General features: G+C 42.6%; 1 protein-coding gene across 1 annotated transcript; it reads left to right on the plus strand.

Annotated features, from left to right (window-relative positions):
• Positions 1-17,791: 17,791 nt before the first annotated feature.
• HTRA3 (HtrA serine peptidase 3) lies at positions 17,792-57,600 on the plus strand. Its single transcript, XM_034772148.1, has 9 exons — positions 17,792-18,877; positions 31,839-31,938; positions 34,336-34,558; positions 36,047-36,241; positions 39,120-39,152; positions 39,801-39,915; positions 48,929-48,977; positions 54,349-54,444; positions 55,988-57,600. The coding sequence occupies exons 1-9, from the start codon at positions 18,454-18,456 to the stop codon at positions 56,151-56,153; spliced, it is 1,401 nt and encodes a 466-aa protein (XP_034628039.1). The 5' UTR covers positions 17,792-18,453; the 3' UTR covers positions 56,154-57,600.
• Positions 57,601-72,089: the final 14,489 nt, after the last annotated feature.

Genomic DNA, 72,089 nt, shown 5'->3' on the forward strand with positions numbered 1-72,089 from the left:
TACTTCCGAAAAAAAAGCCAATATTATTATAAATTCATAATACATTGCTAATGAACCTGAGGGTCATTTTGTACATTTTTAGGTAATCTCTGCTTTCTTCTGAAAGTCTTAATGTTGTTGGGCTCCGGAATGTGAATCTAATATTAAAGCAGAGGGCATACTGTAATTTAGCAGCAAAAGAATATTATTTGAATGAACATGGAGGTTCATTTAAAAAAAAACGCTACACACAAAATATTGTAGTGATTTAAATGTCTACAGCATGACAGATAATTTTCATGGCAAAACCAAAATGAAAGCCCACAATTCCTATCACAGCAGAATTCATTGTCATGTTCCACTGTAACTTGGTAATCACTGTAATTATTATCAGGGAATAGATTTAGTTGCTCTCTTTATCTGCCAGACTTTGGGGATCTTTCTCTCCAAGGGCCTGATCTAATCCTTGGTAAAGTCAATGGAAAGATTCTCATTGACTTTTGTGAGGGTTGGATTGGGCTACAGATAGGGAAATCCTTCACATGCATACACAGAATCAAGCATCTTTTACACACTGTGTATCATCCTGAAGAGAGAACTAATAACTCATGCACTTTTGTAAATGACAAGGACTTCAAAAACCAGTTGTAACAGGTGTTGGGATACATTCATGGTCAGCAATAGCCAAAGTTCAGCATTGCCTTCTCTCCGCAGTGGCAGAAGTCTGGTTGCAGCATCTTAATTCAGCTACCCAAGGTTTTTATGTCCTAGACATAGAGAGTGAGAAGAGGGATGACAAGTGGTGGGATGGAATATGCACTATTTGTTTCTTGAACTAGAAGGGAAATAAGGGGAGAAAACTGGGGTCGGGGGGGAACCTCCCCCAATCAACCTTTACTTCTTGGCGTTCTCTGCGATAAGGGAAAATTCAGGTCTCCCTGTTGCAATCATTCCCTTTGCTCTTAAAATAAATAAATTGAAACAGTCACGTGTTTATTTCTATTATAATATGTCTTTCTTCCAACTCATAACCCTGTCTGTGTCCTTACTCCAGCACAATGTAGTGAAAGGGGAATAGATGACACAGCAGAAACCCCTTCCAACCCAAATGATTCTATGTAATCAACTTGTCAGCAAATCCCCCTATCTGGCAACCCTTGCTATGCAGGGTGTGTCTCCTCCTTAAATGAAGAGACATTTTTTACTCTATCAGAAAAGACTGTTTTAATGCAAATGAAATGACTAAAGTTTCCTAAAACTTCTAGTGGTTTCTTCTGGTGACTTAAATGAGAGGCGCTTAGTTCATTGATGACTGCGAATCAAAACTAGATGGAGTAGCTTGTTATGGCTCCCACAGAATATGGTTTGTTATGGTGATAGTGTGAAAGACATTTGTTTCAGTTTGTCTTTCAAGTCTTGCATTCAGCTGTTTTAGGTGTACCCAATCTTTTAGAAAATTATTCTTACTAATCTCTCTTGTTGAAGGTTTTGTAGAAAATTACTACATTTGAAAGTCATCCCTATCTTTTCTTCTAAAGATGGAGGCACGAGTTTGCTAGGGACCATTCGCAGGCCCATCTTATTAATCTGATCTAGCACATTTCATGTGTGAAAGAAAAGCCAAGTTAAAGGTATCGAAAGGAGATATGGTATCTTATTTTAAAAGCTTTTTTTTATCTTGTCTTTTTGGTATGAATTTTAGTGCTGGTGAACGGTGCTGCATCGACAGCTCTGGAGAGTCATCTTTTTGCGGCCTGTTCCTGGTCTTTTGGGAAGTAATGGGAATTTCACCATTGTTTACAATGGGAGCAGGATCAAGCCCTGTAAGGCTCAATCTGCCAAGATGCTGACCACCTCTGTAGATGTTCTGAGATCCTCAAATCCCTTTGATATCAATGGAAGATGTGGGTGCTGAGCCTCTTGCAGAATGGGACCCTTAATCCACAGAAAAGATACAGCATCAACAATGGCAGTGCACGTGTCTTCCCACTGCTCAACATGTCTCAACCATGACCTTGACAGGCCAGCTGTACGGGTAGTCTCCATGCCCATTTGATCTTTGGCCTGTCTTCTGAGATTGCCGACTAGTGCTTCATAAAAATCAAAATCCTGACTCTAAATATTCCTGAATTTGAAGTTGTTTGAAATGTGGATGCAAATATTGTAAATAACTCTTAACTTTTACCTGGCAGAACCAAAACTTCAGATCCAAACAGCTCCAAATATTGGGATGTTCAAAATTGCAAGGTGGATTCTGAGTCTTGGACTCATTTCTAGTATTAACTTCATTGGTGGTTTCTGTGCTGCGGACATCTGTCTACCAGAATCTGGACTAAGCTCACCAAACAGCCATCAGATGACAATAGGCTTTGATACCTTTGTGGGTTGGATTCTGAATGGTAAACTGCAAGCTCTGTTACCTATTATCAATTGCCTGTGTCATCCAGTCTCCCAAGATATTCTCTCTGTAAAAAAGATATATTAGAAAAGGGTTAAGCACCTGATCTGACTCCTAATGATATCTATGGAAAGACTCCCAATGACTTCAACAAGACTTAGGTTAAGCCCTGTTTGAACTGTCAACTGAAAGCTTGTTTTTGTCACCAACAGAAGTTGGCCCAATATATGATATTACCTCACCCACCTTGTCTCTCAACTGAAATGAGATACAATCAGTGCTAATTTGGTCCTTCCTCCTTGTCAAAGCATCCAGTTATGGATTTATGAACCCAATTAAGGTTAAATAATGTCTGGCAGGTATGTTAGTTCTTTTTTAAAAGAATTTTGTGAGACATTTACTTTAGGGTATTTATTTTAAAAGCTTATAGATGAGCTACTGTTATTAACATCTTCAATCACAGAAAGCCTTCTAGGATAATTAAAGCCAAGAACAAAAGGGAAGCCACAAAATATAAACAAGCCATGGGTCTGAGGAAATGGCATTAGAATGAAGTCATAGAAAGAATGAGAAAACATCAAGTATGTTGTGGTTCTGAACAGCTAAGCAGAAAATATATAGCATAATACAGTGGCTCTCAACCTTTCCAAACTACTGTACCCCTTTCAGGAGTCAGATTTGTCTTGCGTATCCCCAAGTTTCACCTCACTTAAAATCTACTTGCTTACAAAAATCAGACATAAAAATACAAAAGTGTCACAGCACACTATTACTGAAGCATTTATCATTTTTACCATATAATCATAAAATAAATCAATCGGAATATAAATATTGTACTAACATTTCAGTGTACAATATATAAAGCAGTATAAGCAAGTCTTGTCTGCATGAAATTTTAGTTTGTACTGACTTCATTAGTGCTTTTTATGTAGCCTGTTGTAAAACTGGGCAAATATCTCGATGATTTGATGTACCTCCTGGAAGATCTCTGTGTACACCCAGGGGTATTCATACCCCTGGTTGAGAACCACTGGCATAGTGTATACGAATTTTCAGTGTTAAGGGTCACTAACCTCCTGAATTCTGTTCTGCAGTTAATCAAGATCTATAGCAGCAAAACTAGTTAAATAGGCTTTGTTTTGACTGTGACCTTTGTAAACAGCTGAAGCTTTGTTCTCTGTGTGCATAAATTTTAGAGAAAATTTCTACAGGTTTTAATGTAATGCAGCATTGATATGGCTTCTGGTATTCAAATAAAATAGGCCATATCCACAGCTTCTGTAATTTGGTATAGATCCATTGAATTCAGTGGAGCTTTCCAATATACCCCAGCTGAGGATCTGGATCAGTTAGGTAAATAAAGTTAGGTAAAAGAGAGGGAGTTTGGTTGGGAACCATCCAAGAGGAGCTACGGTGAGTGCTGCATTAGGGGGGCTGTGTTGTGAGATGGTGGGGTGAATATCCAAGTGTCTGTCTGCTGTGACCATTTGTTTGACGGGAGCTAGTTGCAGGGACTGTTTGACCATGTGGTTGTTTGTCTGAAAAGTGTGAATTGGGAGTGCTCTGTTCCAAGTGGGCCTTGAGTGGTTGATTGGAGGGAAGGCTTTGAGCCAGCAGCCTTATAAAAAAGCAACCAGCTGTGAACCGAGTGAGTGGCGAGCAGAGGACAGGCAAACAGAGGAAGGTTGCCTGGGAGGGGGAGTTTCCACCAAGGGTTTTTTTGCCTTTCAGGCTTCTGTGAGCAGTAAATACAACATCTGAAGAGGCTCTTAGAAGGAAGACATTATGGATAATGAGCGATCAGCTGTTGACCTGCACAAGATGTGCCATGTTTGTCTTTCTCTCAGAGTATAGAAGCGACTTCGTCTGTATGAAGTGCAAGCTGGTCTCCATATTGGAAGAGAAGGTTAAAGGACTGCCCAAGTATCAACCCTGTGTTGCATCGAGAAAATTTAGACTGATGGGGAGTTTTGGGGTTGAACTGACTGGAGGGCAGAAATTATTGACTTTGGCAGGCAGAATTACTGCTGGGCAGGGGAAGGGCAGATGGTGGGGTGACAGCTCCTGCAGCAGAGGTGAAAGTCACCCACTTATTTGGGAGCACTGGCAATACAAATTCTCTCTCTCTCTCTCTCTCTCTCTCTCTCTCCAAAATCAAAAGACTATATGATCTCTGGCTCCAAATCATGAGGGTTTTGTTTTAATCTCATGGTTTTTGGAATGTTCTCATGAATTTGAGCTGTCAGGGTTGGCCACTGTTCCAGGGAGACTCTGTCCCTTTAATATGCAGCCTGTGACCCATACAGGCAGTGACGTGCTCCTCCAGAACCTTCTGCCACCACCTCTGACTGACTGCCACCTGCACCCCTGTACAGACAGCGCTTTGCTCCTCTAGAATCTTCCCCCAACACTTCTCACTGCCAACCTGTGCCCTCATACAGTGTGGTGTTTAGATGCTGCTTATATTATTAGAACTGGGAGCACTGGCTGTTGGGAGTCTGAAAGGACAGGAAACAGGAAGGAGCGGTGAGGAGTTGAGAAGGCTGAGTGAGAGGTACAGAGGGTGCAGTTGCAGCTTGGTAAAGAGGTTTCCACTGTAAAAATAAAGTCCTGTTGAAGCTTGTTCGTACCATGCCTGGTTGATACAACATACAGACAGTGCCCCACTCCTCCACAGCCTTCCCCCTCCACCTTCCTAACTGGTTGCTAAGCCTGCCTTTAGCGCGTCAGTGCCGCTGAGGCAGACTCGGTCAATGACGCATAGGTATCCGACTGCCTGCATGTTGGCTTTCTAGTGTAATGCACTGCACATGTGTTTGAGTGCGAGGCCCATGTGTTGCTATTCCAGTCCCTGCAGTGTGATCCTCACTTGTGCTCTCCTCCCTAACGGGGTAACTCATGGCTATGGTGGAGCCGTCAGTCCACCTGCCAGAGTACCATGACCAGCACTTATAAATGTGACAGGCCTCAACTGTGCTGCCAATGGAGGGTTCCCCCAGAATTCCTTGGAGCCAGTTAGGGGATCCTCCTTCTCTCAGGTCTGGCCCGCTGCTGAGCAAATGGGCCTAAGCAAAAACAGCTGTTACCCCACCTCTTGGGGGTGGGTGGAAGACATCTCCGTCCTTTCAGCACTTAGACTTTGCTGTCTGAGCTGAGGAAAGTGCTGATTCCCCAGGGCAGACTTTAGAGCCCCCACCAATACTGGGTCACTTGTTGCACTTTAGGGGAACCCAGGAGGAGGAGGTGGAAAAAATAAACAGCTGCAATCCCTTAAGCCTTTGGTCACTGCAGCGCGGGCCCATGATGACATGAGAATCTCAAACCCCCATACAGACAGCACTCTGCTCCTCCAGACCCTTCCCCCACCCCCTTCCTGACTGACTGTGAGCCTGTGCCCTCATACAGTGTCCAGCTTCTCCAGATCCTTCCCCCACCACCTCCCTGACTGACTGTGAGCCTGTGCCCTCCTACAGACAGTGTCCAGCTCCTCCAGATCCTTCCCCCACCACCTCCCTGACTGACTGCCAGCTTATGCCCTCATACAGTGCCCCGCTCTTCCACACCCTTCCCCCCAACATCTCCCTGACTGACTGTGAGCCTGTGCCCCCGTATAGACAGAACCCTGTGTTACGTGATGTGGCCGTTACTTTGGGGTACACTCATTTATTAGGGTTACTCTTGGGGGGAGGGGGGGGTTCTGTAATTCTATCAATGTACTGCTTGTGTCACTTGTGTGTTCATATGGAGCTCTACTTCTCCTTTCTGCAAGTCCCCTCCCAATGGAACAATCCTGCAGGACCTAGGTTCCCCAGGACTGGGTTCCTCCAGCCCCAGAATCTCTCTCTCTTGCAGCACTTCCAAGCTGCCACCCTCATATGTCACAGGTTCAGCACATCCCTATCCCCACTTTCACGTTACAGTAGTTCTGGTCATAACCCACGTGATGAGCAGCCCCCACAGTATTTTTGGGCACTACAGGGGTCTTTAGCTTAGGTAAGAGAACTGTTGCTGCACAGTTAATGAGGAAGCCAGAAACACAAAAGAGTAAAGTTTGGAGAAAGAGGGAGGGAAGCAACCAGCTTAACCATAAGTTATTTATTGAATAATAGTGATAACCACACAAGGAGAGCTTAAACAAACATAAGTTACATTATAAAAGATTACAAAAGTCATATATAGAAAACTATACCTGATCAAACAAGTCAGGTTAAAAAGTTATACCTGAGGTAGAAAAGAAAAGAGAGCGAGAGCGCTGGGGTCTCACCACTCCATGAAGCTTGAACTGGTCGGGGTTCCCAGGTGATGGTGGTAGCTCAGGGCCCTGAGTGCTGGAGACAGGCACAGTCTCCAGCATGATCAGTCAGGAGAAGATGAGGTCCCAGTGGAACAGATGCAGAGTTTGGATCCAGGCATCAGAACACTTACTTGAGCGTGGGTTGGGTTTTTTTGTAGGGAAACAACAATGGTTCATGGGAAAACACTAGATTTGTTTATGGGCAAACTGATGACTCAAGGGTTTTCTTTAGGCTAGACAATAGGAACTGATCATTCCTGGGTGGTGTTCCTTCAAGGGAGCTCACAATGCAATTAGGCAGCTTCAGTATTTTGGATATCAATCAAGATTCATTACTAGAATTGGTCTGATAACTGCTGAGCTGGGTGTGTGCAGACGTAGGTTCATTAACAGCTGGAGCAGAGGTCCCCCATAATGCAGTCCTTCCCTGCTTTTCTGGTTCCAGAGTTCAGTGCAGTTCTTGCCTTGGAATCTATGTTCTCCATTCTGTATGCTAATGAAGATGCCTCCCTGTCCCATCTTTGATGCAGATGAGGCTAGGAGAGTTGCCTTAATCTTGTCACCCTTGTCAGGAGGGTTTAGGTGTGTCTCCCACCGCTTTTTCATTGCTTTCTGTCAGTCTTTCTTCTGATTGGTTTTGGTTCAAGCAGAGGTTGGGCGGGGTGTCTTTCATGAGTCAGACAGGCTGAATACTGCTCCCTGGTTCCCCAAGAATACAGAGCTGACTGGTATCACCTGCTCCTCCCGACCCTTTCCCCACCACCTCCCTGACTGATTGTGAGCCTGTGCCCTCATACAGACAGCACCCTGCTCCTCCAGACCCTTCTCCAACACCTCTGAGACTGGCTGTGAGCCTGTGCCCCCATACAGACAGCGTCCAGCTCCTCTAGACCCTTCCCCCACCACCTCCCTGATCGACTGCCAGCCTGTGCCCCTATACAGACAGCATCCAGCTCCTTCAGAACCTTCCCCTACCATCTCTCGGACTGACTGCCACACTGTGCCCTCATACAAACAGCGTCCAGCTCCTCCAGACCCTTCCCCCACCACCTCCCTGACTGACTGCCAGCCTAAGCCCTCATACAGACAGCGTCCCATTCCTCCAGAATCTTCCCCACCACCTCCCTGACTGACTGCGAACCTGTGCCCTCATACAGACAGTGTCAAGCTCCTCCAGAACCTTCCCCACACCTCCCTGACCAATTTCCAGCCTATGCTTTCATACAGTGCCCCACACCTCCAGAACCTTCCCCCACCACCTCCCTGACTGACTGCCAGCCTAAGCCCTCATACAGACAGCGTCCCATTCCTCCAGAACCTTCCCCACCACCTCCCTGACTGACTGCCAGCCTGTGCCCCCATTGTAGCTAATAGAAGAGTAGGGACAGTGCAACAGAACTGAAGGAGGCATCACACCCAATAAAGATTCAGCACACCTTCCCAAATGATTGCATTGAGTGTGAAGAGTTATCTGTGTAGAGGATGGCAAACAGAAAGGCCATTGATAGCAAATGTGGTTTTACAAATAATTTCAGTACACCAACTGTTCAACTGACACAAGAAAATGTGATTAAACAACTGGAAAATTATGATCTTCATAAGTACTATTGTTTGCGTTTCATCATGCTACACACATCTGCCATAAAAAGGCTTATGAAATCATTTACAGTCTTTTATCTTCATAAACATTCTTCATGAACTGATATCATACAAAACATGCCAGGATAAACAAATAATACAACGGCAAACAACTGAGTACAATGAGCCACACCTGTTGTTTTAACCTTAAGGTTGAGATTTCTACCAATATGCCTCTGCTAATTATTTCCAGGGAGAGGTCTATAAAAAATTCCGATGCCTGGGGTGAGAAGGTCTCATGATAACTCTTGTTTGTGGTTCTGCTTTCCCAGTCAGAATTACTTTGAGTTACAGATATTTATTTGTATATACATAAATATAGTTCCATATATTTATTCCCCACATCCAGTTTCCTTGCAACTCTCAACTTGTTCTACTCTTCTCTGTCCATACTCTACTCAGGTGATTCTATGTTTTTTACCTTGAACTCCACCCTCTCATAGACTCTAAGGTCAGAAGGGACCATCACGATCATCTAGTCTGACCTCCTGCACATTGCAGGCCACAGAAACTCACCCACCTACACCTATAATAGACCCATAACCTCTTTGCCACACTTGGCTCCTTCATTACCCACTTGAACTGCTCTGCCCATCCCACCAATTCCCTAGTTTGCATCTGTGTCCTCTGTTCCACCATCATTTTAGCATCCTGAAGTTTTAGGGACCATGAAGACTTTCTATTCCATGAATTTCTCTTTATCTCAGTGCTACTATAAATAGCATTAACTTGTCTTTTCTGACCCCTGTGCCTACAGCCCTCGTGCAATGTTGCTAACTCTTGTGGTTTTATCACAAGTCTTGCAATATTTGGTGTTTTTTATTAAAATGCCAGCTCCTGTAATCACATGAGAATCTCAGCTTTTATTTTATAATGTAAGTCTCTAGCCTTCATGGTTGATAGTGGAAAACTTGAAAACACAAAACCAAAAGGTTCAAAGAAAAAGAACCAAATGCTAATTATTTTAAAAAATCTCATGCTTTTTAAATAACTCTCATGGTTTTTGAACAGTTTAGGTTGGCAAGACTGCCAATGGTGCCTCCCTCCACCAATTCTCCCACTGTTTATTAATTAGTTGTATTTTACGAGATAAACGGTAGAGTCATATAGTGGCTTTAAGCGTACCCTAAACAAAGCATAAAATTGATGTTAAATTCTCATTTTTCCCCCTTGATAAGTGAGATTGAAGACATAAGCATATACCATTGCACAATTTAAGCAGAATAAATGCTCCTTCATTCGAACTATTTATCATCATTGTACCAATTAATTCTTGGACCAACATAGTCAGACAAGCATGAGCAAAAGACCAGGAAACAAGAAGTCTATCTCTGGTTATCATCTTTGGTTCCTTTGTTCTTCATCCTTTCAGACATCCAGTTAGGCAGCCTCTCTCACAAATGTTGGGACTAACAGGTTCAGTTGGCTCTCCTGGCCCACTAACATCCATTTGTCCTTTAATAACAATGCCAGGCAGTTATAAATGATTGTGAAGATCTTCAATTCATCAGAAGTGCCAAAAATATTAGCTTACCTCCAGTCTTCCAGTTTAAGCCTGGTGTAGATAACCATCCATGGCCATGAGAGAATGCTGTAAAATCAATAGGCACAGGAGTCTGGGTTCTTTTTCAGTAGGAAAATCAGTCCCAGAAAATGGGAAGAAAATCAAGAGAAGGAAGGAAAAAGATGGAAGACAGATGTTAGTTAGTTCTGTGGAGCTTTGGGATAATGTCCAGTTGTTTACATAGTTAAAGGTACACTACAAACTGTTTTGTTATAGTGAGTTATAAACAGTACCCTTCATGGTCACATTAGAGACAGGCTTGGTCAACAAATGGACCTTGTAAAATTAAAAAAAAAAACCTCAACGTACAAGAGATTTCTCAGAAGTCTTTTCCTTCCTTGCTTAACGTAAATTTAACATAGCTGGTATGCCTCTCATCGCAGCACTGCCTGCCTCTTGGCCAGAGACCTTGTGAAATCTGTCAAGGAGATAATTGTTACCATATGGAGAGAACTCTCTTTTTCTTCCCTTTGGTAGAGAATTTTCCTTCTTTTTCTTCCCATCCCATATGCCAACATTTTCTCACTGATTATTGTCCCGCTTCATCCATCTCATCATCCCTGGACTTTATACCCTCTGGACTCCTCTCATTTCCACCACCATACTCTCTCTCTCTCTCTCTCTCTCTCTCTCTCTCTCATCTAGCTCCTTTTCCTCTGTCTCCAGCATGCTACTGTATCCCCTAACCTACAATAGTCTTCCTTGACTCCTCCTTCCTCTCCAACTTCCAACTCATCTCCTTCATCTTGGAGGTCTTTGAGTGCATCTCCTAACACCCTCTGGGGTCTTCTGCAATCTGGCTTCCACCCCCTTTACTCCACTGTGACAGTGCGTGTGCATCAATTTTACTAATGACCTGCTCTTGGCCTCTTCTCTATACTTAATTTCATCAATCTGTTCATTGCCTTTGACATAGTCTATCACTCCCTTATTATTAACAGTCTGTTTTTGGACTTCTGCATTTTTGAGCTAGGTTGATTCTTCTCTTTCCTCTCTAAACATCCCTTTTTTGCCTTGCTCTATTGCTTCTTTTTCTCCTTCCTTCTAATGTTTTCTGTCACTCCGGGACCTATCTTTTGTGCCTTTCTCTACTCCCTCTGTATTCTATCCTTCAGTGACCTTATCCAATTTCACTGCTTTGTCAATCCCCAAACAACTTCTCTCTGCTGACCTCCCACCTCCAGTGCCACGTCTGTGATTGTCACAGAGAGACCTCTTGTGCAATGTCTGGTGACCTTCTAACTGAACATCATCTTGGTGTCTGGATACGTGTATCTGCAGCAGGAAGTCAGTCAAGATGAGGGAACGGGGAAAGTAGGTTCTAGGCAGGAGCTCAGCAATGAAGCAAAAAGAGGCAGTGCAGCATTAGGGAGTACACTGTTTTCCTTGCTCCAGTAAAGTTTTTTGATGGGAGAAAGTAACTTTCTGTGATTCTTTTCGATTGTCACATGACACCTAGCTCCAAAGAGATACATCACACCCTCCTATCTGGAAGATGGGACAGGTAGTGGTGTGGCTCTCCCAACAGCCTTCACCCACACCTAAACCGATAGCACTGGGTGCCTTGCTGCCAATGATATTTCCCTTTGGGGTGGAGATGTGACTTTTCTCTACATAAGTCTGACTGATGCTGTGAGCAGAGCCTATGTTTTTCTAGGTCTAGGCCTGATTCTTCTGTCACACCAGTTTCAATGAGTTCAGAAAAGTCACTTCTAATTTGTACCAATGTATATTAGACGAGAATTAGCTCGATTTTAGAATATGCTTTCACTAGCTTTTAAAGGACGCATGAGTTTAATGCATTCTAGAGAATCTGTATTTCTTCCAAAACTGTCTTTTTGGTGTCATAGGTTTGGAGAGAATACAAGAAGGAAAAACTGATCCCTACCTGCCTTCCATCACTGTCATAGAAGAGATTTGCTATAAGAATATGCCTTTGTTGTGCAGCGATAAAGGCCTCAGGCACAGCTTCCCCCTTTGATGAAGGCAGCTGAGAAAATTCTCACTGTTTGGATTGACTTGTTTGTGAAAGTTCTCTTTTTCTGCCCCCCCTTCTCCATTTGAATGTCCAGTCTGAAAACAAACTGACAGCTGTATTCTTGGACCAGTTTGTGGGATTTGCAGTGTCAGAAGTGCAAACAGACTGTTGCTACTTAGTTCAGGAAATGAAATGCAGATAATCTGATAAATAAACAGTGTTTATTACTCTGTTTTATGTGTGCTTTGGATTTCTTTTCAAAATACTCCTACAAGGAACTGAGAATGAATATTAAACATGTGCTCTTAATTTAAAGTCCTGAATGGCAAGGTCAAATTGCTCATTAACTTAAATAATTTGATCTCCAGAAAAGCGAGAATCCCTGAACTTGAACCATATTAAGTAAACAGTATCAGTGCATTACTTTTATGTAGACATTCATCCCAAAGAAGCACAAAGCACTTTGCAATATGAATGCAGAAAGAGCTAGATGAGAATAAAAGGGATAAAATACTGCAGAGTTTAGGACAGAGAGTGGAGAAGAAGACTGTCTCTAACTTAAATGGAGAGAGAATTATTTAAGTAGGGTGATAAGTAATTACCCAAACTGGAATTTGGAGAGGACAGTGGGGTTTAGTTACCCAGTTTGCACAGAACAGTGGGGTTACATCCTTACCTTGAAACAATTTGTAAAGATATTTTTAATTATCACAGGGGTCAAGAGTCTGGTTTGACATTTAATCCAAATTACACCCCTCTAGCAGCACAGAGTTCTCTAGATCAGCACCAAGATGCAGCATCGGTTTCTTACTAACTCAGGGCCAGTTTGTGACCTATTTAAGTAAGGTGCCCCCTTACTAGTCTTTAGTGGCTACTTGGACCGCTGGTAGCAGCACAGAATGGAAAACAGCATTAATGGAGCCTGCATTAACATTTGTGCAGCTGGGCAAGGAATGGCCTGGCAGGGATAGGGATAGGGTGGAGCCTTGACTCCATCCCCACAGGGGGATGAGCACACACAGCAGGGTAATTAATCTATGCCAGATATAGGGCCTACATGGATTCCTTCCCCTCTGGACCAAGAGCAGAACCATGACCGGAGTGTGAGTCTGTGAGTTACAATCTGGCTCCTGGTGTCCTCCTAGGGCAGGGCCACTACAGGCTACCCCATTCTCAGAGCTTGCAGAAAAGCTGCCATCTACCCTTCAGGAGAGAAGACAGCCACCCACTGAATCATCAGCACTCTTTCCTCTACTGCCCTGGGTTTGTCTTGAGGAGCCTCCCATCCAACTACTGACCCAGCATGACTCTTGCTGAGTGATTCAGAATCCATGTAATTGTTTTTCCCATTGTGCAGAATTCTTTTCACCGAACAATCTGATTCATCGTCTGAAGGAATTTTAGCTGCGTATATTCAGTATTTGTATGTAGTGTAGTTGTAGCCATGTGGGTCCCAGGATATTAGAGTGACAAGGTGGGTGAGGTAATATCTTTTATTGGGCCAACTTCTGTTGGTGAGAGAGACAATCTTTCAAGCCACACAGAGCTCTTCTTCAGCTCTGGCCACTCTACCTTGAATGGCCCTTTACTATATGTGCTAACTACTTATTCTAAACCATCTATTCCAAATTGCATTGTGCCTTGATACCAGGAGTACCTTTCCCAGACCTGAAGAAGAGCTCTGTGTGGCTCGAAAGCTTGTCTCTCTCACCCAACAGAAGTTGGTCCGATAAAAGATATTGCCTCACCCACCCTGTCTCTCTTATAGTCAATATTTGTATTTGAAGTGAATGTAAGGGCTAGGGAAAGGTATTGGATTGACGGCACTGGACAGTGAAGTTCTTTAGTTATCCACAGATGAAGTATATCATGCACTGTGTCAGTTCCATTTCTTTTCACCCCACCATGTGTGTCAACCTTGTTTTGGAGAGAGAACCTATGTGAGTGAGAAGGTAGCTCAGTATCTGTAACCACTTAGGCTATATCTACACTACAGAGTTTACAGTGGCGCAGATGTACCAATGCTGCGCTGTCCTCACCGCTGATGTAGTGCAGTCCACACCGGCGCTTTTGTCGGTGTAACTTATATTGCTCATGGGGTGTTTTTTTCACACCCCTGAGTGACATAAGTTATACCTGCATAAGTGGCAGTGTAGACATAGCCTTAGTCTTTGGTCTTTCTGGTGAGAATGCTAAGGAAGGATAATAAGAGATTGATCTTTCATGGTGATGAATTCCTACTGGGAGTTGAGAGCGCTCAGTACCACTCAGGACACAATCAAGATTGAGTCCTAGTGGGACCAATATTTTTATCTGTACGTCTGTCCAAAAGAAATTGTAAATGGGACTACTAATTCATCTTACATTGGTCACTGAACAGCCATCAGATAAAAATACCTTTTAGACCCTCCCTGCCTGAATTAACAACATGCAAATCACTAACCTAGATGTGAAGGGCTATGTAAAACTCCACACACTTGCTAGATTTCAAGTTCCCCACGGACAGACCTAAGTCAACCTATATATTTGTAGGCCCCTAATATAATGGAGCCATTAGCGTAAGTGGGACTTCTATGTGCTACTACAATTTAAATAATTAATAACAATAATAATGATGATGTTGTGAAGGGTTCTGTCACCATCAGCAGTACCATAGTCTACCCAGTCACTCACAGCCCATTTATTTACAACTAGAAATCTTTTTCTTGACCTCTCACTTGCAGCTAAAGTTGTGCCAAAATAACGAAAATACTTCCATGAAATCTCTCTCTCTCTCACACACACACACACACACACACACACACACACACACACACACACACACACACACCCACACACACACACACGTTTCTTTCAGGAGTTTGTTTAAATCCCAACACTTCTCCTTTTTGTGATTTCTCCTCCCTACCCCCATCCCCAAAAATGGCTTTGCATGAAAAGACAGATGTTTTCAACATTTTGTTTCAGTTGAAAAAATCTTTGTCAGATCATTTCAGTTTTTGAAAATGTCTAGGCTTTTGCTCAAAAGCAAAATTTCACGTTTTTTTTTTTTCCATGAAACTGGACTAGTTCAGCAAAATGCAAAAGGAGTATGACAACAGAACATTTCAAAATCTTTGAATTTTAAGTTGGGCTACAAGGAACATTATCCGTCAAAGCTTGTTTCGTTTTTCAGTATCAAAAACTATAAAAATATTTTCTATAAAGTAACAGGAAAATGAATATTTTGATTTACAGTAACAACTAAGGCCCCAATCCTGCAAAGACTTACTCATATACTTACTTTCACCCAATGGGACTATTCACAGAATGTAAAGTTGAATGGCCCAGATCCTCACAAGTATTTAGGTGCCTGACTCCCTCAGAGATCAGTGAGAGATAGGTGCCTAAATATCTTTGAGGATCTGAGTTGACGTGTGCATGATTCAGCAGGATAAGGGCCGAAAACAGTGATGGGCAACTGGTAGCCTAGTGGCTGTATCTGGCCTGACAGATCACTTTATTTGGCTTGCCACTGCCCAGCTTGATGCAAATGATCCAGCAGTGCCAGGCCCAGGAAGGGGATGGAGGGCCATGGTGGGGCCCCCACATGCAAGGCCCTGCATGCCTGTGTCATGTGACGCTATGGCGAGAGTCAATGGGCCAGGGAGGCGAGCTGGGCCCAGCCCCATGGGATAGGAATTGCCACTGAGGAGTGGATGGGAGGGGCATGCTCACTTTCAGCCCCCCCCCAGTCCCTTCCATCCCCTCCAGGGGCAGGATGTGACACCCCCTGCCACACACACACATCACACAACCCAGCCCGCCAAAGGGTTTTAGTGGGTGTGACACCACGGCTGCTCTCTTGACTCTCCTGTGCTACAGCAGCTCATGCACTCCTGGACAAGAGCGCTACTGGCCCTATACCACGCACAGATGATCAGCGCTGCCAGGGAGCTAAAAACAACATTCTTATAGAGCAGAAGCATTGGTGGGAAAGTCTAACACACTAAGAAAATTCAGGAGTCCATAGCTGCATCTGCCTCCTTGTCCACTGGACCAGGCTCAACAGGCTACTCTCTGGCTGGTCCAGAGTGGCCTGAGCTACATGCTGCATTGGCTTTGGTTTCTTCTCCATGTTGTGACTGTAGGGCAGTGGTGCAGACAATAGCTCATATGGTGGAAGAGTGCCCAACTCGACATCTGGAGGACACTTTACAGTGCCTAGTCTCCCTTGATACAGAGGCCATGCTCTAGTTACGGAATCTGGACATTGAGTTCTGATGTCCGCATACGAAAAGAAGGAGTTTCTCCTGCACAGAGCTTGAGTGAGATTTCAACGTGTGTTCATGAAAGAGTTAGCCTGGAGGGAAAATATATTGGCTCCACAGGATGGAGAAGGAAATAAAGTTAACAAAGATCAAAGACTATAAAAGTGACACAGGATATGTCTACACTTCAAAAAAAAACCCAAACCCATCTATGGCAGAGTCTCAGAACCTAAGTCATCTCACTTGGTCTTGTGGGGCTCATACTACAGGGCAAAAATAGCCATGTAGATGTTCCTGCTCAGGCTGGAGCCTGGGCTCTGATACCCTCTCTCCACGCCTGGTTTCGGAGCCCAGGCTCCAGCCCAAGCAAGAACGTCTACACTGCTATTTTTAGCTCCATAGCACAAGCCCCACATGCCTATCAGCTGACAGGCTCTGAGACCATAGATGCTGCAACTAGTGGTGCTGCCACACCCCGTGGCTTGAATTGGTTTCCATTACAAACAGGGTTTACAGTTTGGTTCAATGACTCTCAGCATCCCCACTATATAAGTTGTTCTAGCCTCCGTCTGAGACTCACAGCCGCCGGTTTGTTTTTGCAGTGTAGTCGTATCCACAGAGAGAGAGGTGCAGTCTGAACACATGACTGGAAGCTAGAAATTCCTGAGTACTAATGTTGGCTGTGACAGTGTCCTCTCATGGCCTTGGTCAAATCATTCATCACCTAAAGTCAATGGGTGCAATCTGGACCTCAATCCATGCCGTAATTGCCCTCTGTAAAATGGGAATATAATATTACATCCCTACCACTCAGCACTATGAGGATTAATTTATATGTGCAAAGTACTATGTAAGTATTACCTCCTACTGAAGTATTTTATAAGAATGAGAATGTAAAAAATAAGAATTAAAGTGGTTTTCAGCTAGTGGTGATTTACAGGCAAAGGGCCAGATCCTCAGCTGGTGTACATAGGCATGATGATTTCAGTGGATCTATGCAGATTTACATCAGTTGGGAATCTCACCCAGAGCTGGGAGTCAGGAAGTCCTGAGCTGTAATCTAGCTGTGCCACTGAGCCTTTCTGGGGGGTCTGGCAAATCATCTCTCTGTGCCTCAATTTGCTCATCTGTAAAAAGAGGATCATAATACTCACTGCCCTGATAAGAGTGTTGTGGGAATTCAGAGGACAATGGGGTCTGATCTTGGTTGGTCGCTAGGCCTTACCACAATGAACACAATTAATAATGTTTGTAGGGTGGTTTGAACATATATAATTTTCTATATTTAAGTGCTATTTAATTAAGGCAAAGGTGAGAGGGAAAGAGGAAGAACGTGAGGGAAGATGATGCCGTAGGCCACTTCCCTCTCCGATTTCCATGCATGCCGCGACTGAATTGTTCACAGCTATTTTGGACCATCTGCTTGCGAGTTAATCCCTCATTTTCACACAGTGTAGCTCTGTCCTTCAGCCCACGGGCCCCAGAAATGCTGGGCTCGCTCCTGCTTTTCATCCTCGCTCTGTATACCAACAGTTACTGTGGTGACGCAAACATTAAAAACTGAGCCTCTGTCCCAAAGTAAACTGCAGTCATTTCCCTTCGCACTGAACCCAGCCAGCTTGCTGACCCCAGACATGATGTAGCCCTGTGAGTGTTTGAAGGGAAGGGAGGAGGGTTCTCCTTCTCCACTGAGTAGGTGGGGCCTGAGACTGCTGGCTGAAGCTGAGGTCTGTGCAGCTGGTCCTGCCTGTGTTGCTGCTGACAGGGACGCCTGAGAGGCAGCTGCAGCAGCAGCCACATCCCGCATATAACTGTCCTGCTTAACTTGCTTCTGTCTTCACTGCCTCTTGCAACTCTTCCTCCTGCAGCGCTCCCGATAACTCCTGCACAGCCACTGCAGACCTGGGGAGAGAGAGGCCGGGTGTGGAGGCTTTCTGAGGATTAAATCAGCTTTCGGAATCACAGCCCTGCAAGCTAGTCCCGAAGAGCAGCTGAGCTGTTGCAAGTTTACTCTACGCGAATGGACTTGACCCAGCCTTTACTTAGTGGCTTCATGTTTTAACCTCTTCCCAGCCTCTATTTTCTTTCTGCCTACTGCTCCCTCCTGTATTGTGGAGAGCCCCATAACATTAGCAGGGGTCACAGGCATTAGAGTCACAGGCTGGGGGCTGTTAAGGAAGATTAACCCTTTCCTTTTCTTGTGTGTGTGCAAAGCCTGACTTTCCCTTTTCTATTATTCCCTCATTGCATTTTAATTGCACATTTTGCCTGTTGTTACCCCCACCCCCACCCCTTGTTATTCCCCTGGATTTGCACATTTTCCTCTCCCTGATTAAAGAGGTGTCACGGGTGATGACGGTTTTTCTGTTGCGAGTTTTCTTCCTGCTGGTGCTAAGTTCTAGCCGGACCTTTGCAGAGCCCTTTGTGGCCAATGGCAAGTGTCCAGCTCGTTGCGATGTCTCCAAGTGCCCAAGCCCCAGCTGCCCAAGCGGCTACGTCCCCGATCGTTGCAACTGCTGCCTCATCTGTGCTGCGGGAGAAGGTGATTCCTGTGGCCGCAAGGAAGACCCACCATGCGGGGACAGCATGGATTGCAAGCACCCCATGGGCAAACGCTTCGGTAAAGGGGTATGCCAGTGCAAGCTCAGCTACCAGGTGTGCGGCAGCGATGGCAGGACCTATGACAATGTGTGTCAGCTGAAGGCGGTGAGCCGTAAGGCTTTGCAACAGGGGTTGCCAGCTGTCATCCAGATCCAGAAAGGCGCCTGTGAATCGGGTAAGACCATGCAGGGCACCGCCACCCGCATCGTTACTGCTGGTAACATTGAGCTGCTGCACTTTCAGCAGGGTCATCTTGGGTGATCGGGACTGCTTAATGTACTCCACCCAGGAGACAGGATGCAATGGGCGGGGGAAGGGAGACGTTTTGTGGGTGAAAATGAACCCCTGAGCTGTTCTGCACATCACACATCAGTTTCCAAGTTAATGAAACATTTAAATTTCAAGTGATCTTGGAGGATTGGATGGCTCAGGGGACTGGAATGAGATACAGAGCTGATGTCAGTTAGCTGCTTTACTCAGTTTGGCAACCGAAGAAGATCTAAGCTGTTTGTGGCCTATGTGAAATGAGCCAGGGTGTTCAGGCCTTGTCCATATCAGATCAATCAGACTCACTAATGGGCACTGTGATCTAGTGGTTAGAGCCCTGGATTCAGGAGTACTGTGTTCTAATCCTGGCTCTGCTATTGATCTGCTGTGTGACTTTGGGCAAGTCACTCTCCGTGCTTCCCTTTACACCAGTTTAAAATGGAATAACGAGACTTACATTCCTTTGTAAAGCACATTGAGATCTTTGGATGAAAAGCGATATAAAGGAGTGAGCATAGCATTTTATTAGCAGTAAGAAAGCAGCAATAGAAAGGCCAGGACTGCATGGTCAGCACTATCCTTTCACCCTTAAAAGTGGTCCTTCCAAGTCAAAATCAGGGCACTGAAATCTTACAGTCTGGGGCATTTCATAATGCCTACCTTTACACAATGAAATGTTTTGACCTGCCATACATCTATAAAAAAAAGCACCTGTGATATGTTACGTATAAAGTAGGGCAAGAAGAGACATAACAATAACCAGCCTATCAGGCGCAAGCTAAAATATCACTTATTTTTTGTTTTACTGTAACAATGTACCGTAGTCCATCATCCATACAGTAATCCCCACATATCACAGTGCTTTTGTGTATTTTGAAATGGCAAAGATACCAGGATGCTATTGTCTGTTCATCTTGTACACTAAATCATTTGAATGTTTTAGAGTGCAATTTGGTATTACGGTTTTTGCCTGACCTAGGATATTGTACTATTCCCTGCTTACGTCCAACTGGATTTACTAACTTCAAAAGATTTTGGTGATCAGTTGTTGATTTTTAGGTATTAAAATGAACCACTTTTCTGGAAGTGTCAATTTTACTTATTTTTGCAAAAGTTCACAAATTTTCTAGTAAATTATTTAACAGCTGATTTTCACATTGTTTCCATCAACATCCCCGAAAACAACAGTGGGTAGGTGTTCTGGCATTTTAAGTGACACATTAGTGCTTCAATACTGGCAGATGAAATATATTAGCAAGGGTTGTAAAAACCATTAGAACTATGGGCAAACAATTCATTGGAAGGGATGTAGGAAGGGAAAGGGGACTTGCCTATTGGCAGACTCTTACAGCACTTTTCATCTGTAGCTCTCAAAGTGCTTGAGAAAGGAACTAAATATTGTTATCCCCATTTTATAGATGGGGAAACTGAGACAGAGAGGTGGAGTGACTTGTCCTAGGTTATCTAGCAGGCCAGGGGCAGAGCCAAGAATAAAATACAAATGTCATAAATCCCAGTCCACTGTACTTTCTACTGAAAGTAAAACTTCCCTAAAATTTTAAAGTTGTAAAGTGCTTTTATCTAGACATCTCAACATATTAAACCACTAATTCTGACACTTTTGATACTTAGTTTGAACTCATTCATTCAGAACATTTAGAATGTTTAACCATAAAAATTAGGATTTGATATTGTATCTAAGGACTTAATGAAAGTTTTGTTTTTAGTGCATGTGGCATTTCTTCATGGCATCCTGCTGTGTTCACTGTAATAGAGTCAGGAAATTTGGAGCAGTGGAGTAGAGGTTTTTTTCAAGTAACTGTTTTTGTGTTCCCTTTATTTGTTTATGACCTGGGAAAACGTCAGCTCCAATGTAACATCTGGTTTAGAGTGAAGTTCTGATTTTTTTTTTTTAATTCTACAGCTGTGCTGACTGAAGCTCAAAGTGACCAAATGTTTTACCCAAAGGTCAGACAGAATCAGTGGATGAGCCAGGCATAGAACTCAATTATGGTTCTTTTAAAAACCGTAACATGCTATGGCTGTCATAAAAGATCATAAAAGAAAGTAACTGTTCCAAGTTAAAGTCGTGTTTCTACATTTTCTCTATTTGTGCAGGGAATCTGGCTGCAGATTGCTCAGAATTTGAAGACACTGACATACTTATAAAGTTGATCCAATTTCACTCCACCAGATGTATATAAGATAATATCCAGACTAACGATAGCTTTACCAAATGGCTTAGGCTATACCTTACAGAATATACCATGGCACTGAGGAGTAACCTTGGAACTTCTGCTGCTTTGCTTGTCAGAAGTTTGACATATGTAGGTGAGGTTAGGTAGTCAGTATATTTAGCTAAGCTAGGGAGATGCAACACTGGCTGTACTTTTTAATGACATACATCTGTGATAAGTGTGGTTGGATAAAAATAGGGCTGGTGGAAGACAGAAGGAGGAAGAATAGATGTCAAAAACAGAGACCCAGAATGACTGAGTGGGTGAAGAGCACTCATTTTTCTGGCCACCTGGGCTCCTTCGTAACGTTCTTTTGTTGAGAAAGTAGCATGAAGGACAGCACAGGCTCTTATACCTGGGCATGGCGAATCCAAAGAACTGAGTATTATAGATCATTTGAATATACAAACACACCTATAAGCACCAAACCATGCTGTCACTATTGTTACTGTCTAATGGCTTCAGACTACAAACATGAACAGCCTTACTCAGGCGAGTAGCCCCAGTGACCATGGGACTACTCGCAGAACTTGGGATCAGGCCATAGAATAAGTAATTTGTTACTGATTTAATACAATGCAAATTCATTTCTTTTCTTAGCGAATCAGCATTTTGCTATAGCTCTTAGTTTTTAAATGAATGTGTTCTATTGTGTTTTCTATCCCAAATGTAAAAAGACAAGCCATCCAAAAATGTTTTCCTCATTGTTTTAATAGCAGCTTAAACCCTCCTGGAAAACAAATGCTTTGCAATCAAAGATGCAAACCCTTACCCTCCATTAAAGTAAACATATTTAAGTTGTAATAATATTACTTATGCTCCCAATAAAGTCAATCAAACTATTCAAATGACTAAAGAATTGAAAGATCAGGCTCAAATTTTGCAGGTGTATCACATATGTTTTGTATTTCTCTTGCCAATTTCTTAACTATTAAAGACATTTGCATGCAACTGGTTCTTTAGAGCTCCTTAGAATTCATGTGCTGTTAATACAGTATTCCCTGCATGAAATCATCATTCTCTGCAACATCAGAGTTGGTTTCTGTGTGAACAACCTCATTTCTATGATCTGGGGAATAGTAGAAAGGAACAGGTGAAGTCTTGGAAAAACAAAATCTTCTTGTCATGTAAATACATTTAGCAACAAAAATCCAGGCAAGAAAATCAGAGAAAATAACTAATACACTGTGTAAGTGGAATTACTATTAATACACTATTTTGAAATATAATAGATTTATGTGCTCTGTATACTGAATATCCACACACACACATATTTATCATATATATTTAATTATAATATTTCAAACGTTGCTCATGGGGGTAAGTAGTTTTTTAGGGGCTTGATCTAAAGACTATTGAAGTTGATGGAAAGAGTCCCTTTGACTTCAGTCAGCTATGGATCAGGCTATATGGCATTAAGCTGCAAAGATTTATGCACAGAGGGACTTTATGCCATGAGTAGTCCTGCTGAAGTCAAAGCCTACACATGGCATAAAGTTACTCATGTGATTCAGTCTTTGCAAGATCAGAGCCTAAAAAGTTGAGTTGACTACAATGTTTAAATACTTGAAAAGAGAATCAGAAAATATGTGACTACAAATCTATCCAGCACAGCTCTGCCTGGGACATTGAGGTTTACCGACTGTTTGCACATGTGCGTAACCTTGAGGCTACAACTTGGTATATAATTACTTAACATTTTTGAGGATTAAGGCCAAGTGAGAGAAGTACTAGAGTCTTTTTTTTTTTGTATTGCTGTCATAAGAGCCTCCAAGCAGCCTATGACTGTATATTTTAATAAGGGCAGCCTATTGCAAGCTATCAACTGGAAACACAAACTCTAAGTCTAGGGCACATTCCTTTTTTTTTTTTTTTTTGACTGTTTTTGTTTAGTCTGAGACTGTTTTAAAACATTTGCTTTGAGCTCTTGCGGGGAGAAGGGAAAATATTATTTAGTGACCAAAAGGAAAATATTATTTAGTGACCAAAAGGACATTTCAAATTTGATACTTTATTGTTCTGGTACAGAACATCTAAGAGGAAAGAGACATTTTGATGATTTCTTATTGCTTTTATTGCTTGCGAAAGAAGATCAGGCAGAAAGGCAAAGTGAAGCTTTCTCTTTCTGAAACAAGCTAGGCAGCAAACTGTCCTCAACTGGAAGGTATCTTTCAATCCATCTCCATCCTGCCTTTGTTAACGCAGCTAAAGATTGAGAGAGCCCATTTCAGTGTTTGTTATAAGAACATAAGAATGGCCATATTGGGTCAGACTAATGGTTTACATAGTCCAGTATCCTGTCTTTTGACAGTGGCTGTTTCCAGATGTTTGAGGGAATGAACAGAATAGGGAAACTACTGAGTGATTGATCCCCTGTTTTCCAATCCCAGCTTTTGGCAGTCAGAGGTTTAGGGAAACCCAGAACATGGGGTTGTGTCCCATTGCTGGACCTATCCTCCATGAACGTATCTAATTCTTTTTTGAACCCACTTATACTTCTGGCCTTCAAAACATCCTCTGGAAAGGAGTTCCACTGGTTGGCTGTGTGTCGTGTGTAGAAGTACTTCCTTGTATTTGTTTTAAACCTGCTGCCTATGTATTTCATTGGGTGACTCCTGGGTCTTGTGTTATGTGAAGTGGTAAATTACACTTCCTTATTCACTTTCTCCACACCACTCATCATTGTAAAGACTTCTATCATAACGCCCCTTAGTCATCTCTTTTCTAAGTTGAACAGTCCCAGTGTTTATAATCTCTCCTCATATGGATGCTGTTCCATACCCCTAATCATTTTTGTTGCCCTCCCCTGTACTTTTTCCAATTCTTTTCAAGAATATCTTTTTTGAGATGGGTCGACCAGAACTGCTCGCAGTATTCAAGATGTGGGCATACCATGGATTTATTTAGTGGCATTATGATATTTGCTGTTCATCATGCTGTTTTCATTTGTGCATGTTAGACATCCATTATAATAATATGTTGCCTGAAACATGACATAGTCTTATACTAACCAAGACTTTATGGTCAATGCACAGCTATGCAACTTAATCTTAATTCATCAGAAAAGCTGCCTGGGATCCTATGGTTCCAGCAGATGTTTCTGTTTTTTAAGCAGACACATAATCTTTTTATTTCTTTTTAATTTCTTTCCATGAGCAAATCCAAGCACAACAGGGACAATGCCTTCCTCCAGTGATCACTTGTCAGGTTGCAGTCCTCTATAAGCCTTAATGATATAGCTAAAAACACAAATCTCTTCAATTTTAGACTTTAAATAAAAAAAATTAGAAGACCACAAATTCCTACTAAGCACAAAATGGCCTATTTTAATATAACGTATTACCTCCAGAAAGGTAATGAGCCTTATTTTGCGCTCACTCTTACTACTAGGCCAGATCCTCAGCTGGTATAAATTGGTGTATTTCCATTGACTTCAAAGGGGCTATGACCATTTACTCCAAGTGGAGGATCTGGCTCACTGCCTCCACACTGGTTTAACTATTGGCTTCAGCTGAGTTTTCCTGATTTACATGAGGGTTAGTGAGATCAGAATCAAGCCCATCATCTCTGCAGTTTAGCAAATCCACAAGTTATTAAAATTATTATAGACTTCAGAATCTAAGATAGTAATAAGATGATAACCATAACACCTACATTTTCAGTGACATAAGATTTAGCCCCACAACTCCCAGTGATGTCAAATGGGATTTTAATGATACCTGTATGTGGTTAAATCCCATAAAACTGAAAACTTAGGGTCAGATTTTTAAGAAAGGTCTAACAGTGAATTACTCCCACTGAGGCATCTAAACAGAGGGGCAGGATTTTGTGTTCTCAGTGGCAGCTGCTGAGTGCTGAACACTTGTGAAAATCTATTCACTTAATTTAGATGTCTAATTAGGAGCTAAACTGTTTGGAGAGTCTGGCCCCATGAGCACTTTTGGAAATCTTGTAGACAACCACAGATTCAGACAGTCCAGAAACAGTTCTGTCCAAAGTGCAATACTATGTAATACCCTTATTTTGATTAACAAATTTATTTGAGCATAAGCTTTCGTGGGCTACAGCCCACTTCATCGGAGGCCTAGAATGGAACATATAGTGAGGAGATATATATACAAACAGAGAACATGAAAAGGTGGGATTGCCCACTCTAAGAGGCTAATTAATTAAGATGAGCTATTATCAGCAGGAGAAAAAAATTTTTGTAGTAATTATCAAGATAGCCCATTTGAGACAGTTTGACAGGAAGGTGTGAGGATACTTAACATGGGGAAATACATCTCTACCCCAATATAACGCGACCCGATATAACACGAATTTGGATATAATGCGGTAAAGCAGTGCTCCGGGGGGGCGGGGCTGTGCACTCCAGTGGATCAAAGCAAGTTCGATATAACGCAGTAAGATTTTTTGGCTCCCAAGGACAGCGTTATATAGGGGTAGAGGTGTAGATTCAATGTGTGTAATGGCTCATGTCTCCTCAAGTTTATTTTGGTGAGTCTGAGGGATGATCTGGGATGAATGGAGAGTTATAACATAGACAAAATGGACGTTATCAAGGTGCCTTCAATACGTCAGTGGGTCAACTGATACCAAGGTATGCTAGACTATAGCTCTTACCTTTACGGTTCACCAAATGTCTAGAGCTGTGTGTAGGTTGACAGAGTTTGTAAAAACTTAGAAGCATGTGGTGTCCCCACAATCTTTTTTTTGGTCTTTATTATAAAGCTGTCAGATTGATATGGGACTTCTGACTGTTCAAAAAGTAACATTTATGTAGTTTCAAAAGTTCTCAGCACCCACAATTGGGACAAGATTTTCCAGAGAGTTCACTTCCTGTGTAGACTCCTAAATGAAGTGTCCAGTTTTTCAAATGTGTTCAGCTCCCATTGAGAACAATCCAGTTTACTGCTCCTGGGTATCAAACTGGTAGCTCTTCATAGAACCTCTCTCCTAAAATGAACTAAGTCTATTTATTCTGTATCCTGTACCCTCTTTACTCTGGGCTTCCTCTTCCTCCATTTTAGACTTAATGGGTATGTCTACACTGCAATTAAACACCCGCGGCTGGCCCATGTCAGCGGACTTAGGTTCACGGGGCTTGTGCTGCGGGACTGTAAAACTGTGGTGTAGACATTCGGGCGTGGACTGGAGCCTGGGCTCTGGGACTCTTCCCTCTTGTGGGGTCCCAGAGCTTGGGCTCCAGTCTGAGCCCAAATGTCTACACTGCAATTTTATAACCCCACAGCTTTTAAGCCCCAGGAGCCCAAGTCAGCTGACACAGGCCAGCCATGGATGTTTAACACCATCAGTTGTTGAAGGCTCTAATGTTAATAAATTACGTTTTGGAATCTGTCATTCCAGCTGGCCCAAATCAAACCCTCTCAGTACGTGACCTGCGTACATGTACTGTGTTCTAGGCATCCAGGGCTTGGAGGCAGTCGTCTGCTGCTAATTAGTATAAAACATTTCTACAAAGTTATAAATTTTGCTTCTCCAGCCAGTCACAAGGGAGTCACTAGAGTCAGACTCTGAATCACCCTCATGGCTGAGTATACTGTCTGCAGTGCTTCTGATATTTGCTGGCCCAGGGAAAGAGGAACAAAGTTGTCTCCAGGCTAGGTGGTGCTCATTGCTACAGGACTGCCCTGCCTCATTTTGTCAGCCCCCTTTTCTGTTTGTGTGACTCTCCCTCTATTACCCCCAGTGATGTCTTCTTCCCTTCCTCTCCTACCATATTTTCCTTCCTCCTCTTCAGTTTATCTTTCCCTCCTCCCCTAGATCAGTGGTGCACAAACTTTTCCAGTTGTGCCCCCACTTACCATGCACGGAATTTGTCATCACACTCCCCTCCACCCAGTACTTCTAATCTGAAACTGTGTGGGGTTTTTTTTTTTTGCAAGTTGGCAGAAGGAATGAAAAAATAATTTTTATTACTAAATTTATAAGACCAGCTAAAAGTTATTAGGAAGTAGTAAACACAGAGTATTACAAACTGCAAATGTAGATTTTTAAAAAAATATTTCAAATGAAAACAAATTAACCACTCGTATGGCAATGTGAAAAGTGATATTTGTTAATATCACTTCTCACAGCAGACTTACTAGCACCGCATCACCACCCTTACTTCTGTGCTGCTGCTGGCAGCAGCATGGCTTTCAGAGCTGGGTGGCTCTGCAGGCAGTGCCACCACCAGCAGCAGCGCAGAAGCAAGGGTGGTGATGGGGTGCTAGTAAGTCTGCTGTGAAAAGTGATATTAATTAAATTTCTTCCCGCCCCCCAAGAAAACCTCTTGTGCTCCCCATCCCGGTGGAGGGCACACTCCCCAGTTTGCGCACGACTGCCGTTGATCACACCTGGAAAGCGGCTGCCACTCATAATGCTTCCTTAGTGGTCCAGCAGGAGCAGCCGTGTGTAACTGATTCATTGTTTGCACGACTCACTCTGCTGCTGTGGCTGCTGATTCTGGTGGACTAGGGAAATGCTGCAGACAGGATCCTAGGCGCAGACACAAAGGGTAAAGTGGTGCAGTTCTATTGTTTTAAATGGAGCTATGCTGATTTTCAGGGCCACGTTTATCATTAGATTACTCTAGTTTTGTGGCAGTTTACACCAACTGAGGTTCTGGCCCTCAGCCTTTCAGAGAACCTATAGGAAGATGTGATAATAGTATGTCATGTCAGGGCATGTATTGAACTTGTATTTAAGTATTTAAACTCTTATAAGTAGATTTCATTGGAACAAGATTGTACTATAGAGTCAAGCAAATTGCCTGTGATTTGTCAAATGAATCCCATGCAGCAGTACGTAAAATAAACAGCACTATACACAGCTTATCGCTGACTGACCTATGTGATCCCTGTTTGCAGTATCCCCTTCGAACGAGGTACTGGAGCAAGTGTATATGTTAGTTAGAGAGATTGTTCAGAGTGCGTGAGAATGAACATAAAAATAAAAGGCTGCATCTAACTCTGCCAAGTCATTCCATCTATTTACACAATATCATATAAATTTAGCTTGCTGAATGTAAGTGTGGTTTCCACTAAAAAGCAAATCCTGCTCCAACAAAAGAAAAACCACAGCTGATTGTTACTACTATGGGAGTTGTATGGAGAAATGCCCAGTTGTCTTTCAGTTGGCTTAATCTGTGAGAGGTTTCTTTCCTTGGAACAATTCGCTGGTATTCGTGTTACAGTTGTATCCACTCCATACTAAACTCACATTGCACTAAAAATCCAAGTCATTTCACCCAAGCCATCAGGAGTGAGCTGACTTGGAGTATGTAGCTTAATGAGGGCTCCTTGTTCTTGTGTCACAAGACAAAAAGAGCAGATGCTCCCGATCTACCAGCTCTCTACCATTCCTTATTTGATCATGTTGCCTGTTCTTTCTAAGGTAAACAGTCCCAGCCCACTTAGTCTCTCTTCACATTAAAGCTTTTCCATGTCCCCCATCTTTTCCGTCACTCTTTTCTGAACTCCCTCTAATTCTGCCCTAGACTTTTTGAGGAGGGGTGACCAGCCCTGCACCCAGACACTCAGGCGCGAGTGCCACCAATTTATTTTCCGTCCCCTTCCCTATACATCCTAACATCCTGTTTGTTTTTTTGGCTGCAGGCTGCACAGTGAGTCCAGGCCTTCATTGAGCTGGCAATAGGAGCCCCCTTTCCTAAGTTGATACAGTTAATTTAAAACCCTGTAAGGTGTATGAATGGTTTTATTTTTTTCTTCAGTGGTGCATTATTTTGCATTTGTCAACAAGGAACTTCATTAGCCATCGTGTTGCCCATTCACCTACCTTGTTTAGATCCCCAAGATGCATCCTAGTCTTCTCTCTGGACTTCAGTAAACTAAATAACTTGGTGTCATCTGAAAATTTTGCTACTTCACTACTCACCCACCTTTACAGTTCATTAACACAAATATTGAACAGCACTAGACTTGATAACTGAGGCACCCCATTGTTCACATTTTGCCATGCTGAAAATTGTCCATTCAGTCCTCTCTTTGTTTCCTGTCTCTTAGACATTTTTTGATCTATGACAATACTTTGACTCTCACTCCATCACTACTTAGCTTCTTTAGTTCCTTCTAGTGAGAGACCTTGTCAAAGGCCTTTTGGAAGTCCAAATAAATTATGTCAGCTTGTTCTCTTTTATGCACTAGTTTATTGACACATTCAAAGACTTCTAATAGATTAATGAGACATGATGTCCTTTGGCAAAATCCTTACTGGTTAGACCATATCATATCATGATCTTCCAGTTGTCTTATTATTCTATTTCTAAAGATTATTTCAATGAATTTATCAGGCACAGATATAAGGCTAACTGGGCTGTAATTCTCTGGATCACCTCTAGAGCTCACCTTTAAACTTTGGTGCCCAAGATAATCTTTCAACTAAGAACCAGGTAGAATATCAAGATATAGGAAAATGTTTTAAATTATTACTGATTCCTTCTCCCATCCCTCTTCTCCCAGCCCCATGTCTCTTCTTCCTCTTCTGTGTCAGCCTCTCTCTCTATTTTTCCTTTGTTTCTGACTCCTTTTCCCCCCCTGCCAACCTCTTAGTCTGCCTACTCTTATTCTCAGTCTCCTTCTGGGTCTGTCTCTGTTTCCTTCTTTAAAAGTTAGGTAAGCCGCTGCAGAAAGAAAACAATGTAGATTATGCAGCAAAGTGCTTTATCTGTGCCTCTTGCTTGTTACATTGACTAGGCTAAAAAAAGTCTAATACTTTCAGTAGACTCTTCCATTCATATAGCATTTTTCCCTGAAGCACTACATAAACTGAACATATTATGAGGCCAATTCAACCTTGAGCCTGTGCTGAGCTTAGTGCAGGGACTGAGGAGGAGGCATAAAAGATCAGGCCTAAACAGAATGGGCCTTACTTCTGTTCTAACAGTGAGAGAATAGGCGTTTGTGTTCCATTCTCATTCAATCCACATCCTGCAAGTCTCTCTTAGGTACTAGCTGTGATGGAATAAGTTTTATGATATGTAGTGAGTCCATCAACTCCTTCCCATAATGCATGGAACTACAGCCATTGCATCAGATCTGAACTAACCTAGAGATGAAAAGTGCTATGTCTCATTACAAATCCTCTGAGCAATCCGGTACTCTAAGAGTTTATTTTAAATCATTAGACTGTGTACATATGACTACAATGGAGGTAGGTGAAGATATAAAAGAAGTCTGCAATTGATCTTCTGACAGTGTTACAAAACAAGATTAACTCTTTATTGGTTTAAGCACAAAGTTTCCATCTACCCTGAAATGACTATCCTGTGTTCCAGTGGGGAATGCCTTATTGTACTGATTTCTATTATCTGTTTAGTTTCCATCATGGTTTTGCTGGGTGGGAAACTAGTCACAATTTTGATTACAGGTGTGAAGTGTGATCTCCTCCTGCTGTTCTGTGAGGAAAATCAGCTCAAACTTTATTCCTATTCTCATGCATATTCCTGCTGATTTAGATCCTGAACCTCCAATGGGATTCATTCACGTGGAATGCCATTGAAATCATTGGTACTCCCCGCCAGCATAAGGGTCTGTATAAACACTTCCCTTTGCAGGACTGGAGTCTTAGTCATTATGGGAGTGTACAGTTAGAGTTGTTTACAAACAGCTTCTTTTATGCTAGGAAATTTCAGAAATGTACTATTTGCCTTTGCAAAACATTTGCAACAGAGTTTATCATAAAAGTGCTGAGAAACAATTGTCCATGTCTTTTAAGCTTCCTGTAATTTCTTTGGGGCAAGACTATCTACTATTATGTTTGTACAGTGCTGCAGTGGGCCCTGTTCTCCCTAGACACTACCGTAATAAACATGATAGATTCAAATCATAGAATATCAGGGTTAGAAGGGATCTCAGGAGGTCATCTAGTCCAACCCCCTGCTCAAAGTAGGGCCAATCCCCAGACAGATTTTTTACCCCAGTTCCCTAAATGGCCCCCTCGAGGATTGAGCTCACAATCCTGGGTTCAGCAGGCTAATGCTCACACCACTGAGCTATCCCTCCCCCTGAAAAATGTAACGGTACAGATGTTCCCAAACTTCTGTGTCAATAATAACACTGAAAGCCAGGTTGTGGTGTTTATCTCAGAGATATTCTTCCTTTACAGGATTTCATATTTTATTCGTGTTTCTTTTCATAATACTGAATTATAGTAACGGATCATAAGGATTCTGGTAGATCTGCTTTCAGTTGGTGTTTTCACAATGAATTCACACTTTTCATAAGCTTTTGGGGGCAAGGATGGTCATTTACGGTACTTTAGTATAGTGCCTACCACAGAGGGGTCCTGACTTGGATAAGATCTCTAGGTGCTACTGCAATAGAAATTTTAAACAACAATTATGACTAGTTCTGAAAAAAAACAGCCAGACAGGGCCATCATTAAACCTTGTGAATTGCAATTAATCTAGGAAGTTCTTAGCCAAATGACCTTGCCATTTTCTCAGGACAAAACAAAACACAAGCAATTTTTAAAAGTCTCATGGCTTATATGCCTTTCCCCTGTCTGGTTGGAAAATGTCCCCATGTGAACTATAGACAAATTTAACTCATCTGACTGGTACAAAGGGTATTTTCTTATTAACATACCCAATTTTTTCTGCTAGTATAGGTCACCAACAGCCCAACAGCCCAAGATACAAGTTTAACTTCATTGCAGATGTGGTGGAAAAGATTGCACCTGCAGTTGTACACATTGAACTTTTCCTGAGGTAACTTTTTTTGACTGTGTGTGTTCTAACTGCATTGTTTAGAAGCATGTGACACATGCTTGTGCTGCCTTTTGAAACCAAGCAACCCAGTAGCAGACTAGCGCTCTAACTGAAGCCTGTAACTGTTAACATTTTCTTAGAAACCAGCAATCTCCTGTGGTCAGACAAAGATAAACAAAACCAAAGTCTTGCAGGAGTGTTTTTTCAAATGATGTCTCAACCACCCCGGAGCAGTGATGCCCAGTGTTAATTCAGCTATGCTTGCGTGTAGGAAGGAATCCTGGTATTAAGCAGTAGTGCAAATGGATAATAAATGTAGTACTAATAGTACCTAGCTACTTATACTGCTTAACATCTTCACAGTACTGTACATACATTAACTATCCTCACTACCTTTGGATAGATCAGGTATGATATAGAATAAAGTGAAGCTATCTTATTTGTTTTTGAGATTCATTCAATCTTGATTTGGACAGAATGTAAAATATGAACCATTCCGGTGGAAAAAATGTACATAGAAAGCTAAGCTAGAAAAAGGCTGCTTACAGTGAGAGCCTAAAGAACCTCACTCTATTTACTTTATCCAAGAGATGGTTAAGAGGCAATATGATCAGGAGCTATAAGTACCTAAGTGGGGAAAAGATATCTGATAGTAGAGGGCTCTTGAATCTGTTTGACAAATGCATGATAAGAGCCAATGGATGGAAGCCGAAGCTTGATAAATTCAGATGAGACGCAAGGTGCAAACATTTTTAACAGGTAAGGTAATGAACCATTGGAACAACATACCTGGGGATCTGGGGGTTTCTCCATCACTTGATGTCTTAAATTAAGTTTGGATGTCTTTCCAAAAAATCTGATGCAGCTCAAAGAGAAGTTACAGGCTTGATGCAGGAATCACTTGGTGAACTTCTATGCGCTGTGTCATGTGGGAGGTCTGACTAAATTATTCTGCCTGTAAAATCTATGAATCTATTAATAGTTTGCAAAAACTTTAAAACCCAAGACCTGTTTGCTCTCTCTGTGTATATATTATAAATCCTTTCTCCTTTCCAGAAAAGAAAACATTTGCCCCAGAGTTCTTGCAAAAACTCAGGTCAGATTAACTCCTCATCCCCCAATGATGTGCAATGTATTGGGCACTGATTGTGTCCAGGGCTGGCTACACTTCAGTGTTGCTGTATGTACCATCGGCTTCAAATAATTTCACAGCCTGGACTGCATCTTACCAGGGAGATTGATTCCTGGACCAGTTCCCCTCCCATTTGCTATCACTGAAACCATCTCCCTTCCTATTTGCATAAAACACCTGTAGCAATGGCAGCAATTGCTGACAAGGAAGAGTCATGCTTAGAAAAAATCTTTAATGTATTTGTAACTCTTCAGTGAAGTAAGTATTTCTTCAGTTTTCTAAATCATGCCATTTGCTTTTGCTTTTCATTTTGTCTCCCTTTTCTATCTTTTCTTTCCCCTTCTAAACCCCTGCCTTCCCCGGAACATGCTTTTGTGCCCCCTGCTCCACTCTCCTATCCATGAGTTCCTGCTGCCAGTTCCTCCTCTTTCCTGCACAAGCTGCTTCGCTGCCTGGGGCCTTTCTCCCTTGTTCCCTGGTTCCCCACTCCTACCAGAGGCGTCAGTCCCATTCTTAGGTTCCCTCTGGTGTCTGGAAGCTCTTGTTTCCTGCCTTCATTCTCCTCTCACATAGCACCAGTGATGAGTGAAGTCAGACGGACAGATTCCTTTCCCTTTATTCCAGCTACCTTTACTGGCATCCAGGTGCCTTCTTTGCAATGTAAATTACAGATACCTGTAAAAGTAGCTGAAAACAAAGATGGGAAAGGACCATGACCTTCCAGCTCTTTGCAGACCTCTACCAAAGTGCTCCACGGTCCCACATTTCAGAATCCCTGGCATGACATTCATTAGAGCTGGTCTAACAATGGACCCACATTTTTGTGAAAATTTTGTCTTCTTTTGTCCAAGTTTTAAAATTCAATATTTTTTAAAAAAGCAACAGAGAGTCCTGTGGCACCTTTAAGACTAACAAAAGTATTGGACATAAGCTTTCGTGAGTAAATACCCACTTCGTCAGACGCATGTGGGTATTCACTCACGAAAGTTTATGCTCCAATACTTCTGTTAGTCTTAAAGGTGCCACAGGACTCTCTGTTGCTTTTTACAGATCCAGACTAACACTGCTATCCCTCTGATACTTGACAGTATTTTTTTTACTGGATCTAACATCAATGATAAAGTGCTTTGGGATTCTTCAGCATGAAAGATGATATATATGTATGAGCTGTTACAAACTGTAATAAGCCTCGATAAATAATAATATTATTATTCCCCACAAGCTGTTTAATTTATGAGATATTTTATTGTTTGCTTCCGGTACAGACATCCTCTCTTTGGCCGAAATGTCCCCTTGTCCAGTGGATCTGGGTTTATAATGTCAGACTCGGGTTTAATTGTAACCAATGCCCACGTGGTGTCAAGCAGCAATGCTATATCAGGGCGACAACAGTTAAAAGTGCAGCTACAGAATGGAGATACCTATGAAGCAACAATCAAAGACATTGACAAGAAGTCTGATATAGCAACAATAAAGATTCATCCTAAAGTAAGTAATCTAAGAGGTTAAATGAATCAGACTTGTAGCCTCAGCTCAGTTGTGTTTTAGGCACAGCCTTGTTTGCTGGAACATATTCTTAAGAATTCTTTAGAAACATATGTGGAATTGTTCATTATTAATGTCATGCAAATTTCACAGTGCAAATGAACCTAAGATATTTTTAACAGCAAGACATCGTCTTCACATTTCTTTGCTCCAGTCAGAAATTAGCAGCCAGAGAGACTGCAAAATAAGCAGTTTATTAGCAGATCTTGTTAATATGATACAATTCAGCTAAAAAAGGGGGGAAAGAAGGTTCCCATTTCAATGACTAAACATATAGTAAAATCAAGGACCCAGAACCAATGATTTCAATGCAGTGCTCTGATTTATATCACTGAAGATCTGGCTCAAAATATGGAATATTACTATTAGTGGAGTGTCACAGTGATCTTTAATAAAAGTCTGGTTCTTCCAGTATTTAGACCAGAAATAGTTCCATCGCTGGGCAGGAATTGAACAAATTGCCTCATGGAAACTTATTTTGATTGTTGCCTGGGAATACTATATCTCTCATTTAGTAGTATTTACTAGTCAATGTGAAGCCTAATATAAATTGCAGATGAAATGTAAGGAATACACTGCAGCTGTAGGCCTGGGAAATTTCACATCTTGTTAATAAATTATTTCACCGTTTCTGGTATGGAAGCCCTGATTAAAAGAAAGATGTGGATGCTGCATATTGGAAAACATAACTGGAGATGTGAGTGTGACTGTGTTTGAAGAAAAAAGTCCTTTCAATGTTGGGAGAGGACGGGATATTTGAAGTGAACATCCTCTCTCTCAAAAAGCGTCTGCTTTATTGGGACAGTTTAATACTTGTAGTTAAAGGCGCCATCCTGCCTGAGGTGCACAAGAGAGGAACATTGGCCAAAGGAGAAGAGTCAGCCTGCTGAGAGCAGAATATGTGATGTGGTTGTACACAAGAGTCTCCTAGCAGTTACTCATAGTTTACATACTGCCAGACTCTCCCACCTTTACTCACACTAGGTGATACCTTACTCCTCAAATAATCCCATTGATTTCGGTGGTGCTACGTGGGCAGTAAGATACTGCACAAATGTAAGAAAGGATGGCAGAATCTGGCTTGTGATGGCTTGCACATCATGACAATGATGATCCCATGGAAAATGGGTGAGTTTGTCCCAGAATCCTGTTGGGGCTTATTCTGTCATCTACTATAATTGCAAGGCAGCTCCATTAGCACTGAGCACTTTTCTTCTGAAGACAGTAGCAGGAAGCAGTGACCTGCAGTGTATTGAGCTGGCCTGAGTGGTGGTATCCTGACTTACGATGGCAGATTTGCTCTTCTGCTGGACATAGGTGGCAGCATATCCTCTGGCCTGTAGATAGAATTTGGTCCTTACATTTCATTTTGATTGACCAGCCACAAACTGACAGTAATTCTTTGTTTTCTTCCTGTTTTTATTTTAAAAGAAAAAACTGCCCGTATTATTACTGGGCCACTCAGCTGATCTGCGTCCTGGGGAGTTTGTCGTGGCTATTGGGAGCCCTTTTGCCTTGCAGAACACTGTGACAACAGGTATTGTCAGCACTGCTCAGCGAGATGGAAAGGAGCTAGGCCTGAGGGACTCGGATATGGATTACATTCAGACAGATGCCATTATCAATGTAAGTACTGGGTCGGTGAGGAGTTCAGAAACTCATCAGATTTATAGTCCTGGAACCTTGAAATTCCACCGGTGCTGCAGGGAATAATTGCCTTGTTAGAGGAATTCAACTAAATAAAATGGACATCCTATAAAATAAATGATGCCCTCTTCATGCGTGACAGATAGATTATTCTCTGGCTGGGGGTTAGATTCTGACCTTAGCCCTGAGGAAGAGAAGGTGCATAAGATGCCCCACCCCAGCAATAGTCCTGGGAGGCATTGTGAATGAGAGGCACCCCTTGGAGTTACAATCCCCCCCGTTTCTGCCTTATCCAAGGGAGCATATGTGCAATGACTAGGGTGACCAGATGTCCCGATTTTATAGGGACAGTCCCAATTTTATAGGGACAGTCCCGATTTCTGGGTCTTTTTCTTATTTAGGCTCCTGTTACCCCCCACCCCCTGTCCCGATTTTTCACATTTGCTGTCTGGTCACCCTAGCAATGACATATGGCTGGTATAGATCAGCTCCTGTCTGCACTGGCTTGGCTACTCTGGCATGCAAGTTGTGAGAGTGGAGCCAAAGCTCCATTCATTCTCTACCCAGGGAAAGAATAAATGGGTGAGTAGCGTCACGTACCTGGATGTGCTCAGTTTTAAGGTTCAGGGGTCTCACACAGGGACTTAAGGAGAAGTTCTTACTCACTTGTTCTGCCATATAGTCCAAATGAGAATCTAGCCCTAAATCACTGTAACAGCCTGAAACTCCAATCAGGATTGAGGCCCCATTGTGTTACGTGCTGTACAGACACATATGAAGGCGCAGTTGCTGCTCATATGAGGGGCTACAAGGGATGACCAAAAAAGACTAAATTATGCCCTCAGATACTTGCATGCAACTTCTAGTGAGTTTAAGGGGTGATGACAACTAAAGTCTGCCAAAACTTTAAAGCAAAAATATTCCCAGAAATATGTATTCACTAAATTCAGACAATGTACTCAGCAGAGTAAATTAATAGTATTTAGCCTTTTACACATGCAAAGCCCTTTGTAAATATTCATTATTTCTCACAATACCCTTTTGGGGTGGTTGTATCAAGGAATCTGGTTTATACACTGGGAAACAAATGTATAAGAGGTTGAGGGTGACATTGAGCAGCCTAAGTCCCATTAACTTCTAAATCACTGAGGCACTTTAAAGATTTTATTTGACGGGACAAACAGCAAGTTGGAGGCAGAGCCAGGATTAGAACAGGTGAACATTGCTCCAAACCTGTGCACGAGGCCACCTCTGCCCTCAAAATCTTCTGATCCAGTTCAGACACAGACAGCAGAGTTCAATATGTAATACAAGAGCAAAGGTGATATTATGGTAGGCAGGGCTTAAATTCTCATTGAGTATTTCCCGGAGCCCCCCCACGGCCTCCCCCCAGGCATTCTATGAAAACTCCAGGGGGGTTAAAAATATTTCCTGGAGCTCCGCTCTGGACTGCTCTGGCTGAATGTAAGCCCTGAGAGTAGGGAAGGAAGGAAAAGATCAGAAAAAGCGACATTTTGAGTTGTTCTTCCAACAGAGAACATGGAGCATGAAGATGGTCTCAGGCCTGGAGAAGCAATAAGCTTAGTTAACTCACTCATTCCTCCTGAGCATAGGAAGAGTCTGATAGTTGCTCTATTCAGAAGCCTTCCTCCAGCTCAGCCAGATGCTTCAGCAAGAATGCGTAGCTGCCTTGTGAAAGGGCAGGAGAGACAAAAGAGGGAATGGGCAATACTCTACTAAACTGAACTATATTGTATTTGTACACATGGCTTTTTTACCATCAAATTATTCTAGCACAGGACAGCAAGTGAAAGGTGACTCTGGTTGTCTATTATTGTGAAAGTTTTTGCATGATTCAGGGTATTGTATCTGAAAAAGCTGCTTTCATGGCTCAGTTTTCCACAGTCAGAAATAATTCAGATCTGTTACAAATGGTGACTTGACAAAGATATACCATGAAATTAATAAAAATCAAAGTAGATTTTACGTTTTATTTTCCTGAGAATAAACAGCACTTTGCCCAGTGCAATCAATAGGTCAACTCTTATATGGCGCGTACTGGTATTATTAATCCATTGCTTGTCTATTTTGACTCGTAGCTTGCTGCTCTTGGCTGTTTGATAAACTGACCCAAAAAGTTGGCCCAACTCAAAAACAAATGTGTGCAGCCAACAAGTAGATAGGCAAGTGACCTCTACACATCCCACTTCCTGCAGCTCTCTGCTTTTTGGGTTTTTCCTTGGAAGTCTTCAGATACTGGGAAAACTCAAAAATGCTTAGTTAAACAGTTGTCACATTTCCCCCCAGAGCTAGCTGCATATCCACGATTAGTAAAGCAATCCCTGTGTCTCCTTATCTACCTCACAAGGAGATGCAGTGAGGCTTAATTAATGCTGGCCAGGTTCTTTGCGCTCCTTGGGGAAAGTAGCTGACAGTATCACAACCCAATGTGCTGACTGACAGGTTTAGGTTTTATTAAAAAATATTGGTTTATTAACATCGTCCTGAGATGTAATTTGCTAAACATGGATTAAATATTTTCCAACCTTTTTGCAACAATACCTAGGAGAATAAAAATTTGGTTTTACATTTTAGAGACTTTCTTTAACATTTCCCCTAATACTAACCCCAGTTTAGAACCTGATCCTGCAAAGAAGCAACTATAATCATAAGGGTCACCACTTGGATTCCTGAGCAGGATCAGGCCCTTTGATTCTCAGTTCTTTGATAGGGATTGTGTCCTTCAGTGCAATGCCTCGCTCACTCTCAGGTGCTAATAAGTAACAGGGTCTGAAGTGCCATTTTCCTTTCCTGACGAAAAATAACAATTTAACATATTCTGCCATTATATTTACAGTATGGAAACTCAGGAGGACCTCTGGTTAATTTGGTAAGAACAGATTGATTTTTTTTCCTTTACAGAACAGGTTTACTTATCTCTTATGTTCTCAGTGAAGGTGGAATGTCCAATATATTATACACATACACAAATCTTACATCATTGAAGTGACAGGTCTTCAAGAAAAATCACTAATGGCTAAATTGTCAGATAATGGCATATAAGTTATGCCTGGGAAAAACATCTATGTGTGGCTGCAAACTCTCCCTCTGCTAATGCAAATCTGGTAATTGCACATCTAACTGTATATGCAGAAAGACATGTATCTGACATGTGTACAAATGCCCATTTTCTGCTTGGAAAATGGGCAAGTGCACATTTTTTGCACATAGAACTTAGCATTAAGGTCTGAAAATATGTCACTAGAAGACAAGTAAAGAAAAACAATTTGATTCAAAGTGAAGAATAATTTTATCATTATTTATTGTATCGCCACTACCACATTTTGGGTACCTTTCTCAAAACCCATGAAAACAATTATAATAGGAAAGACTAGCTTCCCCAGTAAGTCATTGCTCTACTTCTCCAGAGAGTGAGTAATTGACGTCAACTTACTTATTTGAAAAATAAGGCCTTAGGCAGTGGGATTAACCTTGTAGTCTTTTAGAGACAATTTCATTGGCTGTCTTCTTTCCACAGGATGGTGAAGTGATTGGAATAAACACTTTAAAGGTTACTGCTGGAATTTCCTTTGCTATTCCTTCCGATCGCATCTCTCAGTTCCTCACAGAGTCACATGACAAACAAAATAAAGGTAAATTCTTCAAGCAACACTGGCTAGAAAAAATATTGTTCTAAATGATACTGCAAACTCGTATTTTAGTAGTTTGGTCTGTGTTAACCAAAAGAGAAATACAGTGGCTGATTGCAATATACAGCATATCTATTGTATTTATATGGTTCCATTACTATAATACCTCACAATATCTAATGCATTTGTCCTCACTGCCCCCTAGGAGGTAGATATTATCCCCTTTTTATATATAGCGAACTGGGCAAAAAGAAACTGAGCAACTTGCAAAAGATCATTCAGGCCACATGTGTTAGAGCAGAAAACTGAACCTGCATCTCCTGGGTCCCACGCAAGCACGTAATCATTGCATCATTCTTCCTTTCTGTTAGGCTACTGTACTGTACTCTGTATTATAGAATAGCACCGTGCCAGCAGTAATGTTGAAAGACAATAAAATTAGTTCATAGAGAACCTTTCATCTTGAAGTATAATTGATAAATTATATCCCTATGGAAACACATAATAATGTTATAATAACTGAAAGAATGAAACATTATTTTACATTGTCCAGTTCTGAGAAACTAACAAGCCTCACAACAGGAGGAAAAGAAATGTTTACTAAGAAACCCTGCTGTATTCCCATGAAAAGTGCCATAAGATCTTTAATAGCCACAAAGGGTTAACAGGACAGAAGTGAGGCTCAGCTCACTATATAAATAACTTACAAAACACATGTAATTAATAGGGAGGTGCTCTGGAATGCATTTATTTTAAGAGACCTTTTTGTTTTTATAAATATATTATTTGAAAATACTGTCTGGATTTTAGTTGTAAATTATCTGGTTCAAGAACTGCGTAATTCGTACACATTCAGCTGGCAGTGTGACAGAATGGACAGCTACAGCTCTGGGACACTCTCAGGTATGAACTTGGCAGATGGGGCTGTCAGTAAAAGGCCACCAGGATGCAGGTCTTGGTTTCTGTTGGTGTTTAAACTGATAAGGACAAATGCCACCCACCTGCCCCAATGGAGGAGGGAACTTGATAGGGACGGCAGTGAAGGGAAAGAGTCCCAGCAGCGAGGGAGGGAGGCACTCGCTTAGGGACACTAGGTAGCTCCTCCTCCTGGGCGTCTTTGGCACCCATTGGCCAGCTGGTGGGGAAGGCTGCTGATTGGCTACCATTCACCAGCATTTAACAGGGTATGTGGAGCCTCTTTATGCTCCTGGAACCAATTAAATGCCTGGTACAGGAGAGTATAGGTGATGCGCGGGTAGCACCCCTCCCTAGTGCTAAAGTTTAATGAAAGTTGGGGCCTCCTGCTTAATTCCGTGCACGTGCCTGTCCTCATTTTGCTGCTGAGTCCTCATCAAATCACAGGAAGGCTGCACACAGCTGAGGGAAGGAGTGTTGTTTTTACAGCCTGAGAAAGGTTGTGCCGTCATTATATATGGGATTTGGGATTTGAAGACAGCTTCTTGGAAGAAAAAGTGGTATTCCATTATTCATAAACCTAGAGACCCAAAGAATAGACAGTATCTCACATATAAGACTCAGAGAGAAAGTCACCAGAAAGGGTGAGAGTTGTAAATGAACAAGCTTAACTTGAGGTACACTTAGGAACAGTTTGTAATTTGACCTTAATCCAGGAGGATTTCCCTCCTCTTCTTTGTCACTGCAGATTACCCTAAGGAAACAGGGAGTAGGCAGGGTGGGAGATAAGATCCAAACACCCAGGACACAGTGGGTAGCTTTGGGAGGGATAATGCCACTACACTCTATTCATAAATGACTTCTATTTGCATGGGCTCTGCTACTGCTGTGATGATGATGATGATGATGATGATTGGTATTGGGGTAGCAGCTAGGCACCCCAGTCAGGGGCCACAAACCCATTGTGCTAGGTGCTGTACAAACACAGAACAAAGAGATTATCCCTGCCCCCAAAGAGCTTACAGTGTAAGTACCCCAATTACTGTCAAATGTACTTCCCCACACTGAATGTATCTGCTGGTCCTCAGGCTCCTATCTCTAACTGTGTTTGACACCTCATGATGAATGAGTTGTTGCCATTTCAGACTCAACATGGCCAAAACTGACCTACTAATATTTTAGCCCAAACCTTCCTCCTTACCTCAGTCCTCCAGTGCAATTCATAACTTTACCATCCTCCCTATCCCCCAAACCCATAACTTAGGGGTTATCTTTCATTCCTCCCTGTTCTTTTCTCAGCACATCCAGCTGGTAGCCAAGTGGGGTCACTTCTCTAGAACCCGCCCCTTTCTTTGTGTACTGACTGCCAAATTGTTTGTTCACATCCATATCTTCTCCCACCATGACTGCTGCAAGCCTCTCTTCTTGGGTCTCTTCCCTAGTAACCTGCCCCACCTTCTCGCGCCTGTCCATCCAAAATGCTGCTGTCAAAATCAGTTTTCCTATGCCATCCCGTCAGTCATGTTGACTCATTGCAGTAGCTTCCCATTGCCCGAGCCTCACATTCACAGTCTTTGCGTTCAAGGCCAGACCTAGCCTACATCTCTGACTTGGTCTTCTTTTGTGCCCTATCTCTCACTCCTCTACACTCACCAATGATTCTGGTCTCGCTATCCCCTTTATCTGCTTCTCTCACAGAAATGCCTGTGTTTCTTTCCATGCTGGAATGCCCATCCTGAACCTGTACAACTGGTCATCTCCCTCCTCTTCCAACATATTCAACCCCCTACTACACAGAGCAGACAAGAAGTGAAAGGGAAGAGCCAGACCATTGTGATGTGTATGTACCATACTGAGTGCCAGATCTTTTTTCAGAGTAGCAGCCGTGTTAGTCTGTATCCGCAAAAAGAACAGGAGTACTTGTGGCACCTTAGAGACTAACAAATTGAAAGCTTATGCTCTAATAAATTTGTTAGTCTCTAAGGTGCCACAAGTACTCCTGTTCTTTTCACCAGATCTTGTTATTTTCAACTTTGTTTCTTCTCTATATGGCACACTTGGTTACTAACCCTCACTTGCAATGTCATACTGAATCAAGACACTCATCTGGTCAGGCACCACTTGGATACTTGTAAGGAAGCACGTGGCCCATTTGCCCTGAACCACTGGCTATTCTTTAAAGTCATTTACTAGCCCTTGCTGTGGTGGAAATGTGGAAGGAATGAGTTTATTTCAGCAGTTATTTGCATAGTGTTCAGGATTAAGTTTGCATTTTTGGGCACTTAGTAATATTTTTCAAATTTCCATACTTATGTTGTTCCTTGTTATGACTGTAAGTAGAATTTCTAGTTTTTCATCATCCTTTTCCTTGGGGCCAGTTACATTTCATCATATGAAAATATAAAAAGGGAATTGGTAGTTTAACTTTGATCCACCCTCAGAATCATGCTATGATTAAATCATAGGGAATAAGGATAAGGGTGTTTCCATTCTGCTCTGAATATCATCTAATTGAAAAGATTGGATTGTGGACGCATAAACTAGTACAGTAACCTTCTTAGGAAATGCCTCTTTACACCTTGATTCTGCTGTAGAGCAGACAGCCATGACATTGTATAATTAGTATGACTATGGCTTTTAAAATCTCAGTTGAGCAGATAACTTCATCAGTGTTGTATAATGTGCATAGTCATAAAATCGTACTGTGTGTTTACTATGTAATCCTACTTTCACAGATGAAGAATCCAAAATATATACTGTATTAGGAATCATGAGCAATATTTAAATGTATAGTCGTTTACCACTCTATCAAATGGGATGGTCATAATAATAATACCTTATTTATTATTAACTTAATAATAATACTTTTATTATATAGCGCTTTAGCCATTCAAAACTCTGTAAAAGCATTAATTAACCCTGAGTACCTCAGGGAGGTAGGTAAAATCATCCCCATTACATAGATGGGAAAACTGACTGTGCAAAGGCTGGAATTTTCAAACTGGGTACCTAAAATTAGACACTTAAATAAGTGGTCCGATTTTCAAAGGTGCTGAGAACCCCCAGCTCCCTATGACTTCAACACCTCTGAAAATCAGGCCACTTATTTAGGTGCCTAACTTCAGAGATCCAGATATGAAAAAATCGGCCTTAGCAATCTGTTGAAGGCCAACGTGGGAATCACTGGCAGGGCTGGGATCAGAACTCAGGACTTCCTAGAAGAGTATTAGCAGGGAGTATGGGATGAAAGACAGTAAACTAACTATTAGCCTAAATATCAGCAAAATATTCTTGCCTTTGAGGACAGCTAAACCAAATCATCTAACAGGATGGGCTCCATCCAGGGCTAAGCAAGCTGTTGGGTTTAGCAAATAGTAATAATTATTGAAGATAATAATGAGATAAATAGCTGCATACAGGTAAAGATATTGCTAACTGTCATTTAGGCTGTTCTTCATCTTAGAGTTGCATTCAGATCATTGGTTCACTCTATAACTCAGTTATACAGCTTGAAAAAAATACGCAAGGGGAGGCTGGAGCTTTTTCATCGTATCTGTTTGGTAGTGGAATATTTTTCTTAAATAATTTCAGGCCTGCTGATGCAGTCTAAATGCAATGGGTGTGAACTGAATAGTAAGAAGTTTCCCTGCATACCAAGTAGAGTGCAAGATTAGTTTCATCCTTAGAAAGGGGGAGGGATAGCTCAGTGGTTTGAGCATTGGCCTGCTAAACCTAGGGTTGTGAGTTCAATCCTTGAGGGGACCACTTAGAGATCTGGGGCAAAATCAGTACTTGGTCCTGCTAGTGAAGGCAGAGGGCTGGACTCAATGACCTTTCAAGGTCCTTTTCAGCTTTAGAAGATAGGATATCTCCATAAATTTTTTTAAAGAAAAGGTCTTGGTGAAATCCTCATCCCATTGAAGTCAACAACAAAAGTCCTATTAACTTCAGTGGCACCAGGATTGCACTCTTACTGACAGTGGACAGTGGCAATACTCACATGATAAAGTTATTCATGTACATGAGTGTTTGCAGGTTCAGGCCCATAATTTGCTCTAACAATAATACTGTACTTTTGCTGTAGCTTTGTCTGTGGTTATGAATATTTGTGCCGTTAGTCCCTTACTGACCTGTCTCGTTTTGTATATTATCATAATAATCAATCAAAAAGTTTAACTTTGAGAAGAAGAGGCTGATAGTATCTAGTGTCTTTCTTATGTATGAAAATATCTCATAGAACAGAAAGCTCTTTAAGTAGTTAGCTACTTCCAGGTGTTGGGGCCAGATTCACTAGCAAGCTCTGGCTGCTTTGCACTACTCCAGTTTAACTGACCTGTTAAGCCAGGTTTGCAGCTGTTTTGCATCACCGGAGTGGCACAAATTATCTAGATCGCACTGGTGAGTCCGGCACATTCTGTTTCAGAGAACTTTAAAAGATCTCCTTCTCCATGGGTCATACTGGCTTCAGACTGAAGTTGTTCCACATATGTATAGCTTGATTATTCCAGCATATGAACATTTTAAAATAATAATAATAAAGCCTTAGTTACTGTGATTTCACCCTGGTGAGAGGCTCATTATTTTCAGGATCTCTTTCCAGTCTGTGCTTGCTGTCTTAATTATTTTTTCTTCCGCCTCCTGATCCCTACAGCAATTTAAAGTGCTTATGAAAACTGCCAGCTTGACAGCTCTGGAGACCGTAGCTCCAGCTTCCCCGCACTGCTCTGCCAATGTAACTCAACTCTGCCCTCAAAAGGGCCATCCCTTTGTGGTGACAATGCACTGTAATTGAGTCTCAATGCCCATTCATTCCTTGGCTTCTCTGCTAAGATTGCCAGCAAGGCTGCCAATTTATACTGTCTCCCGCTGGCTTTGTTGTAGAAAACTTAACTTTTGCATATGACATTCAACTTGGAGAAATGTAATGTGATGTCCTTTTTGCAAAAAGAGTCTTAGGTTCTCATGTGTTCTGATGAGAATGCTCCAAGAAAAAAAGATGCAGGAGTTCTTGCAGAAGGCTTCTGCCCAGGCCACAGCAACAGATAAAGTAATCTCACAAATTAGAGCCTCATGTGCATTTTACTATAATTATAAAACCCTTATTTTAAATGAGGTTTGTCAAACTCATTCTGGAGAGAGAGACAAATTCCATTTTTACTTATGGTCCATAAACCTTCAGACCACAACAGATCTCTCATTGGTCTGTCTGGGCAATTTGTACAAATATCTAGGGTGGAATAAGGCCTTTATGTAGTAACTAAGCCATTATCATTATTTCTTATCTGTTCAGTGCCTCATTATCACATTTAGCATTACCCACAGGGACAATAGTGCCCTTTAGGATCAGCACTCTGTCTTCCCTTGGTTTCTCATCTATCCCCATTCTTGTATCTGTTCCTGTACCGCTTCCATGTCTGTGCCTCTCATCCTTTCATTCATCTGCATTTTCTTCTTTGCAGCAATTCTCAATTCAACCCCCCTCTCCATTTTGTGCACCGTTGTACTGCTTTCCCTTTCGCTATCCCAAGTCTTAACATGACCAGCAATGAAATAGTTATTGGTGACATTTAAAGGGCCATCCGACTTGTACACACTCTCAGAAACATCTTTTCAGACTGATTGCAGACTCAGGAAGAAGACACACTGCATCATTTCACACTCAGGTGCCACTCAAGTTTGAGAGGTTCCCTTTGCAAACATGAGAGCTAGGAACTGTGTGGTGGTTGTTTTTTTTTTTAAATGGAAGTTTCAGTTCTGAAGGAGCTATATATATGTTATACAGATCACATAAATGGATCTGGCCCAGGGCCATGGTGGTTTTCAGCCCTGTTTTGAACAATAGAAATCTATCTGGAGTTTACTGTAGCCAGTTTTGCTCAATTCATCTTAAAAATTTCAGGAGAGACTAAGCATTCCAGGGAAGGCAACAAAGATGGCTGGAGGTATGCTGTAAGATTGCCAAGGGCCCAGTAAATCCCACATTTCTGGGATGTGTTCCGTTGACTTTAATGAGAATATAGGGTGTGCAAGGAATGCAGGAGTAGGTCTCTGGCCTGGGATTATTTATCCTGGAAAGCACAAGTATTAGAGGCAACTGTTTAGTCTCTCCTCTTCATCCTCTCTCATAATGTGAAAGCAGCGGGATGCTCAAAGAAGTTGCAAGACAATTATTCTGGAACAAATGAGAGGAAATTCTCTTTTATACAGGATATAATCAACTGCTGAAGCACTCACTGCAGGACGTCATCAAATCAAATTAGTACATAAAGAAGCTTTTTGGCATCATCGTCACTCAGAACGGTTGTAGCTACAGAACCAATGGAGTTGTCCCTGCCTATAGCAGGGCTGAATTTGCCCCATTTAAACTCACTTGCACCACAAGTTCAAATGCATAAGGATCACTTCACTATTTTTTCATTCTTTGGAAAGTTGATACATTGAGGACTTGTCTACACTTGCAGTGCTGCAGTGGCGCCATTGTAGTGCTTCAATATAGATACTAGTTTTGCTGACGGGAGAGGTAATCCACCTCTCTGAGAGCAGCGGCAGCTCCAGGCACCAGTGCTCCAAGCGCGTGCCTGGGGCGGCAAGCCGCGGGGGACGCCCTGCCGGTCCCTGCGAGGGCGGCAGTCAGCCAGCCTTCGGCGGCATGCCTGCAGGAGGTCCGCCGGTCCCACGGATTCAGCGGCAATTTGGCAGTGGGTACGCCGAAGCCGCGGGACCGGGGACCTCCCACAGGCATGCCGCTGAATCCGGGGGACTGGGGACCTCCTGCAGGCATGCCGCTGAAGGCAGTCTGCCTGCCAGAGCTTGGGGCGGCAAAAAAGCTAGAGCTGCCCCTGTCTGAGAGGCAATAGTTACGGTGTCTGAAGAAAGAATTATTCCATCAGCTTAGTGCTCCCTACATAGGGTCTTAGGTCAGCTAACTGCATCACTCAGGGGCGTGGATTTTTCACACTCTGAGTGACATTTTCTAATGTAGACTGGCTCTAAGTGTCATGTAGTTTACTTGTGTGGGGCTTTCAGAGGTGTCCTTAGAAGGTTCTGTCTCTATAAACATGGAAGACCCCATGGCACTTTTGTCTCATTGTTTAGGCACAGTCCTGGGAGGCAGGAGACTGGCTCTGTTAGAGCTTGAGTCATGTAACCTCTCAGTAAAATGGGGCTGATCATACTTATCCGCCTCATGGGTGTGTGGTAAATCTAAACTAATTGCTGTTTAGTGGCTGTCTATATAGTATTGTAAAGCACTTTGGAGTGCTATGGGATCTGTTCACTACGTGTGCTGTGCGACTAGTTGCCTAAGGTATTGTTTCTGCTCCCTGCTTGGAAACTTTTAAAACAAGAGAATAGGCCCTGATCCTGCGAGCAGTTCTGTATGGGGATTTCACAGTATGACCTGATGGTTAGCAAATGTGGGCTTTGACAAACCAACAAGGGAAGCAATTTCCAGGGTTGAGGACCTATTACTGAGAATTCTTTGCCTTTAGCATACTTCTGATAAACCAGGAGCTCTTAGCTTAAGCACCGCATGTGAGCTCAACACCTGCGGTATCAGGCAAGGAAAGAAGTGTTTTATTTATTTAACACTGTATTTATTTAGGTTTTTTGGTGAAATTTCCATTCCCCTCCCCCTGAATTTTTTTTTTTCAAAATCTCATTTTGACAAAATTGATTTAACCATCTTTGGATCAAACATATGTAGTTACAAAAATTTGCATTCTCGTAGGTGTAATAAGTTCTAAAAATTTTTGTGCTACTAAATCTTTTAGAATGACAGGTTTCTTTTAGAAATCTTGGATGTTTCCTGAACTTTCCTTAAGGAAAACTTTTATAGTACTGAAACCGATCTTTTGTGAGTTCTTTTATAGTGCCCATTATCTCAGTAATGGGACTAGAGAGGAGAAATCCTAATTCACGAGAGAAGGCACAAGACCTTAGAAGTCATTCTAATCACTATGCATGCTTTGTATTCTCTGTGCTATTAATCTTGGTAAAGGCTGATACTTCTTGCTTGTATTGGCTCTTACCATTTCAATGGAAAAGGTGTTCTTGTGATTGCCTAAAATCTTTATATATAGCTGCTGTGTTTTTTTTCCAGATGGGAAAAAACGCTTCATTGGCATAAGGATGCTGACAATAACACCCATGTAAGTATCTTTTAAATATTTTCATATAAACTGCATTGGTATACATAAAATGTATTATAAAGGTTCAGCAGTGGTTCAGAGCAACAAAGTTCTGATCTGTATGTAAACTTCCACTAGGTTTGTGAACATTTTTAGTTTTCAGCAGTGAAATTTACATTCTGAGATCAGGAAATTAATCATCTCACAGTTCTCCCACTCCTGCCATTGGTGACAATATACATGAATAAAGAACAGGAGTACTTGTGGCACCTTAGAGACTAACAAATTTATTAGAGCATAAGCTTTCGTGGACTACAGCCCACTTCTAAATATTGAGGAGATATTCCACTCTGTATGCATCCGAAGAAGTGGGCTGTAGTCCACGAAAGCTTATGCTCTAATAAATTTGTTAGTCTCTAAGGTGCCACAAGTACTCCTGTTCTTTTTGCGGATACAGACTAACACGGCTGCTACTCTGAAAAATATACATGAATGCGTGCTCTGCAAACTTTCTCACTCTGCTTTTCCCAGACAGCTGATGTTCTATCAGAATCCAATTCCTTTTCCACAACCAAAATGAAAGTCACACTAAGCATTATTTTGATACCAGGGCAATACTTTTCCTTTAGTCCAGATACAGTGTAGGACTAAAAAAGGCAACTCCGTTCACTTGTCCCACTTTGTTAACAAAACCAACAAAACATTCCCTTGCCAGCTGAATGTATGCAAAAGAACTGGCAGAATAAGATCAATTTCTTCCAATTATCTCTTCATCGTATTTAACATAAAATCTGTAATTGTCTAGTGTCTGAAATATCAGTGGAGAGCAAATGAACATAAGAACGGCTATACTGGGTCAGGTCAATGGTCTGCCTAGCCTAATATCCTGTCTTCCGATAGTGACCAACGCCAGATGCTTCAGAGGGAATGAACAGAACAGGGAAATTTTTATTGAGTGATCCATCCCCTGTCATCCACTCCCAGCTTCTGGCAATCAGAGGTTTAGGGACACCCAGAGAATGGGGTTGTGTCCCTTATGATCTTCGCTAATAGTCATTGCTGGACCTATCCTTCATGAACTTATCTAATTCTTTTTTGAACCCACTTATACTTTTGGCCTTCGCAACATCCCCCGGCAATGAGTTCCACAGGTTGATTGTGTTGTGTGAAGAAGTACTTCCTTATGTTTGTTTTAAACCTGCCACCTATTCATTTCATCAGGTGACCCCTGGTTCTTGTGTTATGTGAAGGGGTAAATAACACTTCCTTATTCACTTTCTCCACACCATTCATGATTTTATAGACTTGTATAATATCCTGCCTTAATTGTCTCTTTTCTAAAATGAACAGTCCCACTCTTTTTAATATCTCCTCCTATGGAAGTTGGTCCATGCCCTAATTATTTTGTTGACTTCTCCATACTTTGCCAATTCAAATATACCTTTTTTGAGATGGGATGACCAGAACTGCATGTAATATTCAATGTGTGAGTGTACCATGGATTTATATAGTGGCATTATATTTTCTGTCTTATTATCTATTTCTTTCCTAATGGTGCCTAACATTTAGCTTTTTTGACTGCCGCTGTACATTTAGCAGATGTTTTCAAGGAACTATCCATGATGACCATCGCCATATTTGGGGTCGGGAAGGAATTTTCCCCAGGACAGATTGGCAGAGACCCTGGGGGTTTTTCCACCTTCCTCTATAGCATGGGGCATGGATCATTTGCAGGTTTAAACTAGTGTAAATGGTGAATTCTCTGTAACTTGAAGTCTTTAAATCATGATTTGAGGACTTCAGTAACTCAGCCAGAGGTTAGGGCTCTATTATGGGCATGAGTGGTGAGGTTCTGTGGCCTGCAGTGTTCAGGAAGTCAGATTAGATGATCATATAGTCATAGAACTGGAAGGGACCTCGCGAGGTCATCTAGTCCAGTCCCCTGCTCTCAAGGCAGGACTAAGTATTATCTAGACCATCCTTGACAGGTGTTTGTCCAACCTGCTCTTAAAAATCCCCAATGATGGAGATTCCGCAACCTCCCTAGGCACTTTGTTCCAGTGCTTAACCACCCTGACAGTTAGGAAGTTTTTCCTAATGTCCAACCTAAACTGCCCTTGCTGCAATGATCACAATGGTCCCTTCTGACCTTAAAGGCTATGTGTCTATGACTGCAAGGTCTTGCTTGAGTGGTAACACCTAATTTAGACCCCATCATTTGTATTATATTGGGATTATATTTTCCAGTGTGCATTACTTTGCATTTACCAGTATTGAATTTCATCTGCCATTTTGCTGTCCAGTCACCTAGTTTTGTGAGATCTCTTTATAACCCTTTGTACTCTTCTGTTTACACTTAGACAATTCCTCTTTTATACCAGTAGCTCTGTCTCCAGTGTGGCAGAAGGCTGTGTGACTAAACACCTGTTTGCAGCATACGCAGCTGATGTTTTTGACTAAACAGTATTTATTTTATTGAGTTATATTTTTGCTGTCTCAAAGATAAGGGTCAAATCCTCAGCAGGAATAAATCAGTGTGTCTTCATTAACGTCAGTAGACGCTGACAGACACCAACTGAGGATTTAACTTTAAATATCATGACATATGCAGTCAGTGTGAGGCTTTGCTGCATTTGCAATATCTAAAGAAATACGGCAAGAAGTTTCCCTGGCCATTTTTGGTAAATAACAGCTCTATTGCCACCTTTTGGGTCTACAGCAGCAGCCAGCCTAAACATTGACTTTGTGCAAGCGCTCATGGGCGCACGTACACCCCCCCCTGGACTGGCCCCCTCCCCTCTGCAACAGGCCCCCCAGCTTTGCCCTTTCCTGCCTACCCCATTTGCCCCTTGCAGCCTTTTGTGCCCCTCCCCAACTTCAGTTTGTTTGCCTGCCCCACCCTTTCCCCCCTGCAGCTTGGTTTGTTTGTCCCACTCCAGCCCTACTGTTAGCCCCTTGGTTCCTCTGCCCCACTCCCGGCCTAGTTGCTTCCCTTCCTTTGTGCCCCCTCTTGCCCTGATTGGCGCCTCCCTTTGTGTGCACATGCCCCCTCCCATGCGCTTGTGCCCCCCCCCCCGTTTTGATTGATCACTGCACCCCCCTGATGTTATTGTAACCTTCCCTCCCCTATAGGGTTACCATTCGTCCGGATTCTCCCGGACATGGCCGGCTTTTTGAGTTTAAAAATAGCGTCCGGGCGGAATATGTAAATGTCCGGATTTCCCCCCTCCAATGCAGAGCACGCGCGGCTGACAGGGCAGCCAGCTGGATCGAGCCACTCGCACGGGGCTCCGGCAGCCAGAGCCCCTCCTCCGCTTCCCCCTCCTCTCCCCTGCAGCTTCAGATCACTCCCCTCCTCTCTCTCTCCCCCTCCCCCTCCCTGCATTCGCAGATCGCCAGCCATTCGCATCGGGCCTCCAGCCTCCTCTCTCTCCCCCCCGGTCCCCCACCCCTGCTGCCCAGCGCGCTGCTCCGCAGCACTCTGTGAGGGCGGGAACCGGGCTGTGCGCTCCATGGGGGAGCGCAGCAGCGTGTCGGGGTCTGCATGGAGCCCGACACGCTGTTCTGAGCGGCACGGTAAGGGGGCCAGGGGGTCGGAGAAGAGGCAGGGGGGCAGTCAAGAGACAGGGAGCAGGGGGAGGATTGGATGGGTCAGGAGTTCTGGGGGGGGGCTGTCAGGGGACGGGGGGGTGGATAAGGTTTTGGGCAGTCAGGGGACAGGTAGGATGGGGGGGGTCTCAGGAGGGGTCAGTTTGGGGACAAGGAACAGTGGGGTTGGAAGTTCTGGGGGGAGCTGTCAGGGGATAGGGGTGGGGAGGGATCGGAGCAGTTAGGGGTCAGGGAGCAGGGGGGTTTAGATGGGTTGGGAGTTCTGGGGAGGGGGTCTGTCAAGGGGTGGGGAGTGGTTGGATGGGATGTGGGAGTCCCGGGAGTCTGTCGGGGTGGGGATGTGGATAAGGTTTTGGGCAGTCAGGGGACAGATAGGGGGTAGGGTCCTAGGGGGGCAGTTAGGATAGGGGGGTCTCAAGAGGGGGCAGTCAGGGGACAAGGAGCGGGGGAGGGATTCTGAGGGGGGCAGTCAGGGGGCAGGAAGTGGGAGGGCAGGGCTCCCACCATCCTCTTTTTTGATTGTTGAAATATGGTAATCCTACTCCCCTAGTGCAGTTAAAGGAGCTGGATTTCCATCTTACATCGGTGACTGACACCCCCCCCCACCAAGTCCCTGTTAGCCCCTCATCTGGCCCCCTTCATTTCGGTGCCCTCCTCCCCTGCCTGCAGCCTAGCGGGGAGGAGTGGTTGACCTGCTGCCCCTCCCCCCTCTTTTCTGGTGTTTTTTCCCCTCATTCCCTGCTCATTATGGAGGGGAATGTTGCCAGCAAGACCTCTCAAGTAGACCCCGCCACCCCGCCCCTGCCTGCCCCCCTAACAATCCCCCTAGCCTCTACCTCAACCACCGCTGCCGAAAAAAAAATTACAGTGTGTGTGTGTGTGTGTGTGTGTGTGTTTGTTTTAACTCTATTAACTTCATGCGGGGGGAAATTGTGAAGCAGGGCTGGTTTCCTTTCCATCTGACTGCATAGCTCACAAACTCTCTGGTTTGATACTGAAGCACAGCTATCCATGGCAACTGAGTTGAAAGTCTTTACACCCAGAAATAGGCTTGAAGCAACTCTGTACCCTAAACCTGGGATTCAGTCATCCTCAAACATTGGGGGGGCAAAGTGTTTTACAATCTGTATTTTGCAGCTGGCTCCTTACTCTTTTAACAAGCCAAATGCAGAACACTGGAAAGCAGAGCAAAATTTCCCAAACAAGATTTTTCTTGAAAAACTCAGGAGTCTGGTCTTGCTGTGGACCAGATACAGGTCTCCTGTTTGACTACTGGAGTTTTCAAAAGTGTTGTATTTTTAATTGCGGACACAATGAGAATGAAATGTCAAAATAAACAAACTAGACTATCAGCAAATGTTTGCCTTATCACCAGTGTGAATGTTACTCAGCTTATAAACTCTCTGGGCCATCTTTTCATTCTGTGTTAGTACAGCACCTAGCACAATGGGGTCCATGACTGGAGCTCTTAGGTGCTTCCACAATACAAAGCACAGCAATAACAGAACAAGTTATTTCTGCATGAGGTACAAGACAATAATTATGGCATGTGCAGTTGAGGATGCATAATAACAAATCTGATTCCTTTTAAAAATCTGCTGATATAGAGAGCTTTTTTCATTCAGACAATTTTAATGATAATTTGTGGATACATACTTAGGTTAAGTAATGTATTTTATTATACTTATTTTATTCAAGAGAAAACTCAAGAATAATGTAGTACTTTTGAAAATTATTTCTCTTTGAAACAATTACTGATTTCAATATTTTAATCTTCTCTTAGTCTTGTGGAAGAACTAAAACTCAATAATCCTGACTTTCCTGATGTCAGCAGTGGAATTTATGTACACGAAGTTGTCCCAAATTCACCTTCTCAGAGGTAGGTGGAATCCAAAGCAAACATCATTTTTCTTCATGTTGAAGATACTTATCCAACAGAAACTAGCAGGCAGTGTTGTCGTTTATATTCAAGGTCTTGCATGTTCTTGCTTTGTATTATTTTTGCTTTTCAAAGGGAATTTGGGCCATTTAGTAAAATATCTGTTAAAATATTTTGATGAATTTCTATTAACATTTAAAATAGTCAAATATTTATAATATCATTGCTAAGGGCAACATCTTAAAGTATTAGCTGGTTTGAATTTTTAAATAAATAAACACGCTTGAAGAACTATGTAACCATATTTGTATTTCAAAGGCAAAATTAAGTGTGAATAAACAGAACCTTTAATATAAATGAGGATGCTGCTTGCCAATCTTTGTTGAATAAATGTCTTCATATGTTCCCTATTACTATGACATAGTAGCTGTTGGCTTGAATTTTCTACAGACTAGGCTCAGTTTTCAAACTTCATTTCATATTAATATTGTTAAGCCCCAACACTTCACCTCGGAGGAATGAACGATTGTTTTTTCAGGTTTTCTACATATCCGATTTTAAGACTTTTTCTAGGAATTAATAAGAAAATTGGAGGATGAATTAAAAGTCATTCAGATAAATATTTGAAGGCAAAGAGAAAAAAAAATGACCAGCATTTTGGTCAGTACATTCTGTCCACTTTAGAATTTTTAGAAGTAGACTTTGTTTCTTTTCAAGGCACTCAATGTATATGACAGGGGACAGTCTAATCTTGGCAGAAGGATGAACTAGAAAGACTCACTGGTGAAAGGTATCTTTCATGTCTATGTTGTTATAGGTACTGAAGTTTTGAGAAAACAATACCTAGTAAAAATTAGATTTGTGCTCTATCTGTTGTCACTGTTTTAGAAGACATCTCTTCAATTCAATGCTCCATGGGTACAATTTTTCATATAACATTTTTTTTCAAAAATTGCAGATTCTGCAATGCCAAAACATTTTGCAGATTTGTGTTGATTTTGCTAAATTGCTCATTTTGGGAAAAAAAATTAAAATAAATCAAAACATCTCATTTCAATTTTTCAGTTTTGAAATGACTTTTTTGTTTCAAAATTTTCTTTAATGTTATTTTTAAAAATGCAAATACATTTAGAAATTGTCAAAATCAAAAAGAAACATTTTGATTTTGTCAAATTGAAATATTTAATCTGAGCAAAAGCAATTTTGTTCAACTGTGTAATTCACTGAAAAATTCAGAATATTAATTTTTTATCCATTCTGAAATGATTTTTCAACTTTTTGAAATTGCCAACAAATCAAAAAATCCATTATTCGCCTAGCTCTAATGCTTCATGTTTGATTTTAGAAAACTGCTGAGATTACATTTTACTGCAGTTAGTAACACCCTGAATGAAATTCACCCCTATGGAAAGGCTGAGAGCAAGACTTGTGTACGACATCCATCAAATAAGTGGTGCATAGACCTTCTGCTGGTCCTCTATACAGGATGAATTTCATGCCCTTGAATACACAGCTTAATCCTTGCTTTATCTTGCTTATGCAGAGGTGGCATCAAAGACGGAGACATCATTGTCAAAGTAAATGGACGCCCTTTGATGACCTCCAGTGACCTGCAAGAGGCTGTGATGAATGAGTCACCTCTACTACTTGAAGTTCGAAGGGGAAATGATGACTTGCTATTTAACATAGAGCCTGAAGTTGTCATGTAAATCGAACTGAGGAAGCTCACACCATAACTAAACTCACTTATTCTGAAACATCAGATACCTCCTTTACAGCTGCAGTGATTATACTTCCTGTTGACTAATGACAAGGTGGACTAACTTGATTGCCTGAGCCATGTCTGTACATAGTAGTTAAATTTAATTAGGTTACAAAATGAAAACAAACGTGATTTTACCTTCAAAGTAATTTCGTTAAAAAATATTTTGAGGATAACAATAAACAACCCCACAATGTGTGTAAATTGGGCACATTAATTATATGTCTGCCATTGCAGGGGCCTCGGGCACTGGTGCACTTCGGCCCTTCTGTTCTCTGCCTGTGGCCGGGGCGGCTCCAAGCACCAGCGCAGCAAGCGTGTGCCTGGGGCCGCAAGCCGCGGGGGGCGGTGTGCCGGTTGCCATGAGGGCGGCAATCAGGCAGCCTTCGGCGGCATGCCTGCAGGAGGTCCACTGGTCCTGCGGCTTCGGTGGCAATTCGGCAGTGGGTACGCCTAAGGTGCAGGACCGGCATATCACCCGCAGAAACGCCGCCGAATCCGGGTGATCCGTGGACCGCCTGCAGGTGTGCCGCTGAAGGCTGCCTGACTGCCATGCTTGGGGCGGCAAAAAACATAGAACTGCCCCTGCCTATGGCACATAATAGTCTAATCTCCTGTGACCGTAATGCTTCGGTCTAATTTTGGTTGTTGGCTTTAGTGTGTGGGTACTGGGTGGTATTGATGGCCTGTGATGTACAGGAGTTCAGACTGGAACTGGTGGTCCCGCTGGCCTTAAACTCTATGACTCTTTCTGGGGTGTCACTATAGAAACTGGCTCCAACCCCAGTCCCATTAAATTTAATAGAAGTTTTGCCATTGATGGCAGGGTTAGTCCTGTAATTTGAAAGTCCATAACTCCATCAACAGTGAGGAAACATGGTTAAAAAGGGGAAATTGCCATTGGATGATTATAAGCAGGATTTTGACACAACAGAACTAAGCTACTTTGACCAAAAGCTGAGCTTTTTTGTTTGTTTGTTTTTGCATTTTTTGCCTCTTTAAATGTGAAATTAGCATTGGCAAAGCCGTTATTAGTTCTTGGAGCTTGTACATTATATGTGAATGCAGGTGGGGAAAATCTGTAAATATAAAAATAGTATGAAAGTGGTAACAGGCTATAGAGTGTTACACCTAGGTCATGCAATTCTGGAATATAGTAAATGATTCTTATAGAATTAATGCTTTAGTTAAATATATAAAAGTCGAAACAATGTGCAGAAAAAAAAGTTTGAAAATGCACAGTATTTTTACAGGGTTTTTTAAAGTCATGGTACAAATTAGTTTTTCATTATACTGGTACGCTTTGCTGAAGAATTGATATACTACTTATGCTTGTACTGTATATGTTTCTACTGTAAGGAAATTGAAATTTGCACAAATAAAATTTTGCTTTGCACCGCTGTTAATAATTATTTTGGCAAATATTCTCTTGTTCTGGAACAGACTCTCCCAAGAGATGATTTAGCTAAAGAAAGTTGGGCTGATTGATATGAAAGCCTTTTAAAGGCTACAGAAGCCTTGATTTCATAGCTTTGTCATGTAATTTTTTTGCTGAGATTCTGCCCTTACTTACTGTGTTTAATAATGCTTTATGCACATTATAATTCAAATTTTATAATGTGATTTTCATATTTTTATTATTATTATTTGTACTATGGTGGCAACTAGAGAACCCTGCTAAGATACAGTTGGGGAACTGAGGAAGAGAAAGAGTAGGTAACTTGCCCCAGGTCAAACCCACTGCTGGCCCATGCTGGTTGAGTTGAGTTAAGGGGCTTGGGCTAAGGAGCTGTTTTATTTTGGTGTAGACATTGTGGCTCAGGCTGGAGCCTGGGGTCTAGGATCCTGTGAGGTGGGAGGGTCCCAGAGCTTGGGCTGCAGCCCTAGCCCAAACATCTACACCACAATTAAACACTCCTTAGCCGAAGACCTGCTCTGAGTCAGCTGGCACAAGCCAGCCACGGGTGACAAACTGCAGTGTAGACATACTCACAGTGAGCCTGGGGCATAGTCAGGAACTGAACCTATCTCTTCTGAGCCCCAGTGCCTAAAACATTAGAACTGCCTTTCTCAGTGAAGTTCACCATCGTTCCTAACTCATGTGCAGGAATTTTCTAAGGCCACTGTCTTTGTTCTGTCTTGTCAGGGACTCTTTTTAAAACTAGCCAAACATTTTAGTCTTGGGTATTGATTGTGCAAGCCTTGTGCATGTGGAACTCCCACGGAAAGCTACAAGTGTTCTGTATGTGGAGAATTAGCCAGATCAAGCACTTTGCAGTAAAATACACACACAGGCTCCAAACCTGCAAATAGCTATGCAAGTGCTTAACTATTAATGTAAGTAGTCCCATGTTTTCTGTATACAAGGTCAAGCTCTTTGGTACCTGTGACAGGGAGCATGCACCCCACACCAGCCTGGAAAGGGTTAAGGAGCTGCTCTGTGCTGGAGTAGCCCTGCCCCACCACATCAGTAAGTCATGCCAAAAGTGGAGGAGGACTTTAAAAGGAGGAAACTCATTTCAGTAATGGGCAGCTCTGGGAGGGGGACAGAGTGTTGAGCTTTTCAGCTCCCAGGAAGTGACTTGGTAGCCAGGACAGCTCATGCCCTTGCCTAAAAGAAATACAGGGCCTCTGTGTTGAAGGGGGAAGACTGTATCCTATAGCTCTTACTAGAGAACGAGTGGACTTTAAATTGGACTACAGCCCATGCAGGGCCCCTCTGAAGAAAGAACGAGGAGTACTTGTGGCACCTTAGAGTACATGTACATGTACAATATACATTGGCCAAACTGGACAGTCACTAGGCAAAAGAATAAATGGACACAAATCAGATGTCAAGAATTCTAACATTCAAAAACCAGTCGGAGAACATTTCAACCTCCCTAGTCACTCAATTACAGACCTAAAAGTCACAATTCTTCAACAAAAAACCTTCAAAAACAGACTCCAACAAGAAACTGCATAACTGGAATTAATTTGCAAACTGGACACCATTAAATTAAGCTTGAATAAGGACTGGGAGTGGATGGGTCATTACACAAAGTAAAAACTATTTCCCCATGCTAATTTTCCCCCTACTGTTACTCACACCTTCTTGTCTACTGTTGGAAATGGGCCATCCTGATTATCACTACAAAAGTTTTTTTTTCTCCTGGTGATAATAGCCCACCTTAATTGATTAGTCTCATTAGAGTTGGTATGGCAACACCCATTTTTCCATGTTCTCTGTATATATATATATATATCTTCCTACTGTATTTTCCATTGCATGCATCTGATGAAGTGGGCTTTAGCCCATGAAATCTTATGCTTAAATCAATTTGTTAGTCTCTAAGGTGCCACAAGTACTCCTTGTTCTTTTTGCTGATACAGACTCACACGGCTACCACTCTGAAATCTGAAGAAAGAGAGGCTAGTGTCTTAGCTGGGACTACCTGTTTGTTTATTTTCTCTTTATTTATTTATTTTTTTTGCTGCTCCTGAGTGGTTGGTCTGTTCTCTGGCATGCTGAAAGGGGGAGAAGTATCCGGAAGGGCTTGGCTGGCCATCACTGCCAGAGTTCTACAAAGGGCTCCTACTTTAGCAGCTGGACCTGAGTGAATGCACATTACCTGCGACACCCCGAGGGGCTGCAGTGTTAGCATCAGGTTCTTGACAGGACCATGTAAGTTATTACTGCATTTAAAAGAAATCACAAAGACCTCTTTATATTGAGATAATATGGAGTCCTAATGTAATTTTTAGCCAAAGCTAAAAGCTTATAAATAAGAAGTGGGTTTTAGCTCACAAAAGCTTATGCTCAAATAAATGTGTTAGTCTCTAAGGTGGCACAAGTACTCCTCGTTCTTTTTTGTATAGTGATTGTTTGCAGTGTTGTTGTAGCTGTGCTGGTCCCAGGATATTAAAGACCAGATGGGTGAGGTAATGTTTTATTGGACTAACTTTGGTTGGTGAATGAGACAAGCTTTCAAGCTACACACAGCTCTTCTTCAGGTCTGGGAAAGGTAATCAAAGTGACTCAGAGACCTTCAGTTGCTAAGCATCCCAGTGTAGTTTATTTACCCTTGCTCTTTCCATCACTTTACTGATTCATACACCATAATTATTATTCATTTTCTCCTCACTTCTCTCAGGGGAGATAAAAGAAATCCTTCCCAGTTCTGCAAGCCTCCTTTTTCCCTTGTACTCCCTTGCTATGCCTTATTACACCTCCTGTGTTAATGGGCCAATTTTCCCATTAGTCCTCCCCCAGCCCATTCTAATCCACTAATTCAGCTGTTGGTTCCCAGCACTCTGTCACAATGTCACAGCTAAATACAAGGTGGAACAGATTGCTTTGTTTAAGTAAAAAGCAACAGAGGGTCCTGTGGCACCTTTAAGACTAACAGAAGTATTGGGAGCATAAGCTTTCGTGGGTAAGAACCTCACTTCTTCAGATGCAAGTCTGAAGTTAGTTTAAGTTAGTTTAAGTAGTTAACACATTTCAAAGGACCATTCAAGGTGATGTGGACTATTAACAACTCTGCAGTCACAGGATAAAAAGGGGGGTTGGGGATTACAGATTGTTCTAGTAAACCATAAATCCAGTGTCTTTATTAAGACTGTAATTTTTAGTGTTTAACAAAATTATGAATTTGTTTTGTTTTAAACCTGCTGGCTATTAATTTTATTTGGTGACCCCTAGTTCTTGTGTTATGAAGAGTAAATAACACTTCCTTCTTTACTTTCTCCACCCCAGTCAAATCTAGATCTTTATCATAACCCTCCTTAGTCATCTCTTTTCCAAGCTGAAAAGTCCCAGTCTTCTTAATCTCTTCTCATATGGCAGCCATTCCGCACCCCTAATTATTTTTGCTGCCCTTTTCTGAACCTTTTCCAATTCCATGATATATCTTTTTTGAGATGGGGCGACCACATCTGTACGTAGTATTCAAGATGTGGGTGTACCATGGATTTATATAGTGGCAGGATCTGGTGCTGCTCTGAATTGGTGGGCCCTAGTCTGTGGGGACCTTGCTTCTAATGATGAGTTTGGGCAGATGTCTGAAGATCAGAAGATGAGGTTCAAAATTATTTCTTTCAGGATGGAGTCTCCATTGAGTATGGATTGTAGTTGTTTGACACCCCAAATGGGTTCCAGTATATGGTGGTAGGGGACAACTGGGGGTGTGCAGTGAGAGAGTCTTTTATTTTTCTGCATTGAAGCAGGTTCTCTTGGGGGTATTTGGGTGGCCTGTTTGATGATGCGATCTATTTTTCTGGTGGAGTGCTAAGTGTGTATCCTGGAGTTTCTTCTCGGATTATGTTCTGTGGTATCGGAGTGCCTACCTATAGATAACAGATTTCTTAATGTGTTTGGGGTGGTTACTAGCTCTGTGGAGGTAAGCATGGAGATCTGTGGATTTCTTGTATACTGTATAGTTGTCTGTAGGGTTCTATTGTTGTCGCTGGTGTGGGAGTGTTCTAGAGAGTTTTGTGAGTGGTGGTTGTTTGAAGTTATTGTGGAAATCTGAGGAACTTTAGGTCTTCTGCCTAGAAGATGAAAATATCACTGATGTGTAACATTGGTTTTGTGGTGCATTGTCTAGAAATTCTTCTTCAAGGTGGCCCATAAAGAGGTTGGCATATTGGGGAGCCATCCTAGTACTCATGGCTGTTTCCATGGTTTGGACAAAGTGATTTGTGGTTGAATGTAAAATTGTTATGGATGAAGATGAAATAGATAAATTTGTCAATATGTTTGCAGTGGATATCTGAGAGTTGTCCATTGTCTTGTAGATATTTGAAGAAGGCAGTGATGCCGTTATGGTGAGGGATGTTGGTGTATAAGGAAGTGTTATCCATGGTGGCAAGGATGGTGTTCTGAGGGTTGTTAATGTTATGGAGTTTCTGGAGGAAGTTGGTTGTGTCCTGGAGGAAACTGGTATTTTGTGTGGTGAGTGGTTTGAGAAGATTTTTATGAGTCCTGATATTTCTCCAGTAAAAGTGCTGTGGCCAGATATCATGGGTCTGCCAGAGTTCACCTCTTTGTGTATCTTGAGAAGCATGTAGAAGATCCTTGGGGTGGGTTTGTGGGGGATGAGGTTGTGGAGGTTTTTTTGGAGTTGTTTGGGGAAGGATTTGATGATACCTTTTAATCCTGGGTGAATTGTGGTGTTGGGTTCCTTTGAGTTTTTTCTTTTCAAAAGTTTCAACATTATTCCTGAAGCAATCAGTGTAATGATCAAGTGTGTAGTTTTTGTTCACTGAGAGGTCTCAGTCCTTGACCTTCAGAAAACGAGCCCGGGAGCTTAAATTCATAACTTTGCTAGAGACTAAAATTCATGGCCTTAATAAAGACTCTGGCCCCAAAATCCAGCCTGGGGGCTGATAGGAGCCAGCAGCAGGCACTGATTGGGGACACTGAAGTCACTCTGTTGCTGAAACCCGTTCCAGAGCAGGCTTTGGAGCAGGAGCAACAGCAGCACATTCTGGGTCCATACTTGGAGGAGCTGATGGTCTCCTCAAGGAACTGCCCACTGCGGAACCTGCAGCAGTCACAGATGGGACAGAAGTGGACCCTAGGCTCAGTAAGTTTCTGGCTCTATTTTAATGTTTTATTAATACAGTAATAGGAGCAGATTCTGCTATGTGAACTAAGGCAAAAGTTATGAGAAGCCTTGGCTAGCAGCATGTATCTGCTAATGTATGCTGGTGGTGTGGCTTTGCCCCTCCTTCCTCCTCCACCCAACCACATGGAGTTCAGAAAAGTGACCAGGACCAGGTGATTCAAACTGTAAAGAACTTCTTTAAAGTATATTTTGACGGGAAAGGGACAGACTTTTGCCATTCCTGTTTCTTAAAAATAATAACCTTACCTTGCCATACCTGTAAGTATGCTGCTCAGTAACCATTCTACAGGCTTTTGAGCCACCTGGAAACAGTGCGTTCTGTGCGTGTATGTTTGGGGAAATGTATTCCATTCACAAATCTAGTCCATTTCAATTACAGGTAGTCCTTATAGTCCATAGGTGACAGAATCATTTGTCCCAAATATGCCTGTGGTTTGAAATTTTGTCCAGAAATGTGCTGGTGGGTGGGAAGGAGAGACTGAATTTCTCTCCGTTTTTATGCAGTCAAAACACGCTACTCCAGGTGGAAGCTACTGCAGCATTCTGTGGATTCCCTCATGAATTCTGACTTGGGTGCTGATAGCCGCAAACTTTTCCTGAAGCAGGAACTCCAGATGGGGATGGTTGTATTTTTCAGGGTTACTTTGGTAGCTGACCAGCCCATGCCACTTATAGATGTGCTGCACCGTCAGTATACATCTGAATAGTTCTGTTGCATAAAGTGCAAGTTTCCCACCAGCAGCTTGAAGTAACGTCGTCCTTTGCTAGTCAGGTACCACAAGAACTGTTATGTCTTTCAAAATGTAGAAGCCCTGAAATAATTGAAAAAGCTTTTGTAGCACAAAAGGCACTGATGGGATCTGTATACCCCAAACCCAAGTAGTTTTGCAATTTTCTGAAATAAAAAAAAAGCAGCTTTGCATTTTTAATTTATCTTTGTGCCTGTCATTTTTTTGCTGCCATTAACCAGGCTATATCCAGGGAGCTTCTGTGGTCAGAAGCATCCTTCTCACAATATACTGAAGTTCAGTTTATAAAAGTACCATTTTATGTCCTAGAAATTCCACAAGGATTTTTTTTTCTGTGTTTCTACAGTGAGCTATTTTAGACAATAATCCTGTGTGCCTTGTCTTTTCCAGGCCCCTTGACCTCTATTGGTTGCAGTATCTCCACAGCTCGCCCACACTGCAGTAGAAGCCTGGGACAACGTATCTTCATCAACCTTCCCAGGAGGAAGCATTTCCATGATGAACTTCAAACGTAAGTTCTGGAGAGGACCAACAAGCAGGTCCAGTACCAAAGACAGAGGCACTTACGGCTGGAGGAAAGGCATACCACAAAGCAAGAGAAAGGGTCAACTTGTCTGAACAGCTTGAGGAGAGGTTTTCAGCACAGGAGCAGGCACTTGCTTCAGAGTTCCTGCAACAGGATTGGTGGCTAAGGGAGGAGGACAGAGTTTACCAGAAAGAGCTGTTTGAGTGGCTCATATCACTAGTGACTGCAAAAGTAGTGGCTCCTGCTGCATCACCCCTGCCATGGCCTGAGTCCCCTGTGTGCTACCTTGAGCTGCAGTCCAGAAGCACCTTGGAAGACTCCATCACTGGCTGGCACCTGCAATTGGGGCCCCATGAGCAGCTAGGCAGGGCAACCTTGCTCCATATTGACCCCCTCCCCTGTGGATGTTCCAACCTCCCTCCTATAGTGTGGCATGCATGGCAAATGTGGAAAGAAGAACAAGTGGCCATAGGACATGCCATGGTAAGGGGTGTCTGTCTTGTACATGATTTCACTGTTCATACACTTTGTTTTTATTTTTATTCTTCTGTAAGGTTCTGTTAGTGGTGTTTTGATGTGGTAATGGGAGTTTGCCTACCTGGGAATGGATGAATATTGTACTTTTCTAATAGAGGTTTATACAGGTTTTTTTTATATGTGAAGAATGTTTTATTTATTTCGATCACTGCTTCACATCATATGATGTGTATTCAAAATAATAAAGGTAAACACATGATCAGGGACAATTAGGAATTAGTATGCAAAGACTGTCCCTCAATATAGTTATCTATAGCAATTCACACTTCAGTCACTTCCTTACAGCATTCCATAATGTAAATAATCACCCTCCCCCACACCCAATTTCATAAGTGGTCTTGTCATTCATAAGTACATTACATGGCATTAAAATTCCACGCCCCTTCACAAAAACTCCATCTCTCTTCACAATCAGTGAACCTCCATACCATCACTCCTCACACCCCCACCCCCACAAGCACATTCATAAAGGTACTATTCCCCCTCTTCTGTTGCACCATGCAAGTCTATAATGTGGGGGCACAAAATATCTCTGGCTTCTGGTACCTGGGTGCATCCAGCTTCTGTAGGTGTGCTTTCTGGCTGAGTATACTGATTCAGGGGCCCCTCATTGTCATAGGTCCATTCAGGGGGAAATGGCTCACCTCTGGCTTCACAATGATTGTGAAGAGCACAGCAAGCCACAGTAATGCAGACAGCACTGATGACAGTGGCATCCAAATGGGTCTGTAAACATCCCAAATGGGATTTCAGTCTGCCAAAAGCACATTCAACGACCTTTCTGTACCTGCTGAGAATGTAATTAAAGCATCTTTTGCCAGGGCCTCTGAAATCAGGATATAATTTCATAAGCCAAGGCAGAAGGAAGTATGCAGGGTCCCCAGAATAACAGTGGGGACAGTAATTCCATTTATGATAAAAAGCAACAGAGAGTCCTGTGGCACCTTTAAGACTAAAAGATGTATTGGAGCATAAGCTTTCGTGGGTGAATGCCCACTTCGTCGGATGCTTATGCTCCAATACATCTGTTAGTCTTAAAGGTGCCACAGGACTCTCTGTTGCTTTTTACAGATCCAGACTAACACGGCTACCCCTCTAATACTTGACTCCATTTATGATGTCATTTGGTGGAAATAGTGTCCCAGCCTGTCCATGAATGTAGACTCCTCACAGTGGAAAACCCTGGCTTCATGAACTTTTCCAGTGCAACCCACATTGACATTCATAAATCACCCTCCGTGGTCCACAAGGGCCTGCATAACAATAGAGTACAGTAGTATTCTTTGTGGTTTATGTGCTAGAGGAGGGCAAACTATGGGAACATGAGTCCTATCAATGGCCCCAGTCACTTTGGAGTAAACCACACAACTGATTGCCTCAGAAACCTCCACAACTACTTTCCAACACCAAACTGGTTTGCAATGAACCTGTAGCAGTCTGGGGTAGCCAGTTTCCAGATGGCTAAAGTTACCTGCTTCTGGACTTGCATGGCTGGCCTCATGCATGTGTCTTTATGCTGGGGGGTCAGGACAAGCTGCTCACAAAGCTCCAGAAATGTAGCTTTCTTCATGCAAAAGTGCTGGAGCCCTTGCTGGTCACTCCAGGTCTGCATGACGATGTGATCCCACCAAGCTGTACTGAGAAGCATTAGTTTGTCTGCCATGCTCGGGTACCCCTCCTCCTGCTCCATAATAAACGGTGTCAGGTTCCTTTGGTGGGTCAGAAAACACTGCTGCAATGTCCACCAGCATCTCATAGAAGCTCTGCCTGTTTCCTGATACAGGAGTGAAAGCACAAACAAGAGGAGTTCTTCTAATGTGCAGCATGGAGCCAAGTTTTCCCATAGTGCACCGTGCTCAAAGGGCTAGAGTGGCCACATTTTGGGTGGGTGCCAGGGAGTCTGGATATGGTTGGTTTGACTCAGGTGCTGCAGTGTGGACACCAGAACCCCAGATTCCAGCCTGGGTTAGAAAATTCTTAACCCAGGGTTAACGATCAGTGTAGATGCTCAAGCTCTGGGTTCTCTGGGTTTACATTGCAGTGTAGATGTACCCTCTGAGTACCTTTCCCAGACCTGAAGAAGAGCTCTGTGTAGCTCAAAAGCTTTTCTATTGCACCAACAAAAGTTGTTTCAATAAAATATATTACCTCATCCATGTTGCCACTGTATAATGAGACCATCATACATACATACATACAAGGGAAAATAGGTATTTGACTTTGCTCCTACCACCTCAGTGAAGTAGTTCCAGGACAAAACATTTTCTTAAACTTTGTCTGAGTATCCTTTGGAACTTACATATCTGATGATTCACACAACTGCTGTGCCTTTGCATTGGACTAGATTTGATTCTAGGGAGACTAAAAGGTCAGATGCTGCTTTATGGGAAAGAAAACTTTGTCATTTCTCTCCAACACAATATTGTCTGTGGCTCTAGTCTAATAGTGGTGTGACACTAATGAAAGCAGGGAAGAAAGTGTGAACTTTATTTCCTGGATCCAGTCATGTGACCTGGGTCATGGTTTCAAAGGTTAATAGCCCTGTCATAAAATGAGTTTGGTATCCACTAATGCCAGGAGTTAATGTTCCATCTAAAACGCTATATTACCATCCCTAGTTTCACAGCACCTATTTTAGCAAAGTTCTTTGGACTATAAAATGCTTGGCTGGATCTCCTTAAATGTTCAGGCACTTTTCTGTAATACAGTTGCCTGGCTGTCTCTCTCTCCAAGGCAAAAAATACTGGCTACATATGGCAGAAGTATGATTTTGATCTCTAAGAGAAAACTGGCAGCTGCAGTTTGTCTAAGTCAAGTTCAGGTCAACAGGATGAAAGCATTTGGTGTTCATTAGCTGGACAATCCGTTATTCCCAGAAAGATGTCTAATCCTGCCTCATTGTTTACATAAAACGCCTGATCCATGGAAGTAAAATGATAGACTCCCATTGACTTCAGTGAATGATGGATCACGCGGAGAGTCACACAGGAGTACAGGGAATTCCGCAGCCATGTAAGAAAACAAGATGCCTGCTCCAGAGAGCTTGCAAGCAAAGGGCCTGTTTCTGTTCCCAGTGAACTCAAGGAAGATTTTCTGTTGGGCTGCAATGTGAGCAGGTGTGGGCCCAAAATAAGAGGAAGAAGTGATTGGAGCAGCGGGTAGTGGGTGGGATGCAGGTTGGAACAGAGATGAGGGAAGGAAACAGCAGAGAAAAAGAGGAGTGTGAGGTCTCTCTTGGGAGACAACTGGTTTTAAGGAAAGCAGATCTTTAATATTTCATTTGTTTTATATATTTTGTGGGTCAGATCCGTGGCCAAAGTACCATAAAGCTGGCTTACCTAGCTACATGGGGATTCTTTCTGCCCATGGGACTGGCACAAAGCTGCCTTAGTGGCTCCTAATCCATCCCTTCCCCTTGCACTCAGTGTAGGGATGTACGGCTGGGACACCCCTACATTCCAGCAATGCCCTCCTGCCAAAATGGGCCATGCAGGCCATTGACAGTGCGGATTAGAGCAGCCTTGAGACTGGGAGTACTTTGCTGCTGAGCTGCCGGAGCATGCAATGCCTTTGTGCACACACATATACCTGTTATGGGATAGACCAACCCCGCAGGGAACCAGAAGAGGTTAATGAGAGCCTGGGGGCTCAATAAGTCTTGTCCTGCTACACCTGCAGTAGATGTCAAGCCTGGAGGGAGGAGCTGAAAGGGCTGAACCCAGATCAGCATGGGGGCTGACCGGGAAGAGGAGCAGATTGCCCAGCTGGAGTTAGGCAGTTGCGTGAAGCTGCTGGCAGACAAAGCTCCTGGAAGGAAGGTAGGTAGGTAGGTAGGTAGGGCTGTGGCTGGGAGCTCAAGATGGTTGGGAAGGAAAGTGGGAGGAAGCGAATCTGCCCAGTATTCTCTGTGCTGGTAGAGGGACTTGAAGGGAGCTGGAAGATTCCTGTTGAGTGAAGGACTGCCCAGGCATGGGACTAGAGAAAACTCCCCCAGTAGCAGAAGGTGCTGAGAGGCTCTGCAGTGAGTCTGTGGAAGAGGCTTAGATAGAGAGGAACTGCTACATGGTGAGCTTGGGAAGAAGCTGTGGCAAAGGCAAGGGCAAGCAGATGGTCCAGGGAGGCAGCATGGGGCCTGGACCTGAACCCAGAAGAAAGGGACTCAGGAGGGCTCTGATTCCCCTACTGACCCACTGAGGACAGTGGAATGGAAACCCCCTGATAATGTGGAAGGACTATTGAACAACCTCCTCACCCCCGAACACTAGGGGTAATGGCTAGTGAGTCTGAGGCCTATGGACTATTGGCTTACCCCAGAAGGGGTGGGACTACATGTGACCCAGCTAGAGAGCCTATTCACAAGAAGTAGAGCACTGCAGGGCTGGAAAAGAAGTCAGCAGGAGGCACAAAGAGGGCCTGCAATGCCAGGCCCAGCAACAAGGAGTGAGTCACACTTATGATGCGCTCTGCCCCTTTCCTGGTCTTTTCTTAGCAGCATTCCTCAGCCACAGGTCAGGATTGGGCCTATTATTTGCTGCCATTTCCCTCCCACTTCTGTGATGTGAGCATTTGCACCTGCTGAGTTCAAATAACTGCCATTATTGTAAGGAAAGGAAATTAGTATTTAGAATCAAAGGCGCAGCACAAAGCCTTCAACGGGGCACTATATAAAGCCAAGGTGTGTTTTCCCATTTAGAGAATTACTCCACCCCACAAACCTATAAACTGTTTGCATAAACTTGGATGTGTTTAGATGGGTGCATAGCCTTAACCCACTTATATATCAGCTGGAATTCTGTAGTTGTTGTTGTTAATATTCCTTTCTTGCTTGAGGGTTTGTTTGCTTAGGAGGAATTCAGAGGAAAGAGGACTAGAAGAATTTGTTTTTCCTTCTTGGATTCATCAGGAGTCTACAATGCTGTTGTGTGCACTGGGTTGATCGCTGTCTCGTCTGGTGGTTAGTGGAGGGTAGGTAAACTGGTGTGGGATAAAGAAACTGGGTTTGACCCTCAAAGATCATAGAAGCCAGGAACTGGGGCTCAGAGGGAGAGAGAGAGCATGAAAAACAGACCAGAGAAGGTGTGCATGTGCTTGATACGGGTGCCAATGTGCACTTATAAACTGAAATATAAGGATTGTTATGAAGCTTGCCAAAGGCTGTCTTGGAAGTTTGCGTGTGTATTTTGTTCAGGTTTTTATTTATTTATTTAGTTATTTTGGCATTTCCACTGCCTTCACATGCAGGCCTGTGTTTGTTCTCATGCCATGTTCCCATAACTGAAAATTATCGTTGTGTTATGCAAATACCTTCAGTCTTCTATTGAGTCCTTTCCACCAACACTCATAAGCAGACGGGGTGTCTGCCTTAAAGCATTAAGAGGGGTTCATTTTTTTTGGAAGTAAATTCAGGCAGAAAGGACCAGGCCCACTTGCAACTGTGCAGATGCCCTTAAAGAGGCTTTTGTGATTGGCCCTGTTCTGATTGACAGGAGTGAAGTTCTCTGGCTCACACATTGGGGAATCTGTTCTTGTGTTCCATACCTGCATGTATTCTGTGCTATAGTCTGGCACATTATTGTATCAACCAGGCAGAGAATGGATGGGACAGAAACTGCTTCTGGACATGGTAGTGAGGCTTTGGGCTGTCAAGTAGTAAATAAATATGACCGAATAACAGGAAAAGTATATTTACTCTTTCTCATGTGAGATTTCCCCCCCCCCCCCTCTGGGAGAGGAAGAAAGCCAGGAAAAGCAATTGCCTCCCCTTCAAAGGACTCCTCTGGGCACTGTGGGAACATGTTAAAAAACTATTCACTCTTTGTTGCTCCAATAAACACTAGCCACAGCTTTCACAAACAGCCAACCCCAGTCATGGTAAGAGAAAAACAAGTTCCTGCAGGAAGCAGTCGCCAAGGAAAACACTTGGGCAATTCAAAAGACTTAGTCACACAGTTGCACAGCTGCTAAATTCAATGACTTATAGCTGCAAGATTGTCTCCATGTGGAACTGGGTTCCACTATATCTCGCCTTCCCTAGATGGGAGTAGGTGGGCATTTTGTGTCACTACCTGGAAACCAGGAGCTTAGCAAAAAATAAGACACACAATATTGCCTCCAACCATAAAGGCTTTGGCTGTGTCCTCATCAGGCCACATTAAGAGCCTGATAGGATGAGGAGGAGAGGAGACCTCCTGGGGCTGGAGAGAACTGTGCTGGTGATTTGGGAGCTGACTCTAGCCTCTGAACTGGCAATGAAACTGTATGCCAGCATTGGGGATAGGGTACACTCTGCTGTTAGAGGAGTACTTGTGGCACCTTAGAGACTCACACATTTATTTCCTCATAAAGCTTTCGTGGGCTAAAACCCACTTCATCGGATGCTTCATTGGTTTTAGCCCACGAAAGCTTATGAGGAAATAAATGTGTGAGGCTCTAAGGTGCCACGAGTACTCCTCGTTCTTTTTGCTGATACAGACTCACATGGCTGCTACTCTGAAATCTGCCGTTAGAGTAGCTGTCTTCCATGTCAGATAGAAACCCCACCTGAACATTCATGGTCCTAAAAAAAATCTTAACTCTTTTCAGAAGATTAGGATATTTGCCTTTGGTTGTATCTAAATATGATAAATAGCTTTTTCTATACCTAAAAATTCAGGACTTTAAAGTACAATGCCTTGGGACCTTTCATGGTTAGAAACCAGTCCTATGCATTCCATTGGAAAAGCTGGGCATTGCCTATGGGATTGACTGCCATTGCTGCCTCTCCAGGATCACAAGAGATTTTAAAATTTACAGCATACTCATCTACGACTAAATATTGTCTATCCTGGCATTTGGTCTAGTGTAAATCTAAGGAGAAAGTGCCACATTTGAGGAAAAATAGGAAACTTTTGTAGGAGATGGATGTTTGGGTTTTTTTCTTATGCTCTTTATAGCTACTCAGTAGTTTGGAATGTTGAGAAAGGGTGAGAGGTGACAGATTAGTGGGCAGTTTGCAGATGAGGTGATGAAAGGTGCAAGGATAAATGCAGTGGTCACATGGCTCTGCAATTAATCCACCAAAAGCTATCAGCTCCACAGAGATGGTGTACAGATCTTGCACCCAGTTTACTGAGCTATTGGGGTATTTTTAGAGGAAAAGCTCTGAGGTGTTTTACTAATCTCAGTCATTGGTGGTGTTATCAGGATACATCCACAGACATATTGTGTGGAAGCAGCTGTTTATGTTGAATAACAGCAGCTGCAAGGGAAAGAAAGACACATGAGTAGGACCTGGGGAAATTGCAAAAAAGACATATGAAAGAAAACTTGGTAGAAATCCTGTAAATCACCATGCTGACTAAACATTCCTATTAAAAACCTAGTAAGCCTTGCTAACATGATTATAGCATAGTTACAATGATGGAATTTATTATGTGTGTTGAAAGGGAAAAAATCCTGGAGACAATGTTTGTCTTAAGTCT

Source organism: Trachemys scripta, chromosome 5, assembly GCF_013100865.1.
Source record: "Trachemys scripta elegans isolate TJP31775 chromosome 5, CAS_Tse_1.0, whole genome shotgun sequence".
Lineage (NCBI taxonomy): Eukaryota > Metazoa > Chordata > Testudines > Emydidae > Trachemys > Trachemys scripta.

What these genes read in the sequence shown, in the direction of transcription:
- HTRA3 (XM_034772148.1), top strand. Translation starts at nt 18,454, where the DNA reads ATGACGGTTTTTCTGTTGCGAGTTTTCTTCCTGCTGGTGCTAAGTTCT. An exon ending in CAATAAAGATTCATCCTAAA is followed by an intron (nt 34,559 to 36,046) that starts GTAAGTAATCTA and finishes TTATTTTAAAAG; the next exon opens with AAAAAACTGCCCGTATTATT. An exon ending in CCAAATTCACCTTCTCAGAG is followed by an intron (nt 54,445 to 55,987) that starts GTAGGTGGAATC and finishes TTGCTTATGCAG; the next exon opens with AGGTGGCATCAAAGACGGAG.